Source organism: Peromyscus eremicus, unplaced genomic scaffold (assembly GCF_949786415.1).
Source record: "Peromyscus eremicus unplaced genomic scaffold, PerEre_H2_v1 PerEre#2#unplaced_143, whole genome shotgun sequence".
NCBI lineage: Eukaryota > Metazoa > Chordata > Mammalia > Rodentia > Cricetidae > Peromyscus > Peromyscus eremicus.
The window spans coordinates 331,798-403,886 of record NW_026734381.1 but is presented as its reverse complement, the minus strand read 5'-3'; the positions used below and the strand labels follow the sequence as shown (position 1 = coordinate 403,886).

At 36.8% G+C, this 72,089-nt stretch overlaps 1 protein-coding gene across 2 annotated transcripts; it reads left to right on the top strand.

Moving 5' to 3' along the window:
- The first annotated feature begins 29,684 nt into the window (after window positions 1–29,684).
- LOC131901622 (sulfotransferase 2A1-like) lies at window positions 29,685–63,194 on the top strand. 2 transcript variants are annotated; one of them, XM_059252725.1, is made up of 6 exons: window positions 29,685–29,817; window positions 31,722–31,930; window positions 33,590–33,716; window positions 48,092–48,186; window positions 58,555–58,732; window positions 63,082–63,194. In XM_059252725.1, the coding sequence occupies exons 1-6, from the start codon at window positions 29,685–29,687 to the stop codon at window positions 63,192–63,194; spliced, it is 855 nt and encodes a 284-aa protein (XP_059108708.1). The 2 variants fall into 2 exon arrangements, with proteins under 2 accessions (XP_059108708.1, XP_059108709.1); XM_059252726.1 differs by lacking the exons at window positions 48,092–48,186; window positions 58,555–58,732.
- The last annotated feature ends 8,895 nt before the right edge of the window (window positions 63,195–72,089 follow it).

Sequence of the window (72,089 nt, the reverse complement as noted above, 5' to 3'; positions counted from 1 at the left end):
ATATTTTACTAACTGATACAAATGCAGATAATTTAGAACAAATATTTGAAGAAGTAAATAAAATTTTGCCTTGTTGGGGATTGCAAATTGCTCCTGAAAAGATACAAAGAGGAGATTACATTAACTATTTAGAATATAACATAGGTCTCCAAAAATTAGACCCGAATAGTTGCAAATTAGGAGAGATCTATTAGAGATTCTTAATTAATTTCAAAGTTTATTTGGAAACATTTCCCATCCACAAACTATTGTTGGGGTAAAAAAATGATGAAATGAGTAATTTCTTCAAAACCTTAAAAGGTGATACGAATTTAAATAGTCCAAGAGAATTGTCTGGTAAAGCCGAGAGAATTGGTCTTGGTAGAATAGATAGTACAGGAAGGACATGTATATCATATGGATCCAAAGCTTGATTGCATCTTGGTTATTTTGCAGTGTAAGCATTATCCTACAGGAATTTTAGTGTAGAGGGAAGATAATACACTGGAAGGAATATTTCTACCAAGTAAATGAGTAAAAAATTAAAAAATTATGTGGAAAAGATCTCTTACTAAATTTAAAAAGGAAAATTCAGACTTTGTCAATTAGCATGAATAGACACAACAGAAATTGTAGTGCCTTTAACTAAAGATAAAAATGACAAATTCTGGGCAGAAAGTGAACCTTGGCAAAGAACTTGCTGTAAATTTTGGGGAGAGATTAACAGCAAATATCCCAAAAATGATAGTATTCAACTTATAAAGAGAGCTGATTGGATTCTGCCTCAAATTGTTCAGGAAACACCCATATCTGAAGCCCATACATTTTATACAGATGAAAACATACCAGGAAAGGCAGGGTAAAAATAAAAAAATAAGTAAAGTGATTCAAGTCCTTATAATTCAGTTCAAAAACCATTATTTTATGCTACTCTGTTAGTATTAATGGATTTTTCTGAACCTCTCAACATAGTTCCTGACTTTCAGTATGCTGAAATGGTAGTCTTACATATTGAGACTGCAAAATTTATACCTGATGAGTCAGAACTAACTTTGTTATTTATTCAGTAACAAGATATAATCAGGAATAGGAAGCATCCTTCATATGTAACTCACATCTGATCCCATATAGGTCTGTCAGGCCCTCTAGCACAAGGTAATGATGAGATTGACAAATTATTGATAGGAAATTTGCTGGTGTCCTCAGAATTTCATAAAAAAAATCATATAATAGTAAAGGTTTTTAAAAAGGGATTTTTCCATAACCTGTCAACAAGCCAAGGAAATTATAAGAAAACGTTCTACTTGTTCTATTTGTAATCAAACTCCACTACCAGCAGGATTTAACCCAAAGTGTACTCAGAGGAAAGAAATCTAGCAAATGGATGTTTTACTCTGCAGAATTTGGAAAGTTGGAATATGTATACCACATCATTGATACTTAATCAGGATTTCAATGGGCAACTGCTTTTGGTTCTGAAATGGCTAATTCTGTAATCACACATTTGCTAGAAGTGATGGCTATTGTGGGTATACCTGAATAAATTAAACTGACAATGATCCATCATATGTCTCTGTTAAAATGAAACTGTTTTTTGCTTATTATAAGATAAAGCATATTACAGGTATACCACATAATCCTACAGGCCAAGTTGTCACAGAAAGATCAAATACAACTCTAAAGAATATGCTAAAAAAATGGAAAAAAGGTAACAAAAACCCCCAGAAATAGATTACATAGTGCTCTATTAGCACTGAATTTTCTCAGTGCTAATAAGAATAGAGGAACAGCTGTGGAGAGACATAAGATAATAGAAAAAATACAGTATTAAATTAGCCTATATACTTTATAGATGTGCAAACCAGAATGGAAACCAGGACATATTTTACATTGGGGATGATATTTTGTTTTTGTTTCTACAGGAGATGAAAAGCTATAGATATCATTAAAAGTGATAAAGGATTGATTTGAACAGGAAAGACCTCTTAATTAGAAGAGGTGATAGTTCATCAACCAGTATGACCATCCAATTGAAAACTAACTTACACAAGTAACAAATGTTTTTCATTTAATCAGATACAACTAGCCAAAATGGGAACATCCCCAAATTAGACTGGGGGAGAGGTTTTTGTTTTTGTCTATCAGAAGAATGAAGGCTAAGGAATCTGAAGAATACTGGATAAAAGAGACATCTGAAGAAATAGGACAGATAGGAGATATAAAATTTCATAAATCTTCCTTAACTGAATTTTTCTACTCTTCTCTACAGACACTTAACACAAATGATCTTTAAGTAGTCCCATTTCAATTAAAAATTAACTTGGATTTAAAGTTGGAAAATGGTTCTCTCCTTCTCTAAACCCAAGCATGTTGTTAAAAGAAAAATGCAAATTCTCTGTATCATGTCAGAAGAAAGAGCCATCTTCTGATAATAGGCAGGAGAAAACCAAAAAATTAAGGAACTGTTCTATTGCCACTGATCTCAATTTTTGGTTCTGTTTACATTATTTATACTTTTCTTAAGATATGAATTTTATATCAAAATTTATAAGATTAATATATAATAACATATTTATTAAATTTTGTCATGATGTTAATGGTCATACAGAGTACTAACTTATTCTAGAAAAAGGCTTCACTTAGCTGCCAGGAACAGACAATCTACTTAAGAGAAGATATGGGCAATGAAGGAAATGCATATGGAGTGAACTTTTTTGTGGCGAAAGCTAGCCACTGGGCAACAAAGTGACCTCACATTGACTGCTGACAGTGTGCTGTCCAAAATGGACAAATAGTACACAAAACAAAGGATGACCAATTCTTGCCATGACAAGTTTGGTTGCAGCTTTGCCAACAGATGTCCTCTGAGACCAGACAATATGGCACAATTACCAAAGTGGCTTTGCAATCCATAAAAGGTACAGTGCCCCTTTATTGGAAGGCAGCTGAACAGTGCCCTGATGGCTTCTGGTGTGCAGTGGAATAGTAACTGAAACAGTTATTCTTGAAGGAGTGATGGAACTAGGGTGATGGAATCCATCCCCTCAATGGTAGACTGGCATTTAATAAGGGAGGTAAAGCCACCCATAAGCTGAAAATGATGGGATTCTGAGAAGAAGCCACCCACAAGCTGAGAAGAATGAACAACCGAATTCCAAAATCAACAACAATTTCCAGAATTTAAAATTGTAAATTGGGCTTGAGAGATGGCTCAATCCTTAAAGGCTAGGCTCAAAACCAAAAACATAAACTCCTGAATCATGATAGGACACTGGTAGAACTCAAGTTTATATGGCACATGGAACACTTGCACCAAATATGATGTCAAGCTGTAGGCCTTGCATACACCCTACTTCACAAATGAGTCTGTCAGATACCCTAAGCTCATAGGCTGAAGATGATGCCTCAACATTCAGAGAAACCTCAGATGACCGTCCAGGCAGCTGACAGTTTCTGTGAACTCTCATTTTTTTAGAAGTCGCTTGTTTGCACTTCCTGTTTTACTAGGTAATATTATTTCCTCCTTTGGTCTCCAAGGGAGTTAAACAATAAATAGGTGTAGTTACAAATTTCCTACTTAAGAAATTTAGAAAAGAAACTCACTAAGATATGTTAAGTGTATAAGTTTGAAAGACATCATAAGATAGTATTCTGTTGGTAATATAAGTTAGGATAAAAAGTGAATTAGATACATTTTGGACTTACCAAAATAGAATAGATTAATGAATATTTTCTCTAAATCTGTCAAATGCAAATGGACTAGACATTATTGATGTTTTTATTGCTTGTATATATTGAATATAGTTATTGTACTTATTGTATATAGTTTTTCTTATATTAATTATACATTTTTACTTTTTTAAAATTTTTATTGGATGAAAAAAGGTGAAATGTGAGGACATTTTATTCCTGCTGAAATGTTTTGATGTTTTATTTGTGCTTTTAGAAACAAAGTTTGCCTGGAAATAAGGGTGAGAGACCAGCCATTTAAGTAAACAAATTCAGTTAGCACATGGCCTTAATCTGATCACTTAGCAGGCAGAGTTTCTGTTTTTTCAAGGACATACTAGGGAAGAGATTCAAGTGTTTTGACATATGCCTTTAATCCCATTACCAGCTATAGAGATCTGGAGGTCTGTACAGACAGTGACAAGGCAATGAGGTAGTTGCTCTAAGAGCCATTAAGACATTAGAAAAGCAAGGCATAAATTGGCATGGGTTGACAGAAAGTAGCTCTCATTTGGAAGCCACAGAGTTGGTGAGGTAAGGTTGGCTGGTAGCTTTTCCTGTTTTCCTGATCTCTCTAAGGCTTTACCCCTATATTTGGCTCCGTGTTTTTATTTAATAAGACCATTTAGAAATTTGTCTACAAGACCATATTGTAGAAACTATTCTAATCTTGTTCAAGGCTTTGTACCTATATAAATCATTTAAAATGTAATGCAAAGTGTTAGTCCTTGAAATTTATTACCATCTAATTAGCATATAAAGAAATGCAAGTTAGTGGTTAGTCACTTATTATACTTGAACTTGTATTTATATTAGGTACATTTTCAAAATCAAACTAAAATATATTTTAGATAGGCAGGTGATCTCAAACACCTCAGAGGTCTGTAGAATATGGTATTAATGATGTTTTAATAACATATAATCTTTTTTGTGTCTATGAGACATGTCTGCTTCTAGCAGCATTAATCTACTTCAGAGAAGATGAGGGGCACTGAAGAAACTCCTTATGGAGTTTACTTCCTTTGTTGCAAAATGTTAGACACTTGGTAAGAAAGAGCCCTTGCCTCAACTGCTGACAGTAGACTGTCTGAATGGACAAGGAGGACACAAAAGACAGGACTGCTGAACCTTGCATAGGCAAGATAGAAGGCCCTTTAGAAAATCCTGCTTCATTGATGACTCTGTCCAAAATACTAGGCCTGTGGGCCAAAGATGGATACCACAACTGAGAAACCTTGAGTGAATGTCCAGGCAGCCATCAGTTTCTGTCATTTCTCACATTTTTTTTGGAAGCTGCCTGCTTGCATTTCCTGCTTACTTAGTTAATATTATTTCCTTCTTGGGTCTCTGAGGGAGTTGAAGACTAGATATTTATAGTTTTACTTGTTAGCTAATTCAGAAAAGAAACTCACTAAATAGGTGTAAAGTATATATGTTTGAAAGACATTAAAAGAGAGTATTCAGTTGGTAATACAAGTTAGGATAGAAAGTGAATTAGTTACAACATTTTGGACTCACCAAAATGTAATAAATAATGGAATAATTTCTCTGAGTCTGTCTAATGTTAATGGACTAGACAATGTTAATGTAATTATTGACTATATATATTGTATATACTTATTATACTTATTGAATATAGATTTCTTATATTAGTTATAATCTTCTTTTATTACTCTAGACAAAAATGGGGAAATGTGGTGATATATTGTATACCCTAACGAAACTTTCCTGAGGATCAGAGGGTAGAGCCAGCCACTAGATTAGACATAGAGGTCAGGCAGTGGTGGCACACACCTTTAATCCTAGCACTTGGGAGGCAGAGATGCTGTGAGGTGTTCTATATATTAAATGTGTTGCTCTGATTGGATTATAAATAAAACACTGATTGGCCAGTAGCCAGGCAGGAAGTATAGGTGGGACAAGGAGAGGAGAATTCTAAAAATTAAAAGGCTGAGGCAGAGAGACGCTGCCAGCCGCTGCCATGACAAGCCAGATGTAAGGTACCGCTAAGCCACAAGCCACGTGGTAACTTATAGACTAATAGAAATGGGTTAATTTAAGATATAAGAACTAGATAACAAAAAGACTGCTGTGTCCATACAGAATATAAACAATATAAGTCTCTGTGTGTTTATTCGGTTGGGTCTAAGCGGCCGCATCAATGGCGGGTAAGAGAGATTTGTCCTGACTGTGGGCCAGGCAGGAATGGAGAACTCTCCAGCTACACAGAGATTCATCTGCATCTCTGTGAGCTCAAGGACACCCTGGACTACATGATACTGACTCAGTCTCAGAGAGGAAACAAAGCCAGATAATGGTGGTGCACACCTTTAATCCTAACAATTGAGATCTCCTGCTGTTGGTGAGGACGTACCCATGCCTTTAATACCAGGAAGTAATATGTGAAGATGAAGAAAGTTCTATAAGTTACAAGGAGACTAGAGGCTCTTTTTGGCTTATGCCTTTACAGTTATGACTCAGAGGCTTTCAGGACAGGCTAAGGAGTCAGTAAGTAGAAGTTGGCTGTGGCTTGCTCTGCTTCTCTGATCTTTCAGCTTTTACCCCATTATCTGGCTCATGGATTTTTATTAATAAGACTTTTTTTGATTTTGCAGCATTGTTTCTGTGTAGCTTTGCACCCTTCTTGGAACTCACTCAGTAGCCCAGTCGGGCCTCGAACTCACAGAGATCCACCTGCCTCTGCCTCCCAAGTATTGGGACTAAAGCCATATGCCACCACCACCCAGCTTTAATAAGACCTTTTATGATTTGAACAATGCCTGCTAAGGAAGCAGTTAGGCTGACTGAAGATTTTTACCTGTGCTTGTGCTTCTTCAGCTCCAATTCCCCTGTCTCATCCTCATTTGTGCCACAGAATAATCTGTGGTATCTCCCCTCATCTAGAGTGAATCCAACAAAATTTCTTACCTCAATAATCAAACTCGGAGTACTGTCTCAACTTCTAACTCCAACATGGCCTCCTTGGGAACCCACCAACCACTGTGGCCAAGGAAGAGCTAACCTAAAAACAGATCTTTACCCTTCCTTATTCCTTTGAGTTTATTCCTGCAGCCTTAGCCCCAGCTCTGCAGCAGAGCACTTGCCTTAGCCACCCACATCTCTAGTGGATGTCTGAGATCCCTGCTAACATCTCTACCACAATGCAAGGATTTGCCCCACACCTCAACTCAATTAAGCATTCCCTAAAAACAGACAGACCAACCTAGGCAAGGAAACAGTTAGGTTAAATGCAGATCTTCACCTCTCCATTTGCTTCTCCATGTCCAGTCTCCTAGTCTCATTTCAAGCTCTATGTACAACACCTGCTGCAGCCTCCCTCCCACATATGCCCCTGTCTCATGGAGATAACACAGATCTTAACAACCAAAGTTCCTTCTCCCTTCTCATTTCTTTGTCCTAGCAAATCATGAAATCCAGAAGATACTATCTAAGAACTTACTGGCCACTCTAACAAGGAAACAATTAGACTAACTGCAGATCTTGATCTCTCCTTCCATTCTTCCAAGTCCAATTTTCAGTCTCATTCACAGCTTCATTTCAAACTTTCTCTTGTGATCTGACTTCACTAAGTGGTCCCATTCCCAGGTAACTAACTAAGTAACTCCTATGGAATAATCTGTTCTCTTCCCTTCTGTGGACCTGCTTATACCTTCCTCCTAGATCATCTCTAATCTTAAATGTCAGCTTTGTAAACCTGGAAACATTTTACCTGAAACCCCCAGTGGCCATACTTATCAGGATTCCAGAAGAATTTTCTACCAGGCAACTCACAGCCAACACACTATCCTAAGTACCAGACCCAGCAACAAAAAATAAGGAAGGAAATACCAACCCAGCAAAGACAGTACCAGATATCAGCATGTAGAATTACAATTTTCCGCCGGGCGGTGGTGGCGCACGCTGGGCGGTGGTGGCGCACGACTTTAATCCCAGCACTTGGGAGGCAGAGGCAGGCGGATCTCTGTGAGTTCGAGGCCAGCCTGGTCTCCAAAGCGAGTTCCAGGAAAGGCGCAAAGCTACACAGAGAAACCCTGTCTCGAAAAAAAACCAAAAAACAAAACAAACAAAAACAATTTTCCCAATCCCAGATGCCTAGATGCCAGCCTAAAAGCACAGTCAATAACATCCAAGACAGTATGGCTTCACTGGAGCCCAGAAATTATACTACAACAGGCTCTGACTATTCCAACATAATTGCAGAATAAGACTGAGTGTACCAGGTTGATCTCAGTCCGCAGGGGAGGCTTTGCCCTGGAGGAGGTAGGAATGGGGGATGGACTGGGGGGAAGGTGAGGGAGGCAGGAGGGGGGAGAACAAGGGAATCCGTGCCTGATATGTAGAACTGAATTGTATTGCAAAATAAAAATAAAAAAAAGAACACTAAAAAGCTTGTATGAAGATGATACAGGTAGTTAAAAAGGAAATGATAACTCTCATAAAGAAATCTGTGAAAACACAAGCAGTAGAAGGAAATGAATAAAACCATTCAAGACCTGAAAATGGAAAGAGTATTAGATATAGAAAACCCAAATTGAAGGAAATGCAAAACAAAAATTTAGGAAATCAAACAGGAACCTCAGAGATGATCTTCACGAATACAGTACAAGAAATGGATGAGAGAAACTCAAGCATTGAAGAAAATGTAAAAGATATGTAGACATTTGTCAGAGAAAATGTTAAATCTAAAATATTCCTGGCACAATACATTCAGGATATCTGGTACAGCATAAAAATAATAAGTTTAATAAGAAGAATAGAGGAAAAAGAAAAAATCCAGTACAATAATTATATAAATATTATAATTTATATAATATATAATATATAAATATATAAGTAAACAAATATAAATGTACATACATATGAATACCATATAAATAATATAAACTAATAATGGGGTAGATGGTGTCCCAAATATCTATCTCTAGACACCAAAGTAATTTTCTTTTACTTTGATTGGATTAAATCTAATTTAGTTGTTGGCAAAGAGACATTATTGAAACCTTAAACAACACAGTTTGTAGGTTGCTCTTTACAAACTGACATAAAAAACCCATTTTTGAAGAAAACACCTTCAGAATTCATTGAACATGGATATGATTGATTGGTGACTACATAGAGCTTTCACCCTTAGTTTCTAGCATCTTTGGTAGAGGAACTTACTTTGCACACAATCAAAAGAGAAATGTAGACATGAAGCCAGACACAAATCCTTTGATCTATAATGATGTCTGCTGTTCAGCAATCCTTTTCTACACTATGAATATATTTAATCTCATTAGTTAATAAAAAGCTGATTGGATGGGAGTAATAGAGAAAAAAACAAAACTGAGATTGATGGGAAGAAGAAGGGTGGAGTTAGGAGATATGCCAGCCAACCACCCAGGAAGCAAGACTTGCTAGAGGACAGGTAAAGCCATGAGCCACCTGGCAATATATAGATTAACAGAGACGGGTAAATTTAAAGGTAGGTGTTAGCTTGTAACAAGCCTAAGTTATCAGCCAATCATTCAAAATTCCCATTCAGCTTCTGTGTTGCTTATTTGGGACCAGGCAATTAGAACAGGAAACATTCATTTACATAATCTTACTTGCAAAATATGTATGCTAGGCCAATGATGCCATGTGGGAGCCCGTTCTCGGGTTCCTCGTGGCTTTACCCAGCAGGTCCACATAGAGAATGATTAGACCACGGGCCTGAGTGCAGGTGTCTGAGATGGTCTGCACTTGCCTGTGCTGGGGGAGGAGGTCTTTTGCTCCACCCCTTGGTGTCTCTATAAAAACCCTGGGGCAGAGACAGTCGGGCCCGTTGGAATAGGTTCCAGGCCCTCTCGAGGCAATCCTTTATTTTCTATCTGTTTATCTCCGCGATATTCTCCGCAATAAATCCTTCTATCTAATATTTCCTGCTGCTCGCACTCAAGAAAACTCTGGGGAACTGTGGGGGTGGTTGGGTAAATGCCCCACAATGCCACAAATCTCATGGGAGTAACCAACCAGTAAAATATTTTCCTTAAGGCCCACTCCATGTGACGAGATATATACCTGACACTGCTTTGATGGCAAGAGACTAGGGTAAAACCAAATAATACTGTCCTAATATATTGTGAAAAATGACAAATAATGATGTTCTGCTATATTCAGATTAGAGCCTTGTTTAGTCAACATTAGAGAAATTTCATCCCAAAGCAGTTGGGAACACACAGACAATAAACAGAGTTTGAGATGCTCTTGGACAATCAGCCCTAAATCATCTGTCTCTACCAAATCTCTCACTTTAGAGCTCAGAGAACTCTTCAGAAGAAGAAAAAAGAATGTTAGAGCCAGGGAAGAAGGAGCACACCAAAAACATGGCCTTCCACATCAACACAAGGAAAGCACATATGACCCCACAGACTGGTACAACATGCATAGCGCCACTCCACTCTGCACCAATTTTCTGTTTATGAGTTATGACTTCCAGTTTAGTGATTTTATGGGATTCCTGAGTTTGTGAACATGTGTGTCTCTGCTTCTGCTTTCCCTTGTGCTCTTTTCCTTGTGTTGGTTTGTGTTGTCCAGCTTTGTGAGGTGATATTATTTCAACATATTGTAATTTTTTTGCTATATTTTTTATAATGAGTGAATTAATGAGTGAATGAATGAATGAAAATCTATGCACTAATCCAAAGGTTAACAACTCAGCTTTCATTTATACCTGCTGGGAGAGGGAAATTCAGTTTTTCTTCAATGCAGTGAACTGGTATATCAATCATTCCAATGCAGTCTTCATGTTCAGGAGCAGTTGACCAACATATAATAGATGTGATTTTGTTGCTTCTCTTCTGTACTCAAGCTTTGGCAGAAGAACAACCATATTCACACATTTGTATCCACACCATCATAAACAAAAACACCTATGCACATAAAAAAGCTAAAAGCCAAGTCAAATGTGATGGCATCCATCTGTGATACTAAAACGCAGGAGGAAGAAAGAGACTTGAGACAACCAAAGATTCAGTGTCATTTTCCAGTTCTCATAGCATTTATGGCCATCCTGGAGTACATCAGATGCTGTAAAAAAAAAGCCAAACTCTGTTAGCAAAAACACAAAAATAACCAATGTCATAAATGTAGCTGATAATTAACAGTGGTTCTGACTTGGAATTGATATTAAAAATATGTGTTTATTTGGAGGCAGGGATTCCAAAGGGTATGTCAATAAGGTTGTCTCAGTCTTGGCATGTAGATGAGAATGGTCATGAACTATTGATCCACTTGAATCTGTCCCATGAATGTTGTGTTTGAAGGCTTACAACATAATAATCAGCCTTGATATTTATTATTTTGTTACATTTTCATTGATGTGTATCAAGTGATGACACCTAATGGCTGGATCCAACAAAAAACAACCATAAAATCTATGTGTTAACAGGGAGTAATGTTCAAAAAACAAACAAGTAAATACCTGCCTCCTTGTGAAGTATGCTAATAGAACAGAAAGATTGCATGACAGAGATGGGAAGAATAATATTTTGTATAATGATGGGATGAATGATTCCCATCAATACAAAAACATGTTGAGTGAAAAGAATTGATGGTATGAATCAAGGTTATATAACATTGTTAATTATCACATCAATGAACAGAGTGAGGAGAATAAATCATCTGGTAAAGACTGAGGTGTGGAAGCAAAGAAGGAGTGGGAAAGATGTAGAGGGATAGAGAGAGAGAGAGAGAGAGAGAGAGAGAGAGAGAGAGAGAGAGAGGTTTCACATGGGCATTCAGATAGCATGCAAGGCCCTAGAAACTTGTAGTTAATGAAATCATTTTCAAAAGATTTATTTTTTTTGTTTTTGTATATGCTTGCATATTTTCATAGAAGTATGAATCTATGTGTGTATGTGTGAGTGTGAATATGTGTGTGTGCCCACTGATATTTGAAGAGTGTCAGTTCCCTGAAGCTGTAGCCATGAAACAATTTGAGCTACTTAATGTGAGTGCTAGGAAACACATGCCACTCTTCTAAGTACTTTTTTCTAGTACTTCTAAGTACTTTTGATTACTGAAGTAACTATCCAGCACTAATGACTTAATTTTGAAGAGTAATTTATAAAAGCAATTTGAACAAGGAAGTGAAGAAATTTTCACAGATGCTCTACACAACAAATAAATTGTAAATAAAGTAAATAGATATACAAAAGGGAATGGTGGCACTATGAGATAACAATAGGTAAAAAAAAGTGTTTATCATATAAACCTGATAACCAATCTGTCTCTGTAACCCACCTAAATCAGAAGTAGAAAAGTAACTCTGCAACATTGTTCTCAAGTTTCTCAAATGTTCTTTGTAATGTGTGTAACAACATAGCCACTCATGCACGCATACACACTAGATCATAATTAATACGATATATTTAGGGCTGGGCGTGGGAGGAGGGAGGAGGGCAGATCTGTGGGTGGTACGTGGAGTGAGGAGAAAAATCTCTTTATAAAGAAAAATGAAAAAATGAATAAATTCTAAAAAAGGATATTTTTAAAGGAAAAAAAAATAATAGTGTGAAGGCAAGATGGAGGACTTGGGACGATCCAGTAATAACAAAGATAACAGAATAAGAAGATAAAAGGGGGAATTCCAAGATATCTGTTACCCTATGCAAAGATGAAATCTAAGTTTCATAGGTATAGAAAACATTTTATGATCATTTCTTGTAATTAGGAAATGAGATGTTACGTTTAGTAGCTTTTATTGTTAATTTAACACAACCTATATCCACCTTGGAAGAGATTTGCAATGAGGAATCATGTAGATTATATTGGCCTGTGGGCATGTCTTTGAAAGAGTATCCTGATAGTTCATTTATAATGTAAAATGATGAATCACATTGTGGGCAGCATCATTCCCTACTCATAGGAGTCCACAAAAGTATAAGGGAAGAGAAAGCTAGTTGTAGGTAAGAAAGCAAGAGTAAACACATTGTCTGTCTGATTTTGACTGTGAATGCAGTGTTTGAACTTCCTTCCAAGACTTCTTATCAATACTATACTGTACTCTGGAGTTGTAAGCAAAACAAACCCTTTTCTCGCTAAGTTGCATTTTGTTAGAATGGATACAAATTCAGATACAGGCAGAATTTGGAACCTCAAATAGACAAGACCAGAAAAGAACCACCTCTCAAAATATTATATTTAAATAAAGAATATGTATTAACATTGGTAAGAGAAAATGTCAAGACAAAATTAAAGGAAGGTCTGTCAGAATAACAGATTTTTAGCTGAGATTTTGGAAAGAAGGAGAAACTGGAAAGCTGTATTTCATGTTCTAAAAGACAGCTAATGACAATTCAGACTACCTATCAAAGCTGCTTGTCATTACTGAAGGAGATATAAAAATTTATATGCTAAAAATATGCAAAATGAAATTATGACCACCAACACAGCTCTACAAAGTATATTTAAAGGAGTCTTTTGTAATTAAGAGAAATATAGGTGTACCCTTAAGAGTGCAACAAGCAAAATTCATTTCACCAGTCAACTTGACACAACCTAGAATTATCTGAGAAAGCCTCAGTTAAGATATTGTCCTCATCAGGCTGACATGTCACCAGGTGTTTGAGACGTCGTCTTCATTGATGATCAATGTGTTTGGGCCCACAGCATAGGTAGCTGAGACTGAGTTGTATAAGAAGGAAACTGAGCATGAAACACAGATGAAGTTAACAAGCAGATTAGTAAAATGGTTTCTGCTTCAGTTCCTTTTGGAGATACTGCCTGGACTTCTCCAATAGATAAATTGTGAACAGAAAATATAATAATTTCTTCCCCTACATTGATTCTATCAAGAGTGTTTTTTCACATAAACCATAAAGCAAAGTAGAACAACAGCTAAACAAACAATAATAAAAGGAAAACAGCTCATCAAAATTACAATAATGAATACACACCTTTCAGTGGTATCTGAATTATAATGGAATCAATTCCTTAATCGAAAGTCACAGGTTAGGAGATTAGAATAATAAAGTATGAAGTATTTTTTTTTGTACTCCATTATAAAAGACATATGTAACCTTAAAATGAACTGATGAAAAAAGATATTTGAGGCAAATGGAGCTTGAAAACAAGCAATTGTTGCTGATCCAATCTGACAAAATAGACTTAAAAACACATCTAATAAGAAATGATAAATATGACTTCCTACTGATTAAGGGAACAATTCATGGAGAGAACTGTACAATTCCACACACAGGTGCACCCAGTACTACACAGAAAATACTACTAGATGTAAAGCCACAGTCTATCACCAGGTATCATGTTAGCTCATTCTAAGAATTAACCCTTCATCCCAACAGAAAGTAAACAGACTTAAATGAAATCAAAGGTAAAATGGCCTGAAAAGACAACTATAGAATATTGTATCCAAACATTGCAGAATACAAATTGTTCTCAGCAGCCCACGGAACTTTCTTTATAATAGATCATATATTAGAACACAAAGAACGTCAGAGCAAAGAAGTGGAAACTGAAATATTTCCTTTTATTCTACATGACAACAATGAAATAACTTCAAAAAACATGAGAAACTCTAGACGGTAAACAAACTCACGGAGGTTAAACAACTCACAACATAAACATGAATGATTTCTTGAAGAAACCAAGAGTAGAAAGACTCCTTCAATAAAATGAAAATTAAACACAATATCCTTTAATCTGTGAGATGCAATGTAAATAGTCCTAAGAGAGATGTTTAAAGGTCAACATGCCTACCTTAAAAATTAAAGAGATTTCTAATAATTTAGTTAATGTTTCATCTTAGGGATCTGGAAAAAGAACAAGTTACACATCAAAATCAGGAGCTGGAAAGAAAGTACTGACATTAATGAAATTAGTGAAATGAAAACAGCTGAAAAGGAAACAAACCCCAGAGTCAATGAAATCAATTTTGGTCCTTCAAAATATAAACAATATTGACAAACTTTAGATAAACTAACCAAAAGGAAGAATGAATGCCAATGCTGATTAAGTAAGATACAAAAATAGAGTCATTATGACAAGCTACAGTTAAATTCAGAAAATTATTAGAGTTTACCTTAAGATCTTTCCACTAAACTGGAAAGTCTAAGACATATGAATGAATTTCAAGATAGATTAAAAACTACCAAAATTAAACTAAGATGATGATTTAAACATTTAATCAAGTGTGGATGGGGATAAGGCTCCGCAGTTAAAAGCATTCACTGTTCTTGTAGAGAACCAGGATTGAATTTCTAGTACTTGTATAACAATTCACAATACCATTGTCTAGACTCTTGGGGCACCAGACACATTTGCAACAAATACATACATTCAAGAAAATCACTTCTACACATAAAATAAAAGGAACCTTAAAAATAGTCAGGACTGACTCTGCCCCTTGCCTGTCACCTCTGGGGTGGGAAAAGGCACAGCAAAGACCATCACTGAATAATTCAGGTACCACTGAAGCCCAATCTCGGGCTTTAAGTTGAGTCACCCCAACATTGGCCCTATCTATGAGCTGGTGGAGAAGGTGAAAAGAGCTGGCCCTTCAGAAACTAGTCACAGGATATCCATGATTGTGAGCAATAGTAGCCTATCCAAGATGTGTCTAGGTGAGGGTCCAGTATTGATGGTGTAACAGAATGTAGAGGCCCTGAACCAGACCAACAGATCACAGCAATGTACATTATTAGTAAGTAAAGCTGTTTGGGCAAAATGATATACTGCATGACACTCCCCAGTTCCCTATGCCATTATGTATGAGAGAAGACTGCTATTGATAGTGGAGCATATCAATGCCCAGAGTGTTCTACAAGATTTGATTTTTGGTTTGTTTGTTTTTCTTTTCATTTTAAAATAAATTTATTTATGTATATTTTTACATTCAAGCCATAGTTTCACATTCCTCCTCTCCTCCCAGGAACTCCCCCTAACCTCCCTCTGTTTCCACCCCTCAAACCACTCCTTCTCCATTTCTGTTTAGGAAGGAGCAGGTCTCCCATGTGTATCAACAAATCATGGCCTATGAAGTTGCAGTAAGACTAAGCAATTCCCCATGTATTATAAATATAGTTACTATGAACATAGTTGAACAATATTATTTTTGTATGATTGCACATCTTTTAGGTATATGCCCAAGAGTGGTATAGCTGGATCTTTTTCTAGGTTGATTACCAGTTTTCTAAGAAACCTCCACATTGACTTTCAAAGAGAATGTACAATTTTCCACTCCCACCAGCAATGGAAGAGTGTTCCCCTTACTCTACCTCCTCTCCAGCATAAGCTTTTTGATATAGATGTATAGGATAAAAGGGTAGATTGTAGAACCTACTTTTAAAAAGCAACAACTTGTTTAAAAATGTTTTACATTGCTATGGATTTTAGTTTATTGATACAAATTTAAAGTTAATTTTGTTATACTATATATGTATTTTTACTCTTATTTAAGGTATTATGTTCATCCAACTTATTTAAATTGTAATAAAACAATTAGTCTTCTATGATAGTTATTCTTCAAAGATTTGAAGTTTTTGTCATGCAGGGCTTTCAATTGCTTGGTTAGAGTTAGGTCAAGAATAAATTACTTCTACTTTAGTAAGTTAGCCTTGAGCAATGGCATACACCATTTTCCAAGTCCAAATTCCTGTTTCCTTTGCATGGTCTAATATGAAATCTCAAGCTTTAATTTGTTTAATAGGTTTTTTAATTTATTCCCATTCTGTCTGTTGAGAAACTCCTACAGAAATATTGTAATCATTACATTTTACCTTCTCTCTGTTTTGCTACTTTCCTCCTCTTGTGGTCCTCATTTCCCAAGTACTTAAGATTTTTTACATGTCTTATATATGTACAAATATAATAGATACATTATAATATATAATTGTGATGCTTTTATTTTGGTATGCATACATATCACACCTAAAGTGTTTATTTAGTTTTGATAATATGCATATGCGTTTTGAAGTGACCACTTGGTTGTACATAACATAGAAGAGCTGTAGGTAATTGATATATTTTAAATAGAAAAGAGTTAATATTTTTCTAGAATGAACACAGATGTGAAAGAAGATAAAGGTGATGCCTGATAGAGCTTATAGGAGAAACTTGCTGTTTGGTCCAGTGATAGGTAGCTCGACATAAGTCATTGTTTATTCATGAATAAACTCAAGTCTTCTGGTTAATATTTAGGCAATTTTATATATACCAGGTTCAGCCTGGAAGAAGGAATCGCAATATTGAAAAGGCCTCCAACTGACTGGCATGTAGTTATGTCTTGGCCATTTCTTGGTTAGTTATAGATGTGGAAGGACCCAATCCAGTGGTTTTGGAGGCACCTGTCTTAAGCATTTGATCTTAGTTTGTTTGGAAAAGCAGACTAAGGAAACTATGAGGAATAAGTTAGGGAGGAGTGATCTGCCATGTGATCTTTTCAGTTCTAAGTAGACATCTGCCCTTTTCCTTTTAGTAGTGACCATCACTGCTTTTTTGCTTGGACAGAAACTTCTGTTTGCTATAGGTGAAACAATTCTCATTAGAAACCTGTAATTTCAGCGTCTGTAAAATTTGGTCAGTTCCTGAAAAAAATCTTTTATGGAACTTGCATGAAAAGGGTACCCTGGGATGATTGCATAGACAAGATTATGGTTATGCTTCCTGCTCTATATAAGCTATGGAATGTTCATGATCAGGGATAGACATTCTTGAGCTGAAGCTAGAGTTTTTGTGTGCTGGCTAGTTTTATGTCCACTTGACACAGCATCGAGTCATCTGAATGGAGGGAAATTCAACTGAGAAACACCTCCGTAAGATTCAGCAGCAATGTATTTTTTTTTCAGTTAGTTATGGGATAGTCCAACCCATGGTGGGTGGTGCTCTCCCTTGGTTGTTGTTACTAGGTTCCACAAGAAAGCAGGTTGAGCAATGTCATGGAAATGAGCCAGTTAGCAGCACCAATCCATGGCTCCGGCATCAGCCCCCGTATTCCCATTTGAGTTTTTGTCCTTACCTTTTTAATGATTAACAGTACTGTGGAAGTATAAGCCAAATAAACAATTTCCTCCCAAAGTTTCTCTGGTCATGATGTTTCATCACAGTAATTGTAACCCTAATTGTGGTGGTTTAGAAGAAAATGGTTTCTAAATGAAGGGGTGCTATTAGAAGTTATGGCTTTGTTAGAGAAGGTGTGTTCTTATTAGTGGAAGTGTATCACTGTGAGGGCTGGCTTTGACATCTTGTATATGCCCAAGAAAGACTCAGTGTATCAGTTCACTTCCTCCTGCCTTCTGATCAAGATGTAGCCAGCATCATGTCTGTCTGCATGCCACTGTATGCTCTGTCTGGATAATAGACTGAACCTCTGATTTGTAAGCCAACACCTTAATTAAATGCTTTAGTTTATAAGCATTTCCATAATCTCAGCATATCTTCACAGCAATAGTAACTCTAACTAATATAGAAGTTGTTTCCAGGAGTGAGATATTGGTGTGATAGACCTGATATATGTGATGTGTGTGTGTGTGTGTGTGTGTGTTTGTCATAGTTAGACTTTTTATTGCTGTGAAGAGACACCATGACCATGGCAACACATATAAAGAAAACATTTAACTGGGGTGGCTGGCTTACATTTTCAGAGGTTTACTCTATTATCATCATGACTGAGAGTATATTGGCTTTCAGGCAGATGTGGTCCTGGGACTGTTAGTGCTACATCTTGCAGGCAACAGGAGGGAAGCTTGAGGAAAAGAGACCTCAAAATCTGCCCTAACAGTGACACTGTATGTGCAAAAAGGCCACACCTCCTAATAGTGCAATTCCCTTGGGGGGCCATTTTCTTTCAAACCACCACATTCCACTGCCTTCTTCAAAAGGTTCTGAGCCTGGGAAGCTGCATGGTTGATTCACCCACCAGTTCTCCTCTGTTCTCACCACCAGGTTGTGCTGTCTATCATTGTCCAGACTAATTCACCTCTTGCAACAATGAGCAATGTCTGTGACCAGTTCTCCTGCTTTCATGCCTACAGGATCTAGTCTCTCACATGTACACCATCCTGGCCAGCTCTGTTAGGTAAGGAACAGGTAACACTCTCCAGAGCGTTGCAGCTTTTGAGGGTCAGGGACTGCTCTCCTGCTCTTATGACCTCAGGGCCTACTCCTCCACAAGTTTTAGTCATTAGTGGGTGGGGGTAAAGGGGAGGACATCTCTCCTTCACCTGTGCTGCCACACGTTGGGTGAGTAATGAGTTCTTCCCTGCTCAGCACATGGGGCTAAGTTACCCTGACATCAAACCAATGGGCCTGCTTTCTTGAGTGCTTCAGCTGGTAAGGGGAGGGTCAGCACTCTTGTCTATTGCAGGTGATAAGGGGTAAGTTATAAGGGGGAGCATCTTTCACTGTATGACAGACAAGTAGTAGGGACAGATCCCCCACTCTTACTACTTTAGGGCTGGCTCACCCATACATCCACCAAAAGGTTTGGCTCTGTTGTGTTTCCCAGGTGAGGTGCAGGGCCTGATTTGTTAGTGTTGCAGCTTGTGGGGGTAGTAATAGATCTCCCAGTCTTGTGACCTCAAGGTCATTCCTCCCACATGCCCCTGGCATTGATGGAGAGGGAGGAGGCCATTTCTCTCTGCCCATGCTGCCATAAGACAGATGAATAATGAGGACATCTCTCCCATTCTTACAACTTCAGGGCTGTCTTACCCATACTTCTGGTAACAGGGTTGGTTCTATTGTGCTACCCTGATGAGATTCATGGCCTGCTCTCCTGAATGTTATAGTTGGTAGGAGTCATGGACAGCTATCCCACTCTAGTGACCTCTTGGCCAGTTCCCCCACCCTTTTTGGGCATTGATGAGTGGTAGGGGAAAGGCATCTTTCCCATGTTCATGCTGCCACACACAGATTAGTGAGAGAATTCCCAGTCAGTACAACTAGTCTAGCTCCAGAGTGCCAGTACCTAGCCATAATCCATCTTTTGTTTCTGTGTGGAGCCCAATGCCAACTTTGTGAGCATACCTCATGTCTTTCATCTTTCCTCATGTTCCACAGAGGCTTATATTAATTAAAACTGCTCAGCCATTAGCTCAAGCTTATACTGACTAGCTCTTATACTTAAACTCAGCCCATTTCTGTTAATCTATATGTTGCCACATTTTCTGTGGTTTTACCTGTGTACCATCACATGCTGCTCGCTGGACAGTGGGTTGGCATCTCCTGACTGAGCCTTCCTCTTCCCAGATTCTCCTTGACTGCTTATCCCACTTATACTTCCTGCCTGGCTACTAGTCAATCAATGTTTTATTAAACCAGTGTACAAAAGCATTATTCCATAGCACACAGGATAACTGAAAAAGGGGAAACACACAAGGATGAAGAGGAATATTGAAAGATCGGGAGAACAATCCCAGCAGATTGAAACCTGAGTATCCTCAAAGAAGTGATTTATTTATTGTTACACAAAACATACTTTTAGAAAGTCAACTCCCACATACCAGATCCTTTGATATTGTCTAGGAGTTGTCTGAAGAACACATTTCCCAAATAATTCTCAGCCATCACATGAATTCCTGGTTTGCTAAGGGTGTCTTGTGACTGAATTCTTGCAAAGTCTCTGAAGCACCTACGTGAAAAACTACTCCACAGAACTCAGATAACAAGCACTGCTTATTTACAATAGATTATTTTAAAGCCTAAGTTCATCATGACTCCAGAGTTTATGCCAGGTACAATGGCCCTACTAAAATTTTCATCCTATCCTATGTGTCTATTGTGAAATGGCTAACTACTTTAAGGTCCTAACCATTGGCTTCCTCACAATGATGAGCTGTAGCATGAAAGTATGAGCGAAACCCTTCCTCCTTTAGCTTCCTTTTCTCAGGGTATATACTTACAGCACAGGAAATGAAAGTAAGGCAGGTCCTTGATCTTAGTTAACTCCCACCCTCAGCCCACCGGACCCTGGAGGAATATCAGAGTGATGTTGCTGGGCAGTGGCTAGAATGAGCACTTTAAAAATGCCATCAACTCAGACATCTAGAGAAAGAGAGAATCATCCTTGTAATGATAAAGAGAGATACAGGCATCAGAAATATGCTGACAGACCCCTGACAACTTGATCTGTGGAATGGCCATGATCCTCCCCTCATCCGGAAGGTTAGCTGGCTGAAGATAAGATGAACTGCAGGCATTAAGGTGTTAACTTGCTGTCTTTTCAGATTGGTGTCTCCCTCAATAGTGCAAATGGGAAGATTCTGTTTCAGTGCCTGCTCATAGACATCCATGTTTGGAGGCCACATATGCTACATGTATTGTCCACACAGATGGAATGGCTTTAAGACTCTATCCTAGGATATTAACAGAGAACTCTAACTGTCACTGTGGCTGGTGATTCTTGAGTGAGGGCTTTGGGCTCTGGGATGGGAAGGTCCTGAGCAGATGCCTAGTGATTTCACTCAGAGACTTTCCTTATACTGGGATTTTTCTTTCTTTGTTTCTTTCTCTTTTTTTGCAAAAAAGGAATGTTTATATTTTTTAAAGTTTGTATCAAAGTATGTCTGGTTTTCCAGATATATATGTACATTATTACATATATATAATTTGTATTGTTTAATTAGCATACAAATTACAGGTTTTTTTTGTGTGTGTGTTTTGATTTTATAATTAATTTAATTTTACATATCAGCCATGGATTCCCCTGACCCCCCTCCTCCCCCCCAGCACTCCACCCAATCTACCACCCATTCCCACCTCCTCCAGGGCAAGGACTCCCCTAGGGATTCAGCTAAGCCTGGTAGATTCAATCAAGGCAGGTCCAGTTCCATCCTCCCTTCACCCTGGCTGAGGAAAGTGTCCCAGCATAGGCCCCAGGCTCCAAAAAGCCAGCTCATGCACTAAGGACAGGTCCTGGTCCCACTGCCTGGGGACTTCCCAAACAGTTCAAGCTAATCGACTGTCTCACTTACCCAGAGGGCCTGATCCAGTTCCATGGGGGCTCCTCAGCTATTGCTTCATAGTTCATGTGTTTCCACTAGTTTGGCTATTTGTCCCAGTGCTTTTTCCAATCATGGTCTCAACATCTCTCTCTCATACAATCCCTCCTCTCTCTCATCAGTTAGACTCCTGGAGCTCCACCTGAGGCCTGGCTGTGGATCTCTGCATCTGCTTCCATCAGTCATTGGATGAGAGTTCTATCACGACAGTTAAGGTGTTCGACCATCTGATCACCAGAGTAGGTCAGTTCGGGCTTTCTCTCAACCATTGCCAGTGGTCTATTTGTGGAGGTTTCTTTGTGGATTTCTGGGGACCTCTCTAGCACTTTGATTCTTCCTATTCCCAAGGGGTCTTCATTTATCATGATATCTCTTTCCTTGTTCTCCCTCCCTGTTCTCTTTTGGTATTTTCAGATGACAAGATAGTATATATAAGTGACCCCAAAAATTCTACCAAAGAACTCATACAGCTTATAAACACCTTCAGGAATGTAGCAGGACACAAGATTAACTAAAAAAAAAATCAGTAGCCCTCCTATATACAATTGACAAACAGGCTGAGAAGGAAATTAGTGATACATCACCCTTTGCAACAGCCACAAATGAAATAAAATACCTTGGGATAACACTAACTAAGCAATTAAGGACCTGTATAACAAGAACTTAAGTCCCTAACAAAAGAAATTGAAGAAGATGTCAGAAAATGGAAAGATATCCCATGCTCATGGATAGGCAGGATTAACATAGTAAAAATGGCAATCTTACCAAAAGTGATCTACAGATTAAATGCAATCCCCATCAAAATACCAACACGATTCTTCACAGACATGGAAAGAATAATACTCAACTTCATATGGAAAAACAAAAAACCCAGGATAGCCAAAAGAATCCTGTACAATAAAACAACCTCTGGAGGCATCACGATCCATGACTTCAAGCTCTACTATAGAGCTACAGTACTAAAAACAGCTTGGTACTGGCATAAAAACTGACAAGTGGAACCATGGAATCGAATTGAAGACCCTGACATTAATCTGCACACTTACGAACATATAATTTTTGACAAAGAAGCCAAAACTGTACAATGGCAAAAAGAAAACATCTTCAACAAATTGTGCTGGCATAACTGGATGTCAATATGTAGAAGACTGCAAATAGATCCATATCTGTCACTGTACACAAAACTTAAGTCCAAGTGGATCAAAGACCTCAACATAAATCCAGTTAATCTGATAGAAGAGAAAGGAGGAAGTAGTCTTGAATGCACTGCCACTGGAGATCACTTCCTAAATATAACACCAGTAGCACAGACACTGAGAGAAACAATCAATGGGACTTCTTGAAACTGAGAAGTTTGTAGAGCAAAGGACACCATCAACAAGACAAAGTGACAGCCTACTGAATGGGAAAAGATCTTCACCAACCCCACATTTCACAGAAGGATTTTTCATAGATCTTTCATGTAAGGAATTGCTGCATTTTATTGTTCTGATCCATGATTACAGCTTGATTGGCCAATGTTTTAACAATATTTGATTCATATTTTAATGCATGCATGTATAACAGTACATGCATGAGTGCCTATTTTTGTGTGCATATCTGTAAATACTTTTATACATAATTGATTGTATTTTATACACTACTCAAGATCTTGACAAAAAGAAAAAAGAACAGAAATATATAAAAGAATATGAATAGAAATATAATCAGATAATTCCCCTTCAAGATTTCAGTTTGAGGAAATAATGGAAAGTAACACTACAGAATACATCTCGTAACAATAGAGTATCATTTTGAATTCCTTTCTAACTAATGGTTATCATCTGACACCAAGTTGCCGTGGTTTGAAAGAAAATGGTCCCACAGATCACAGATTCTAAAGACTCCTCCAGAAAATACTTAGACCGTATCACTACTTTCCACAAGACAGCATGGCACAAGATCCATGACATTTTAAAATAATAATGAACATGTTGAAAAAAAATGAGAAAATAATACTCTTAACAATAGATTAAACTATACTGGGAGCAGTCCTGAAAAAGGAAGTGAAATTAATTACAGTAAATATTTAAGACTTAAAGGAAGCACCTAAAATGAACAACATGAACTGGGATGACACTCTCCAGCAATACACTCTTCCCTGATTGACAAATATAATATTATGAATATGATTAAATTAGCACAGAAAATCCATAGTAAAATTTTGTCAAAATTCTAATTTCATTTCTTATTTTAAAAAGATGTTTCAACTTTATTTTACTTTTATTTTTGAGTGTTTTACTTGCATGATTATCTGTGTACCTCATGCATTTTGAGTGCCTCTTGAAATCAGGAGAGGTTATTGGATTCCCTGGAACTGCAGTTACAGATGCAGATACAGTGACAAAAACGGAATCTGTGTTCTCTGGAAGAATGACAAGTACTCTTAACAACTGATCTACATTGTGCTTCTCCCATATTATGGTCTTCTTATAAGGGAGAAGATTTTCCACAAATCAATGGAATATTTACTTCTCATAGGCCTAATATCTTGTTTCTTCAACCACCACAATTAAGATTTGTTTCTTAGGGTTTCTGTTGTTATGAAGATACACTATGACTTCAGCAACTCCTATAAAGGAATATATTGAATGGGTGGCTAGTTTACACTTCAGAGGGTTATCCCATTATCCTTATGGTGGCATGAAAGGTAGAAAGCAGACAGATATAATACTGAATCTGTGAATCCTCACATCTTATACAATGGTAACAGAATGTGGTCTGAGTCATTGGGAGTAGCTTGAGCATTTGTCAAATCACAAAGCCCACCCCATCAATGTTACATTTCCTCCAATAAAGCCAATCCTACTCCAACAAAGTCATACCTCTTAATATTACCACTCCATTTGTTGGTCATTTTGTTTAAAACCACCACAATTTGGTATCAGATAATAATAATTAGTTAGAAAGCAATTCAAAATGATACATGATACTCTTTTTTTCATGGCATATACTCTATAACGTTAGTGTCAATATTTCTCCAAACTGAAATTATGTGAAATATCAAAATAATAGGCAAGATCAAATTTTAATCAACTTGTATTGCTGGTGTTTCCTAAAATTGATACTAAATATATTTTGAAAAGCCATGTGGAAACCCACTAATTTAAGTTCTTTCTAAAGTAAATAAAATAATTCAAATTTTATTATGACATATAGGGATGATCATGTTCCAACTAGAATTTATATGCTGTCAAGTAAAATCTATAGTATCAGAAATTGGTTTTCATCTTTTGAATAGTTGTCAAAAAAGGTTCCAATAGACACCTACAAATATTATAGGCTGTGGTCAATGTTATTGGTTACCTCCACAACCTGATGATAAGGCCCTATTCCTGAAGACAGAACTTAACTTATATTATTCACCATAGAGAAATTGAGTTGGTGTCTAACAAGAAGCTTCATCTCTACTGATTATCATTAATAATACTGGAAGGTACTGTGCACACTACAGGAGGAGAAAAGCAATCATAAATATCATACATCTACAAATCCTGTGACCTATACAAGTGACTTACCTTCCAGATTTATTGGTACTTTAATGGAAAAAATATTATGGGAATAGTCAACACCATTTTTACTGGGTTTAAATCCAATTCCATCAGATGAAACCCACATCTGACAGTGATAATGAGGCCAAAACCTGATCCTAGATTGTTCCTGGACTTATGGGAAAACCTATAACTATTATTGTGCTAAATGAAACAGCAATAAAATTAGTCCTGATGATATATTGCTATACCCATAGATCAGGGCATCACACCACTCTCATAAGAGAAGCTACTTTTTTGCCGTAGATTTTAATTAACACAGAGATCACAACTGGACAAAGTACAAAAAGTGAGAAACTTGGATCAATCATTCCAAAACCAGATATCTTCATAAAACTCATCTACTCATGGTGCTGGGATCAATGAAGAACAGGAGATGGATAGATTGTAAGAGCCAGAATTATTGGATAAATTCAAGTTTACAGAACATTACATACAGACTAATAGCATGCACAAGTTACACATCTTATATGAGACAAAATTTCAGCACAGAAAAAGACATTTGGACACATATTCTCACTCCTAACAAAGAACCAATATGCAATTGATACCTTCTAGGAAGGGAACTTAAGTTATCTCCAATGGAGTGTCATTGGGTATATCAGCCATTTTCCATGTCAGCCCTCACACTCAGTTGTATATGGCCAACACAAAACAGACTCCATCTGGTGTGTCTAGGAGAGTATGTCATTTTATTTTTGTTTCATTTCTTTTTTTGTTTGTTTGTACTTTAATTCGTTTTTGTTTTTACTGAGAGAGGAATAAAGTCAACTGTGTATAATCTGAAAGGCTTTGCAGTATGGCGTAAATTATGATAAAAATATATTACATGCAAAAATTTTAAATAAAAATATAAGAAAAAATTTAAGGAATACAGAAGTGTCCCATGAAAGAGATGATCAATTTAAAAACTTGGCTATATTAAAAACCGCGAGACATCTCTGACCAGAAAGTTCTCAAGAGAAGAAATTAAAATGTCTATGTCTAAGCAATATATTTTAAATTGGTCAATATAATTAAATTTCAGGAAATGATAACTGAAACTACTTTGAGATTTCATCTTACTCAGCAAGAATGACTATCATCTCAAAAACCATAAACAACAAATGCTTGTGAGAATAAATGCTGGAGAAGGTGTAGGGAAAGGGGAACCCTCATGTACTTTTAGTGGGATAGGAAACTCTAGAGATCAGTTGAGCCTCTCTGAAAATCAGTGTGGAAAATTTATCACAAGGCCCAAATCCACTACTCCTTGACATTATTTGAAGAACTTGATATTCTATTTCACAAATACTTCCTTGGCCATGTTCATTACTCTCTGTTCATAATAGATAAGAAAGAAAAACAACTTAAATGTACTTCAACCAATGAACTACTAATGAAAACATGATACATGTATACAATGGATATCTATTCAGGAATGTAGAAAAATGGATTAATGAAATTTTCATGTAAATGTGTTAAAGTAAAAAAATATTATACTGAATGTGGTAACACAGACACAGACACAGATATGAAATGTTCTCTCTTATTTTTGCTTTCTGACTTTGAACCTGTAGATGCAAGTTTGTAACCTCAAGCAACAGTAGAACCAAGAAAGCAAAATGGGATCGATTGGTAAAGCATCTCTCAGTACTAGAACAGCATGCAGGTACTACAAAGGGAGAAATGGAATAAATGTATGGGGGCTTTAACTGATGAAGGGTCACAGAGTACAATACAGATTGACAGAGTGGAAGGAGGGATACATACTACTAAGCATGTTTAAAAAGACAGAGATGATCTTATTATTCCATATTTACCTAAAATCACATATAATATGCATGTATTACCATGTATTTTTAAAAAATTTATGCCATTAATAGTGATCATATTACCCCAAGTGCCATGGAATATATATATATATATATATATATATATATATATATATATATATATATATATATATATATATATCCAAGTACCATGCATGAGAAACCTCCCTTTAAGTTGTTGGTCAGGGTAATCCATGAGACTTCTAAAACACTATCAGCTAATGTTGCCCTTGATTGTCTCAGAATTTGAAAACCTAATTCTTTTGCTAAAGTCTCGATGCACTTCAGACACAGATGTTTGGGGAATTGAACTGAACCTGACCTGGAACCTCTTTCCTGAAAAGTGGCTTTCAAAAGTGAAAAGCTGCAAAGGGAAAGGATCAATCACTAGACCTATCCAGAGGTTTCAAGGGCTGTCTAATTGGACTTAAAGCACACTCAACAAGAGGTGAGCCCTGTCTGGTACTGTAAACATAGACAACCAGTTAGGCATGGAGAGGGCATAGACCCAAGAGGTGAACCTGCTGCTGCCAGTTTAACTAACCAGCATACTTTCCAGCTGTTTTCTAAATACCTATCTTTATACACACAGATAAATATAGTTCTCACGCCTCATCAAAGAAACTTCTTTTTGCAACATATGGAGACTATCACAAAGTTCCACAAATAATCCACTGTAAAGTACCCAACTCCAGTTGACACATCTGCAGTGAATATGGGAAAAGGGGCTGGTTAAAGTAACCCAACCTGATCCTGGAGCCCAGAACCAGGGAAAGAAACACAGCCTGGGTCTGGGAACTGAGCCAGAGAAAGAAAAACTCTCCCCAAATCCAGAACCTAAGAAACATGCCCTGAGTCTGAAACCATTACCAAAGAAACACTCTTGGTCCCTAGAATCAGAGTCAGTGAAAGAAATATGCCCTAGCCTTAGAATTAGTGTCAAAAAGCTAAGAAAGGCCAGTAAAATAAAAACACAGTTTGGCTCTGAGATCAAGGCTAACTCTGCCCCTAACCCATAAAACTAACCAATCCCTGAGCAGAAAAATCTAACCAATCTTTGGTTGACTCCACCCCCAAGATATTCTATATAGAGCACCCTGCATGTTCAGTTGTGGGCTATTCTCTCAACCCTGTTAGAGGCAGCCACTCTACTGGACTCCTCTTTCCCAAATAAATTCCTTTCTCAAAAGAGTTTTAGGTGTGAAGATCTTAATTCACCCTTTCATGCTGAGCTGTCCTAGAAGCTCCAGGCCTGGCTCTCCTGAGAAGTCAGAATACCTTCCCTTCCAGGGCTGAGCTGTCTCATTCAGATCCAGCCCTCAGAGCTGTCCTAGCAGCTCAAGGTATCTGGGAGACCTTCCCCTCCAGGGCTGATCTGTCCTAAGCAATCAAGGTATCTGGGATGCCTCCAGGGCTGAGCTGTCCTAGCAGCTTGAGGTATCCCAGATACCTCACCCTCTAGGGCTGAGCTTTCTTATTGCAGCTCCTGCTGTCAGGGCTGACCTAGCAGCTCAAGGTGTCACCTGACTCTCTAAATAGTAAAGATACCTTTCCCCCAGAGTTGCAAAATTCATATTTTGGTGCCAAAACCTGGGAACAAACCCACAGAGTTGCAAAACTTACTTACATTTTGGTGCCAAAAACCAGGACCAAACCCACAAAGTTTCAAAACTTTTTTACAATGAATCCCATCTACCTAAGGCTTGCGAAAAACACAGAGCTTAAGGATATCTGTTGATAGGATTTATCCTACAGCCATTACAGAGCAATACATCTTTGATCTCTCACCAGTATACTTACCCAAATGAACCACCATAATGGCACCAGTTATGCAAATAATGATAGAGGAAATTTTACATTGTCTTATCCCTAGATAAAAAAACAACAAAAAACAGGTCAATAAAGGTAGATTCAACTGCCTCAGGAGAGGAAATCCCATATTGGTTGTTCAATCCCAAGTGCTCATCTAAGGACACATTCACATACAAACAGAACTAAATGGACTCTGTATGTTATGTAAATGTGTGACCATATAAACATGGCATTGAAAATTAAAGAAAGGATCATGAATATGGGAAAGGGAGGAAGGCAATGGAGGGGAAAAAACGAGGCTGAGGTGCAGTGAAGGCACTATATTTATCAAAAACAATCCCTACTTTAAAAAATGATTGTACCTGACAACTTTTTTTCAGGGAAAAATTTTTATGGTCTCTGTAAATTTTTTGCAAATTTGAAACCATTGTGAATACTTAATTGTATTAGAAAGTATTTTAAACTAAGCCTTATTTCAATGTCTAAGTACTTGTTATTGAGTTTCTGGTTTGGGGTCATAACTTCAGGTTCACAATTCTCTAGATCAATCTCTGAATAAGTTCACAGTTGCTTAATACAGCAACCTTTGACTGATAAATACAATCTGTATTTATTCCTATCTGCAGCTCATTTCAGTACAAACTTTGGGATGTTAATGATTTTTTTTGCCTGCACTATAAATTTCACCTCTCAGCATTTGCTTTAAGCTGAACAAGTGGTCAATGCTGGAATTCTCACAGCATCAAGAAAGAGGTTTTGGGATGTCAGCCTACGTTTGGTTTGAAGGAATACCTTTCGCTGCTATAGTGCATAAAAGAGAAATTATTGAAGGAAGCCGTGACAAGTTTGTGATCAGAGATGAAGACACGGTCATAGTGAGTTATCCAAAATCAGGTAAGGGACATCACTGAGAATGATTCTGAACTGTCTGTGGAAGTTTTGGGCTTTAATCATCCTTCATTTAGGTGGTGAATGGAATGCTTTATATATCTCATGTGTTCAGTGGTTTGTGGGCTTGGAGAGCTGTGTTTGAGAGCATTTCCACTCAGAGGAAAAAGTCTAACCTAACCAATGTTGTCAGAGGAGCTAGTGCCTGAGCTGATCCTTGGAGCAATGACAGTGTTTCCTAAAGCAGATTCTGGTATTGGTTTTTCTCTGTGTGGAAGAGAGATAATGATGAGAATAAACAGATAAAATAGCATCAAGAAAAAAGGCATGAATGTAAGAATATGTTGAGGAGAGGACAAGGTCAGGTAGAAGAATTACCATGGACCTTCTTCATGTAGAGGAAAGAGTCTCAAATCTCAAGGAAAAAAGAAAGGCATCATGGTCATTTGTGGGAGGAGTGTGGTGGATGGCAGAAGCCGGTTAAGTATTAGGTTGCGCCAGGTGGTGGTGGCGCATGCTTTTAATCCCAGCACTCGGGAGGCAGAAGCTGGCGGATCTCTGTGAGTTCACGGCCAGCCTGGGCTACCAAGTGAGTTCCAGGAAAGGCACAAAGCTACACAGAGAAATGCTGTCTCGAAAAAACAAACAAAAATAAATTTAGGAATAAAAGACCATGATAAATGAAGACCACATGAGAATAGGAAGAAGCAAAGTGCTAGAGAGGCCGACAGAAATCCACAAAGATACCCCTGCAACAGACTACTGGCAGTGGTTGAGAGACAGCCTGAACTGACCTACTCTGGTGATAGGATGGCCAAACCCCCTAACTGTCATGCTAGAAACCCCATCTAATGACTTAGAGAACCAGATGCAGAGATCCACGACCAGGCCCCAGGTGGGGATCCAGGACTCCAATTGTTGTTGAGACCAAGGTTGGATAAAACACAGGGACAAATAGCCAAACGAATGGAAACACATGAAATATGAACCAATAGCTGAGGAGCCACCAAATGGATCAGTCCCTCTGGATAAGTGAGACAGTTGATTAGCTTGATCTGTTTGGGTGGCATCCAGGCAGTGGGACCGGGTCCTGTGCTTATTGCATGAGTTGGCTGTTTGGAACCTGGGGTTTATACAGGGATACTTGGCTCAGGCTGGGAGGAGGGGACTAGACCTGCCTGGACTGAATCTACAAGGTTGATCTCAGTCCTCAGGGGAGTCTTTGCCCTGGAGGAGATGGGAATGAGGGGTGGGCTGGGGGAAAGGTGTGAGGGGGGAGAACAAGGGAATCCATGGCTGATATGTAAAATTAAATTAAATTATAAAATTAAAAAAAGTATTAGGTTGCCAACATGAAAGGGCAATAACATGGAAAATCTAAGGACAGTGGAGTGCAGGAAAAGGATTCAGATAATAGCCCAGAGAATAATGCTAGAGAAACACTCATTGACAAATGAGCATATAATCACAAATACATTGTGTATGGTAAATAGACACAGGAAATTTATTTAAGCTAAGGAAAAGCACTACCAATACATACAGTGCAGGATGGATGCATCTTAACGACATTGTATTAAATAAAATGTTTCAATCTCAAGGACAGATACCATGACTGAATCCCTGACAAATATCTGGAATAGTTGAATTCACAGAAACAGAACAGGTTCTTGACTGGAGGGAATGTTCGATAGGCAGGTGGGGTTTGCTGAGATTCTCAGTTTTGTTTGGTGACATATTTTGAATCTCCTGGAAGAATATATTTTGTACTTACACGATGTGGATGTTGCAAATACCACATGCTTTTGTGCTTGGAAACAGCTACATTGTAAATTGTATGGTTGTATATTCTATTTAAGGCTTTTCAGAAGTGCTCTTGAAATGATTGACAATAACTTTTCCTTCTTTTTCAGGAACTAACTGGCTGACTGAGACTGTCTGCTTGATTCAGACCAAGGGAAATCCCAAATGGATCCAATCTGTGCCTATCTGGGAACGCTCGCCCTGGATAGAGTTTCAAAAGGGACATCTAACATTAATCAATAAGGAAGGGCCACGCCTCATGACCTCCCACCTCCCTTTCTATCTTTTCCCCAAGTCTTTCTTCAGATCCAAGGCCAAGGTCAGTGTCCAGTGGTTGAGAAATCTTTGGCCAAATGCTCATTGAACTTATTCTTCTGCATTGGGCCATGGACCTCTGCCTGAAATTCATTCTGTGTAGATTTAGAGAGGGAAGTTGGGATTCTCACACACTAGGTGATGCTAATCTGTCCCCTCCTCAGACTATATCAGAGTACCATGATATCAACCACCTCTCAGTGATGCTGGGCAGATATAATGTGAAAAAGTGTATTATCACATTAGGGCATTCAGGGACTATACATACATGTCAAGTAGAGTTCAAACTCTAGTGTACAGTGGATATTACTGTTTTGTTGTCATCAAAGTCATTTAGCTAAAATTGATTCTACATACAGCCCATACCTAATGGGTGAATCACCCAAGCAGAGTTGCTCATAGGGAAAGCAGCCTGAATAGGCACTAAGGCTGTTCAACAATCATGGTTTATCTGTATCCATTGTGTCTTGCTGTGTCTAGCTGTCCATTAAAATCAGTAGCCACAAAAAACACTGACATCACTGATAGGGGATCTCCTAAAGGAATCAGAAATATCCAGGTTCTGACACATCATTGCTCAGTGTTAATAAGAAAGTTTTGTGGACGTCCCCACACCTTAGAAACTATAAGTATTTATGCTTAAACACAAAGACAAATGTAGAAAATAATCTCTCTTGAAACTATCACAATGAAGTTGTGATCGTAAAGCTATATATGTGTGTCTTATCAGGATTTGGAAAAGTTTTGTCTGGAGAAAGTAAGGCCTAAAAGATGAATTATATAATAATGTCACAATGAGCATTGGGACAAAATATTAATTTCATTAATTAATTAATACTATATTTTTTGAAATTTTTTCTTCTGTTTTTGAGGTTGTACTATAATTAAATATATTATTCCCCCTTCCTCTTCCTCTTCCTCTCTCCAGGCTTACCATCATAACTCTCTTTTCTCTCTTTCAAATTTGTGTTTTTTTCATGATTTTTTGTTACATCTGTATATGTATCTACATATTCCTAAGTACCTTGGTACAATCTGCTTAGTATGTACAATGTCACTTGTATGTATGTTTTCAAGGCTAAGAAACTGGTATGGCATAACCAATTGCAATGCTTTTCCCTGGGGAAGTCTATTTCTTTCTGTCTCAGCATTTTTTAGTGCTCATGGGTCTTTGTGTTCACCATTTTGCAATGAAATGTTAGCATTAAACTCTGCATCATGATTCTTTTGAGAGTTTTCTTTTATAGTTACACTTACAGAAATCAATTAGTTTGTCATTTTTCAGATATATTTATCATAGTATGCATTATTCCATGTGTATAAGACATTCTTTCACAATGGATGGATAATCTTTTACACTGTAAGATAATTGATCTTTACAAGTATTGAATCAATCTTGTCTTTTTCTAGTTTCTGTTGGTTTTTTTTTTACAGTATTAGTGAACACAGTCATTTTGCTGTTACATTTTTGTAAATCAAAATTATAAAAGAAGATTCTGATAAATATAGCTATTTTGCACTTCTGTTCATATTTTGTTCAAATAAAAATGATAAAAATGTTTAGAAACCTCACTGATATTTGATTGACTTTTCATATAAACTATGCCAGATAAAATCGGTTTATGACTATATTGACCTTCATTTACATGTTTTTCCATTTAAGGTGATCTATATCATCAGAAATCCCAGAGATGTTCTTGTGTCTGCTTATTTTTTCTATCGTAACACAAAACTTATCGATAATCCAGAGTCACTAGGAACTTACTTTGAATGGTTCCTCAAAGGAAATGGTGAGTGTCCTGTTAAATATAGGGGTTGAGGGAGGCTCAGTTACATGTATGAAGACAAGGTGTGATATAGCTTAGGCTGGCCTTGAATTCTCAATAGAGATAGGGATTACCTTGAAGATCTGCTTCTCCTCCCTCTACCTCATGAGTTCTAGAACTACAAGCACTCACTTCTATATTCTGTTTATTTAATTCTGGGCTTCAACCCTCAAGTCATTTATGTTATCTAACTTGGTTACAACTCTAGCCTTTAGTATATTCTGTAATTTTCTCTTAGCTCCGTCTTATTCCTCTACACTCTACCAACCTGTTGATCCAAGGATCATTACCATTACAAACCTAATTGTGAAGTCTTCCTGTTCTCATAAGCCACTGCCTAATGGCATAGCTACAGCTTGACCTATGACTAACCATCCTGGCAATATTTGGAGTAGCTAGTCTTTGTAGTACTAATGAAGATGTTTTATCTTGTGGTTAACAGAACAACAGTGATAGCAACAACACTAGGACCTATTCTCTCCCCATAATGGATACTTGACCATGCTTACTGTATCAGATGTGAAATCTTCTTAATCAGAAAATGATTGGTTACTCTGATACCACAATTGCAGTCATTGCACCAGTGGGTGAATGTTGTATGGATGTTTGAAATATAGATATCAGTGTCCATAGCTGAGTGTAATATTATTGACAAGAATCTCCCACTAGAATCGTACATAAACCTTCTGTTACAATGAAGGCTATTCAGCAGAAAGGCATATTTCAGCTCATTACCAGTTTTCTTTCCTTATGTTGTGTGACAAGACTGGTTTTAGGAATAGGGTCTTAGCTGGGCAGTGGTGGTACACATCTTTAATCCCAACACTCGGGAAGCAGAGCCAGGTGGATCTCTGTGAGTTCAAGGCCAGCCTGGTCTACAGAGCAAGATCCAGGACAGGCACCAAAATTAGACAGAGAAACCCTGTCTCGAAAGCCAAAATAAATAAATAAATAAATAAATAAATAAATAGGGTCTTACCAACCAGTTTTTGTGGGCAACTGACAATAATGACAATTGCCTACATTATTTGGATCCTCAGGCCCATTTTAGGCAACAACTCCTAGGGAGGTATCCCAATAATAGCAATGCAGTTTTCATTTTATAACCAATAATTTCTGGGAGCAATAGTATCTGTTCATGAAAGCTGCCTTGATTTAAACTCTGTAATAAATTTTTAAATGAGCTTACAAACTAATGAGTTTCCATATGGCATTTTCATATATTCTTGGTTTTTGTTAATTCTATCCCTAATTTACCCACCCCATCTTTGCATCCACATGATAAGTCTCATATTCCCTCATTCATATTGATACCATATGTGTCCTGGTACTTCTCTTCCTTAAGGTCTCTTTTTTCTTGCTACTCTTCTAATGGTTCTTTTCTGCCTTCCTCTCCTTTATTTACACATCAAGGTAAACATGCTAAGAATTTGTCTAGGATCCAAGTATGAGAGAAAAGATGCAGTGTTTGTCTATCTGTGCTTGTGTTACCTCATTAAGTATATTTTCCAGTTGCAACTATTTTACTGAGAATTTCCTAATTTCATCTTTAGATCTCAATGAAATTTCATTGTGTGTACATATCATAATCTCATCTATTTTCAATTGATGAGCATCTAGGCTAAACCTGTTCTGTAGTTATTGTGAATAGAGCTGCAATAAACATAACTGTTCAAGTACCTATGCAGTTGTATATATCTATGTCTATAGTAGTACATACCTACCTAGTTTGAGTATATACCTAAGATTTGATAGCTGGGTGATATGGAATTTCTGTTTTCATCTTTGTTAATGATTCCCACAGTGATTTAAATAATGGCTATGCAGTTTTCAGTCCCAACCGTGTTTTTCTTTCCCTGCAATTTTTCTGAAAATTAAAAAAAATAAAAACTAAATTTTCTTATAAAGCAACTTGCACATAAATAAAAACCAGATTCACCAAAATTATTGAAACTCAAAGTCTATACAATTTACTGAATTTATATACAGTTAGAATTGGTATCCAAAAGAGAAGCTGGGAAACATCATATTAAATGTTATAATTTCAGTATTGCTTATATTTCACCCAATTTTGGACCACAAAACCCCCAAATCCATGAGAAATTTAGAACAAGAATAACATTTGACTATATACTCTTTCAACAGTCTTGTCCATTACTTGCATCTACTCCTTTCTCATCCCTTTGAATTTAAATTATCTTCTCTTTTCAAACATTTTCAACATACACTTGAAACATTTATTTGTTTTTTTTCCTTTTTTTGTCTTTTTTGTTGTTGTTTCTGAGATGCATTTTCTCTATGTTACAGCTCTGGCATAATTTTTTTAAATAATGGTGGCCATTCTGACATAGATAAGATAGACTCCTAAGTTGTTTTTAGTTTTTATTTGTATTTCCTTGATAGCTAATCAAGGAATTTTTGATTTTGATTTTGTTCCATTTCTTTCTTTATATTGAATATTTTATTATCTTTAATTCTTTTTAGATACTAGATACACATTGTCTGGAAGCATATAACTTGCAAAGCTTTCTTCCATTTTATTAGCTGAATCTTCACATGATTAATTATTTCTTTTAGTGGATAGAAATCTTTTGATTTCAAGGGATCCCACTTGTTGAGTACTTGCCTTATTTTCTGAGTGAGATGAGTAGCATTTAGAAAGTCCTTACCTGTGATTACCTCTCAAAGTGCACTTCCTGTATTTTCCTCAACTGTGTCATAGTTTTGTATCTTCTGTTGAGGGTCTTGATACATTTACAACTGGTGTGCATGTGTGTTTGTGTGTGTGTGTGTGTGTGTCTGTGTGTGTGTGTGATGAAGGATTAAGATTGAAATTCATTCTTCTACACATAGCAATCTAGTTTCTAAAATGCCATGTACTAAAGATACCAAGATCTTGCTTCCAATGCATGTTTTTGATATTTTGTCAAAAATACAGTGCCTGCAGTTGTGTGAACTTATGTCTTGGTTTTCATTTCAATTAATCCACATGTTTGTTTTGTGTCATTGCTTTGCTGTTTTCATTTCTCTATCTCTGTAGCATAACTTGAAATAAGGTCCTATCTTTTTTCAAAGTTGCTTTGATTATGTGCAATTGTTTGTGCTTTTGTATGAATTTATTATTGAATTTGTTCTTAAGAAATTACAAAGATGTGTAACTTATATTCTGCTTATTGAAACCCTTTTCCCTCTGTTATCTCCCTCTCACCTTTAGTAACCCCCATTCCCTACAGTTCTCCTTTATAACTTTCACATCTCTTTATTGGTGACCCATTCAGTTTAACCATGATTATTATCTTCTGTGGGAATGTGGGTTTTGACTACCAATGGAAACCTAGTTAGCACCTCATTGGGGACACAACTGAAGACAGTGACTTCCTACCACCCAGAATCATTCAGTATTCATAATTTCACTATGGAGTTGTAGTGTCCAGTGAGTATCCGCATCAGTCCATGATACCTCATTTTTGGGCAAGTCTTATGCAGGATCTTTGCAGCTGCTTCAGTTGCTTTAAGATCATGAGTACACTTGTTCTGTCATGCCCAATTGTCAGCACTTTCCATCCCTTCTCTTTCTTTTATTCAGCTTCTAAATTATTTACACTCCCTCTTCTGCAATGATCCCTGAGGATTACGCAGACAGCTCTGTAGTGTTGAATTTAAGGATGAGCATCCAACTATCCTGTAATAATTTGAAGATTATTAATTTTTATTTCTATGAATAACACTAAAATCTTGATTGGTATTGTATTGAGTCTGTTCATTGCTTTTGGTAGGATAGGCATTTTCATAACATGAATTTCTCTAGTCTGTGACCATGGGAACATTTTCCATCTCCTAACATCTGCATAAGATTCTGTCTTCAATGTGTTGAGGTTTTCAGTAATGAGGGCTTTGCCTCCTGGGTGTATTCATTACTTTTCTATTGCTGTGATAAAACACCATGAACAAGGCAACATATTGAAGGAATGCTTTGTTTGGAACTTATGATTCCAGAGTGATAAGAGTCAATCATTACTATTATAAGAAGCATGGCACCAGGGAGACAGGCACAGCATGGGGGTAACACCTGAGATCTCACACCTCAACCCACAAACAGGAGGCAGAAGGAGAGCACTTGAAACAGTGCTAGCCCTTGAAACCTTAAATCCCACCCCAGTGACATATTTCCTCCAACAAGTTCATACTTGCTGATCTTCCCATAAGATACACCAGCTGAAAACCAAGTATTCAAACCTGAACATTATATGGGACATTTTCAGAAGCCAGCACACTTGTTTAGATTTATTCTGAGATGTTTTCTTCAGACATTTGTTAAGAGACTGATATCTCTGATTTGTCTCTCAATTTGTTCATCATTGGTATAGAGAAAAACTATTTATGTTTGTTTGATAATTTTGTACCCTGTCACTTTGTTAAAAGTCTTTATCAGATCTAAATGTTTTCTGCTAAACACTTTCAGTCTTGCACTGATAGAATTGTATCACTCAAGAATAGGTACTTTGACTTGATTTTTTCTTATTTGTACAGCTTTTATTTGTTCATTTATCTTTTTTTCTATTTTAGAATTTGGTACTATATTTAAAATGAGTGGAGGAAGTCACTTCATTTTCTTCTTGCTTGTACTGTAAATATATTGGATTTCCCCCTACCTGTTGGAATATAAGCTACAGTTTTCCTACATATGGCCAATACAATGTTCCTTCTATTCTAAGTTCTTTGGCATTTTATATATGAAGGAATGATAAATTTTATCAAAAATTCTTTTCTTTATCCACACAGATTACAATGGGTTTTCTGTTCTTGAGCCCATTTATAATATTTAATTTATATGGACTGATGTTTGTGTACTGAACCATCCCATCACAGAGTCTCTGGAGTAAAGTCAACTTGATCATGGTGAATGGTTGTTTTGTTTTGATATAGTGTGCGTGTGTGTGTGTGTGTGTGTGTGTGTGTCTGTGTGTCTGTGTGTCTGTGTGTACTTGTGCATGTGCATGTACATATATATGTATATTGTGTGGGTCCATGTATACCCAAATGTGCAGGTGGAAACCAGAGAAAAACTTACAAGAATGTGCTCTTTCTTTTGACCATGTGGATTTAGGTATTCAGGTTTGCCAATAAACAACTTTACCTGTTCAGCCATTTTACTATCTTTTGATAAGTTCCTGAATATGTTAACAAAGTATTTTATTGAGAAACTTTGCATCTATGTTAATCATAGATCTTGATAGATAGGATATTTTTGTGGTTGAATATTTGTCTGCTCTTCATATCAAGATGATACTTCAAAAAATACTTTGGTAATGAGCCTTATTTTCCTTCTTTTATGTAACAGTCCAATAATCTTTGCATTCTCTGAAGGTCTGGAAAAATTCATCTGATCTGAACATTTCCCTTTCTTTAGAGATTTTTATTTACTTTTGCAAACTCGTTGTTGTTATAGGCCTTAGAGTATTTTTATAACATAATTTTTATTGATTCTTTGGGAATTTCTCATGACACATATCAGTCCCACTTATTGCCCTGTCCTTTCATATCTACCCTCCACCCTTGTATCCTGCCACCCAAAAGAAAATAAAAAATGAAAACAAAAATAAAGGCAAAAACAAAAAACAAATATCTCACTGACCCCTCTGGGGAATGACAAGCTCTGCTATCAATCAGCAATTTTCTCTTACCAGTCACAGCTCTCACGTCTCCAATTCTGGCATACTTGTACCTGTTCACTCTTCTGTATTCCCCATCTATCCACCACATATTTGTTCATTATACTTGCACTGGGAGCTGTTGTGTGTCACACCACATACCCTTTTACCCAAAAAGCTTTAATTTCAAATGTTCATTGCAATAAATGGCTGGTCTGGTCCAGGGCCTCTGGCTTCTGCAATGCCATTAATACTGGACCCTCATCCAGACTCCTGTCAGATATCCTACTATTGCTCAAAATCAAGGAAATCCTGTGGCTATGGTTTCACAGGACCAGCTCTTTCCATCATCTCCAGCAGCTTGTAGATAGAGTAGATGTTGGAGAGAGCCAACTAAAGACTGAGGATATGAGCTTCTGTGGTAGCTGAGTTGTTGAGCCTCAGTCTTTGCTGTGCCTTCTCTTGGCTTCAGAAGTGGCAGATGAGAGGCAGGGTCAGGACTGACTAATTTACAGGTTTATGTTGTGTTATGTGTAGAAGGGTTTTATTGCACGCATGTGTGTTTTTGGAGATGTCTTGTGCCCACAGAGGCAGGAATATAGCATTGTGAGCTATCATGTAGCTCAGTTTTCCAGGCCCTCCTGCATTTTAAAATCTCAGTTGAAAAATCTGTTATTCTGACAGACCTTCCTTTACATTTGACTTAGTGTTTCTCCCTTGCCAGTTTCAATGTACTTTCTTTAATTATAATTTTATGAGGGAAATATATTTTCTAGTCTTGTATATATGGTATTCTAAATTACTCCTTTATCTTACCTGGCATCTGTTCTAATAAAATGCAACCTAGAGAAAAAAGGGCTAATTTTGTTTACAACTCCAAGTTACAGTTTATTTTGATGAGAAGCCTAGGCAGGTAATTAAGGCAGTGTGTTCACAGACAAGAGTAGAGAGACAATAAATATGTTTGCTCTTGCTTTCTTGCCCTCAGTTAATATTCTCTTACCTTATGCTTTCCTGACCTTACCTTATGCTTTCCTGAACCCACCTGAGTAGAGAATGAGACAATAATCCTTCACCTTTTACATCATCAATTAACAATCAGGACAATCTTTCATTGATATAAACACAGGCTTATGTGATCTAGGTAATTCCTCATTAAAAATCTGTTCCAAGGTAGTTATAGGTTGTGGCAAGTTATCAGTAGATAATTTTAATGTAACACCTCTTAGATTTTTTCCCATAGAGTTATAGATATCTTGGAATTCCCACTCATATCTTCTTCCTATATTATCTTTGTTCTTATTGGATTGTCCCACATCTTTCACCTTGCCTTCACACCATGATATATTTTTCTTTTAAAATTTTCTTATTTATTGTGATCTAGTGTACATGTGTGCATAAGTGTCTGTGTGGTACCCACATCTCACAGAACATTTGGAAGAACCTGAGAAAAACCTTGTGGAGTCAGTTGTCCATTTCTAATTTATACGGTTTATAGAGACTGAGGTCTGGTCATCAGGTTTACATGATAAGCATTTTACCCATTGTCATGTCATTACCACACCATTCCTTTTTGTATCACTATTTAATTCATTTACAATGTATTTGTTGTGGAGATCATTTTGTGCTACTTTAAACTTTTCATTTTACAGTATAACTTATTATTTAAAATTATATTATCATAGGAGTTTGACAGATGGCTCTGGCCAAAAGAACTTAATGCTTTTTAGAAGAAGGTGCTTTGTTGCCCAGAGCCCTCACAAAGTGGCTCACTACTTCCTGTAACTCTAGCTTCAGAGGAAACCAACACTCTTACCTCTGTAGACACACACACACAGAGACTTGTACTCACATAAGAACATATAAACGTACAAAAATAAAAATACAATAAACCATTGAAAATTTATTTCTTTATCCACAAGTTTCTAGAGATTTGTATATTCTCCAAATATACGTGTTTAAAATCCCCAGTCTCTTTCTACTTTTCCTGCTCTTTCTCTTCCCCCTTACATCTCTTTCTCTACCAGTTGACTTATGTACTAAACTCTGGTCATTAATGTAATTATTAATGTGGTCATATAGCCTTGATACATACCTTCTTTTGATTTCACTCAACAGGTTGCTTTATTGATGGTAATCTTCCTTTCTGTCATATTATGAGATGCCATGCTTTACATATTTGTAACTGGAGCTTTCAGACTTCCTCAGGAAGTTGTCCAGGTGGCAAGAATGTACTTGACTGGTTATTGAATATTACTTACCACTAACACTAAAATTTTGTGGTTGTTTGTTGTTGGATACAGCCACTAGGTCTCATAATTTGATACTTATCAATTAAAGTGTAACATATAATAAATTTAAAGATACATAGATTAATATTTATTGGCTAATTTAAGATATAAAGCTACAATGAAAAAAGCTTGCAGTTATAATTAATATAAGCCTCTGTGTGTTTAAATTGGTTCTGGGTGGCTGTGGGCCAGGCAGGACACAGGAAAGCTCAAGCTACATTTAGTGCCCAACATGGGGCAAGAATTTCCACCCAAAACTTGAGAAAGTTTAAAAAAAAAGGATTCTAAAAGGGAGCTAAAAACAGCTTCCTAGTGTGTCTGTCAGGCCAGCTGCAGCCTGAGGGCTTGAGTATGGCAGGTTTGTGGCATGTGGGCTTGAGCATGGCAGATTCCCTCCAGAGTATAGAGAAGCATCCCCATGCTGCATTGTGGATTTAGCTTTTGATGGTATGGACAAAAGAAAAAAAGGAAGAGGCTTTGGGCTACACATTTCTGGGTGGAAGCACAGACCCACAGCCTCCTGGAGTCAGTGGACATCATGGCTCCTAGAGACCATGGTGAATTATCTCCACCATGTTGAAAAGCTGAGGTGGGCAGAGTCAGCACCCAAGACTGTCACTTCAGTACTAGCCACTGCAGTTTAAAGCAATAGACTCACAATGAGACAGATTCAAATGGGATAAACCCTAAAGAGTTTATAGTGTGTGTAAAAATATATATAGGCTTAGAAGAGAGAGGAAAAGGAATATAGAGAGTTATATAAAATAGGTTTTAAAGAGTAAAGTCTTTAAAGAGACAGTAAAAGTAATATAAAAATGAGCCACATAAAGATGGAAATCATACACAGAGTCTGGATTATGTTGTCATTGAGATTTTTAACTGTAGAAAGACATTTGATTATAAGGGCTGCTTTGTTAAACCAATATATGTATTTTAAAGGTATTTTGACTTAAAAATTTGGATCTAAGGATATGTTGCTTTGGAAAGGAGGCTCTGCGTTTTTTTCCACAGAAAGCCAGAGGCTATGGATTTGTTCCAGATTAAGAAGGTTCAGATTTGATCAAGCCAGACATCCTGAACCTTAACAGGTGGTACCTGTCAAGAATGGTTATAACCAGGCTTCCCAGGACTTGAACATTATCTCACATTTTCTCAGGATTCCCCTAAGATTACCAGCACCCTCAATCAGCAGGGGTAGTATGAGAAGCTACTCCTAAATTCCCAAAATATTGTTTATAAATGTTTATTTTTGTTTAAAGCAGGTGGATTATAAATACAATTTCTTTCTCAAGAGGAAAAGAGAATGTTATAGATATGACAAGATGAAAGGGTAGATTATTATTTAAAAATGTTTTACATTGCTATGGATTTTAGTTTATTGATACAAATTTAAAGTTAATTTTTTTGTGCTGTATGTATATTTATACTCTTTTTGGAATTATTTTTTTTGTGCAACTCATTTAAAGTTGTAATGTATCATTAAGAAATACATATTCATAGTTAATCATCTAAGATAATCAAACTTGTAGTCATGTTAGTTAAGTTGTCTAGATATACATAGATATATTTCAATTATGTACGTAATCTTCAAACAGTTCAAAGACCTAAAGAATATGGAATTTAAAATATTTTAAGAACTTTGACTTTCTGGACATTGAGACATGTCTGCTCCTGGCAGCACCAGTCTACTTCAGAGAAGATAATGGGCCTTGAAGAAACTCATTATGAAGTTTGCTTTCTTTGTTGCAAAAGTTAGCCAACGGACAAAAAATTGCCCTTGCCTTGATTGCTTGACAATAAATATGTTGAATTAAGTGGACATGCAGGACCCATAAAAGGTGACCACTGAATTTTGCAAGATAAGATGGTTCTTCAGGTACCTACTTAACAGATGAGACTGCCAGACATTCCACAGGACACAGAGAGAAGCAACTGAGAGACACTAGGCCTATAGACTAATTAAGGATGCAACAATGTTGCATGTAACTGTTCAGGTAGCCAGCTCTCTCTGTCATTCTAGATTTTTGGAAGTTGCATACAATGTATTTCTTGCTTACTTAAGTAATATATCCTTCTGGGGTCTTTGATGTAGTTGAAGACTAGATAGTTCTAATTATAATTTCCCTTGGTTATGATAAAAGTTAAATTACATATGAAACCTTAGACTCACACATATAGGACAGATAGAATATTTTCTTTAATTTTACAAAATACAAATAGATTAGATATTGTAACTGTAATTATTGCTTGATAACTATTTTGTTATTTGTAATTTTAATATGTTAAGTTAAAACCTTCCTTTTGTTTAGACAGAAAAGGGGAAATGGTGAGGAAGTGTCATTCTGTATTCTGTGAATATGTGTTGCTTGATTAGTTGATAAATAAAGCCATTTGACCTATAACAAGGCAGTTTAGAGGCAGGGTAGAAATTAAAAGAGAGAGACAGGAAGAATGAGAGAAGAGATGCCAGTGAGCCACAGTTATGCAGTTAAAGCCACAGAACATGTGGAGATACACAAATTAATAGTTATGGGATAATTTAAGATATAAAAAATAGCTAGCAAAAAGTTTGAGCCATGACCTTGCAGTTATAATTAATATAAGCTTCTGTGTATTTACTTGGGGGGGATGCAAGTGGGAGAGATGTGTCCCTATCACCAGCAGGTCAGGACACACGAAATCTTCCAACTACAGCCTTGTTGGGAATACACTTTGTAATTCATGTCCCCAAATACCTTTTAAGACAATTTTCCAAAGCAGAACTGCTATTAATTATTATCAATATTTCTTATTAGCTTATTTTTGGTGCACTCACTAACATGCTTTTGGTTTTTTTGGTTTTGAGACAGGATCTGTTGTATCCCAAGTTGACACGAAATTCATTATGTAATTGAAAATTACGTTGAATCCCTGGTCTTTGGGCTCTCCCTTCTGTTTTTTTTTTTTTTTTGGTTTTTCAAGACAGGGTTTCTCTGTGTAGCTTTGCGCCTTTCCTGGAACTCACTTGGTAGCCCAGGCTCGCCTCCCTTCTTAATTTTTGCATTACATATGTGTGACACATCATTTCACTTGGCTTCTAGCTTTTCTTTTTATGCATGTATGTATTAGTGTTTATGATGAAGTGCATGCAAATGTGAAAATGTAGGTGTTCTTATGCTAAAGACAGATGATAATATCAGGTGTTGAACCTTGATTTCTACCTTGTTTGAGACAATCTCCTTCTTGTACATCCCTTGTATGGCACATTGGCAGGTCCTAAGCTTGTAGGCAATCTCCTGTCACCACCTCTCATGTCATAGTAGGGGTACTAGGTTTAAAAAAAAACAGGCTTCATCACCATGTTTGAATGGATTTTGAGGATCCAAACTCAGGTCTTGTGACATACAAGGCAATTGATTATCTTTGAGCTATCACATGTGCCCAGCTTTCAATCTCTTTAAGTAACTTAATTCTCTCATATATTATGCAATTCACTTTATCTCTACACATTCTCTGTAGATCATTTATCACCGCCAGGTTTCAATCAAATCTTAGATTCATTGAATTCATGTGTCCTACTTCTCTGGCAATGACTTAAGTCTTACTTTCTCTCCTGACTAGATTCAGTTGGTTCTTCAGATAATGGGGAACAATACAAGCCTGCAATGGAGGGTGAGGCATGAAGAGACAGCACAACTAGACAGGAACAGTTAGGACACTCTGACTAGTGAAAACACATCAAAATAGTACTAGAAATGTAAATGATACATTGGGTTGAATGTGGAAGGCTATGCCTTGAACATCTCTAGCTGTCTATGATTTGCTGTCTTTGGTCTTAAGGACTCATTATTCACAAGTTGTGGAACCTTAGAGGTGGTTGTTAGTGGGAATAGATCTCCCTCAGAAGGGGTTAATAGAGTTCTCCAGACATTATGGTAATAAAAAGTCCCAAGCTGGAAATGCTCAGAATCCTCTGGCTTCTTGTACTCTTGTGATCACATTTTACCAACTCATGCCTTTGTCACTGCTACTTGCCAATAGGATGTCTCCTCATGGCACCAGTAGTAAATCTGTGAGGTGATGAGTTCACTAATGAACTGGATTTTATCTGCTTACTAACTTTGTGTGTGTGGTAAATGGTATCATTGAAATGATGACCAGCCTTCAGGAGCTCAAGGATTGAAGAGGAAGCCATAGAGTCAGCAAACTAATCACTTAACTTGACTTTACTATCTGAGGGTGTAAAACTTAATTCGCTGGGGCCAGAGAGAGGACAAAATTTAACTCTCTGGGGCCAACAAAAAAGGAGGAAACATGCACAAACATTTGTATTTCTCCATCATTTTCTCTCTGTTCTTCCTCTATGTTTCTGTTACAGCTTGTACATCTGAACAAAATCTCTCAGGCAATATAAAACTTACAATGTGGTTACATTCTATTTGTCAAGTGCATGAGTACAATGAATAGAGTTAGAAAACATAATTTCCAATTTCCCTCAAGTGATTAAACATCCTACATATTATGGATGTAAAACAAATTATCCCACGAACCCACATACATTCATATCCAAGCAACTTGGTATAGATTAAAAGAATATATATAGATTAACAGAATATAAGCCAGTAAGATATATTTCTCAACGATTGTTTTACTGCCAGGCTGAATTTTGTGGTTACAAAGGAAGGATCGATAATTTTATTACTTATCTCAAATGGTAATCCTATGAACAATCTTAAAAGAATCACAAACCCAAATTATTATGTATAAAAAACAATCATTCTTCTGTCTTTTAAATACTCAGATTGTGTATTCATTCATCAATAGCTTTTTTGTATCAGGAAGCAGAGGGCATAAATGGGCATTTATTAATCACTGTCTTTGAATTAATTATCAGGATTTAAGGCATTAAGGAATTAATCATCATCTTGGATTGCCAAACTATCCTAACAAGAAAGATCCATCTGCAAATAATAACTAGGCTGCTTTGTTCTTGTTTCTTGACCTCGATGAGTCCCTCACTCAACTATGTGCCTTTCTAAACTTTAGATGGTTTCCCCAAGTTTTTCATCTCAAAGTTATTAACAAAATTATCTTATCCTATCTATAAGTCATATTGAAAGCTTTTTTTTTAGCTATGATGCACACTGAAGCCCATGTCACATCTCTCAACATTAAGATTAAAAGAACTTGAGCTAGCTTAACTTCTGGGACACAATTGTGTTCTTGTTCATTTTTTACTCTTTTGGGTGGTCTACCACCCGGCTCCCAAATGTATCACACAAGGAGGCTTATTCTTACTTGTAAACACCTGGGCTTAGTTTGACTTGTTTCTTGCCCGCTTTCCTTAACTTCAATTAACTCATCTCTCTTTTGCCTCTGGGATTTTTCCCATTCTCTTACATCTGTAAATCTTACTCTTACTCTTACTCCTACTGGCACTGGCTGTGTATCTGGTTGGCTGACTCTGATGTCCTCCTTCTTCTCTCTCATTCATTGATCATTTTTACTCCCAGAATTCTTCTACATATTCTCTGCCTGCCAGCCCCTTCTGTCCTTTCTCATGCCTCACTATTGGCTTCAGTTCTTTATTAGACCGTCGGGTGTTTAGACAAGTACCATAACACAACTTCACAGAGTTAAACAAATGCAACATAAAAAGTAACATACTTTAAAATAATATTCTACAGCACAATTGTTTTTCTTAATCATTAACCTAAACCACAATCCATATGGATCCTCAAAAGAAACTAGGTATGTGACATTTCCTTGTTCTTGTTTTCTATTCTCTGCAGCCCATGCTTTATCATGGGCAGGGGAAACACCATATCTTGCTTTTGACTTTATTAGTTTCCCTACGAAACTAAACTCTATCATAATCAATTACTATATTTATTAAAGAACCTAAATTACCAAAATCCCATTTAAACTATCACTATTATTTTGTATAAAACCATTGCTTTAAACAGAATAGCTTAGGAGGAAATAATTTTTACAATAATTCACAAATAAAAATGCCCGGTAGAATAGGATATTTCCCGGAGATAGTCATAATAAATTAAGGGAAGTGGGGATTTTCCCACATACATTCACACCATTCTAGATACCATAGGAAAATAGCAGCAGCAAAAATGTAAAGGTGCAACATTAGCAAAAGACATTCTAGAGCCAAAGCCTTTGGGGCCTTACCTATCTGTGATTCACCCATTAGAACTTTCCTTCCTGGTGGATCAACCTACTGATCTTCAGTTGCCACCTAATGCTCCTCTGACATGGCTACATAAAATATCACATTAAATGCTGTAAATACTGGTTTTGTTTTTCTTAGTAAATTTCTCTGCCATTTGTGGAAAGTGAATAATAATAGGCAGACCTCAATTTTATTCTTTGTAATCAATAATTTCCTTCCCCTTTCACACAGTGCTATATGGATCATGGTTTGAGCACATCCGTGGCTGGCTGTCTATGAGAGGAAATGACAACTTCCTGTTACTGAGCTATGAAGACATGAAAAGGGTAACTGTCATTCTTACAGCAATCACAAAATCCTTTAGCAATTCACCCCATGCAGCACCCTACATTATTCAATATCCCTATTCCACCTACTCTATCACTGGTAGGATCATGAAGAGTCACTAAATGTGATATTATACCCTATTTCCTTTATTAAGATGCATCTGTCACTTACTCTCCAGCCTCCTAGTCACCCTACTTGACCCTGAAGTAGGTTGGAGAAGCTCAAACTTGTTCTAGTGGTTTTTCAATTCTGTCTATGCAACAATTTTGATACAGTTGATAATCCAGTGGTAGTGGGGAAGGGGTAAATAGTGTCATTCCACTGGTGTGCCGAAATGTATGCCATCTCTCTTTGATGAAAAGAAGAGGGACAAAGGCATTCAACCTTTCAGGGAATAAGGTGTCTTGTGCTCTGAAGTACTGAGGGTTTCTGCATGGTGAGCTAGATGACACTGGAAATTTCAATAGTCTTAGAAGAGAATATCTAAAATGTTTCAACACTAAGTAATGAAATATATCTAAATACTCTGATAGGCCATACCCTTATGTTATTTTGCAGGTTTCATTTCATTGAAATGTCCCACTGCAAGTCATAAATATGTTTAAGTAATATGTGTGTGTCACAAATATCTCTTACTTTAAAAATAAACAAAATCATATTTTGTCAGGGTGTCACATGATTGTAAACCTTGCACTGAGAGATAGAGACTGACTCAGAACTACAGGCCATCTTTGGTTGTCTGATATGTTTGAGGCCAGCCTTGGGTACAAGAGACCTTGTTTCAAAAGACTACTAAGGAAAATAATTTTGAAGTTCATTCGTCTATTTTATTTTCATGTAATTAAAAAAAATCTTCCCTCCAATGATGGGCACATAATAATGAAACCAAGCATATAAGCAAAAAAGTATTCTCATTTGATCAGCAATTCAAAAATTTAAGTAGTTTGAAAGTTATATGTGAAATATAACCATCATTTACACATTTATATATCAACGATAAAGATATCAATTGTACTTTTTACTGAGCAAAACAAAATTGTGCTGAGCAAACAATCTGTCAGAAAAAATACTTGTCCACCTTCAGAATTCTTCAAAAATTTAGTTAAGGAGAAGCAATTTTACAGCCACTGCTAACCTTATAGAAGTAGATTCTAGTGATGACAAAGGCTGCTGATAGTTCTATCTTCTTTTTTGTTGCTTTGATTTCTCATATTATATTTTTTATTGTTTAAAACAATTTTATATATATATATATATATATATATATATATATATATATATATATATATATGCATGGTTTTTGGAGACAGAGATTCTCTGTGTAGATTTTGGAGTCTGTCCTTGAACTCAATTTGTAGAACACGCAGAAATCTGCCTGCCTCTGCCTAATGAGTGCTGGGATTAAAGACGAGCACCACCACACATGGCAGTTTAAATATATTTTGATCATATTCTGTCCCTCACACAATTCCTTCCAAATTGTCTCCCCTTCCTTACACACCGAACTTTAAATTCCTTTTTTAAAAAAATCCCCAAATGAAAACGATAGCAAAAGAGAAAAACACTATGAGACTGGACTAGGCCCTCTGCATAGGCAAGACTGTTGTGTAGTTTGCTCTGCTTAATGGGCCCCCTGACAGTGGGATCAGGAACCATCCTTGGTGCACAGCAGGTTTTTGAGAGTCCACACATCCTAGGGTGGGACAACTTACACAACCTTGGTGCAGGAGTAGGGAATTGGACCTGCCTCAACTGAGAGTATCAGGCTCTGCTCACTCCCCATCGTAGGTCTCACATTGGAGGAGATGGGAATGGGGGTGTGGGCTGAGGGGGAAGCCTATGGGGGTCAGAGGAAGGTGGAGAGGGGGATGGTGGTCAGTATGTAAAATGAATAGAAAATTTCTAATACTAATAAAAAAAGGAACAAAAGAAAAACACCAAAGTGTAACAAAGTGTGAGCGCTCCCACCACTCCAAAAACTATGGAGTCTATTATATGTCAGTCATTTACTCCTGCACATGAAGACTGCCCTGAAGTGGTTGATATATACAGGGTCACTGCACTGGAGAGGCCTAATTTTCCCTCTCCAGGCAGGTGTAAATGACAGTTCAGGTGTTAACCTTTACCCTAGTGGCTAGATTTTCATTCATTCATTCATTATTTTTTAAATGTTTAACAAAATAAAACACAATATGATGAAACAATACTATCACCTTAGAGTTGGACAAGACAAATCAACAGAACAAAAGCATCACTATGGCACAAAAATCAGAGATCCATGTGATTGAACACTTGGGAAGCCCATAAAATCATGAAAGTAGAAACTCTAATTTATAAGTAGAGAACTGGGGCAGACATGGAGCACAGTGCAGCATGCTTCAGAATGTGGCTTCTTATGTGTTTTTCTCATGCTGATGTGGAGGGCCTTGTTTTCTTCATGTCTTCCCTCCTCTCTGGCTCTTACGCTTTCTTCTTCTGAGGAGGAGTTTTGGAGGGATTTAGTGGAAACATACCACTAAGAACTGATTTGTTCAGAAGTATCCACTCTGTGTAATGTCTGTCTGAGGGTCTCTTATTTGTTCTTGGCAGCTTCATGAGAAAGCTTCTCTGATGATGGCTGAACAAGGCACAAATCTGAGCATAGCAGTATATCGTTAGGAGTCATTTTGTCACTAAATTGTTAGATCAGTATTAGTTTCCTTTACACTAGGTCCCCAGGCTATTTAACCTCTGGTCAGCAAAGCAGTGTCAGGTAAAGATTCCATCTCATGAAGTGGGCCTTAAGTAAAATAAATTATTGGTTATTTCCTCCCATGAGCTTTGTGCAAACATTACTCCAGCATATCTCTCAGGACAAAATTGTAGATCAAAGTATTTGTGGCTAGATTAATGTTTACATTTCTCTTTTGATAGTATGCATAGTACCATCTTTTAATAACGATGATGGAATGTGGAGCTGACAGCAGTATGTAATCACCAGCATCTCCATGGTTGATGAGTGATAAAGGTGTTGTCTTCAGCAATGAGTCCTTGCTGTCAGTTTGTGGAGAGCAAACTATAGTCTTGGCAAAGGCTTGTGTTAGGGGTCCTGTGGAATCTCTTTGGCCAAGAACTCACTAGGTGTAACCCAATACCAGACAAGAGATGGTCATTTGGAACATGATCTCCCCCATTATTTGGTAATATTATTTAGATTGTCATCGTATGTGTATATATTTTAAGAAGTTTTTATTGTACTAGCTTTCCATACATTCACTGATGTGTTCCTTAATTGTAGCTGTCACTCCTCATATTCCCTCCCTCCCTCAAGTCCCTCTCCTTTCCCCATTCTCATTTGATTATTCCATTCCAGGCCTTGCCTATCCATCTGTAACTTGTCTCCATGTTGAGTTCTTTCATTATGATTATGGGCTGAACCAACTTTTTTTTCCTGATCTTGTCTGTTGTCTATTTTGGGTTCTGCATGTTTTCTTTTTACTTTGATATGCCTCTCCTTCTTTAGGTTGTGGAGTTATTGTCATGATTTATTTTTGGTTTATTTATTTATTTTTGTTTTTTCATCCAAACCAAAATTTCCCTCACTCCCCTCTTCCTACTTCTTCCAACACTACTGCCACCCACTCCATTCCCCTCCACTGTTAGTCTTCAGATACTGGTGGGCCTCCCAATGATATCAGCTAGCCATGGTATATCAAATAGAGGGGTGACTAGTCTCTTCCTCTTCTATTTAGGCTGGATGAGGTAATCTGGTATTAGAAATGGGTGTTGAAAGGAAGCAAAAGAGTCAGGGACTTCCCCTGCTCTCATTATTAGGAGTCTCACATGAACACTAAGTTACAAAACTGTAATATATATGCACAGCACCTATAACAATCTCATGGAGGTCCGTTGTTGTTTGTTCAGTCTCTGTGAGCCCCTGTGAGCCCAGGTAAGTTTAGTCTTTGGTTTTGGGGTTTTTTTTGGTGTCTTTGATGTCACTGGGCCCTACACTCCAGCCATGCCCTGTTCTGAAGGATATTTGTGAGCTCCACCTAATGTTTGGCTTTAGGTCTCTGCATATTTTTCCATCAGTTGCTTTGTGGTGAAGCCTATGTGATGACAGTTGTACTAGACATCAATCTGTGAGAAAAGCAGTATATCATTTCATTGACTTCCTGTGCCATTCACATTTTTGCTATCCTAAATCTCTGGAGTATACTGCCTCTGGGTGCTAGCCCACAGAGGGGAGCCCCTCTCAGGACATGGGTCTGTAGCTCTGCTAGTTATTTCTTGTTCACTCCCCCAATTTCTGCCACATCTTTACCCAAGCAAATTTTGTCAGCAGGACAGATTGTAGGTTGAAGGCTTTGTGGCTGGGCTGGTGTCCCAGTCCTTCCACAGGAAATCTTGCCTGGTTACAGGAGATGGCTAGTTCAGTTGCCATATTCCATGTTACTAGGTCATTCTCATAGATTCCTGAGTGTTTCCATTGCTCTAGGTTTCCATCTTATCCCATAGATGCCCCCATATTCCATTGTCTCTCCTAATTCTCTCTCAACCCATCCTCCACCCACATGATCCCTCCTGTTCCCATCCTCATTCTCCCTTCTAAGTCCCTCCTCCATCCACTAGCAATGTTCATTTTACTTTCTCACAGTGAGTTTCATGCATACCCCCTTGGGCATACCTAGTTATTTAGTTTCTCTTGGTCTGTCAGTTTTATCTTAGTTCTCCCTTACTTTCTACGTAATAGTCACTTATGATTGAGTACATACCATTCTTGTATTTCTGTGTCAGAATTGCCTTAATCATGACTATCTTTTCTACATCCATCAGTTTGTCTTCTTATTTAATGATGTCATTGTTTTTAACAGCTGAGTAATACTCCATTATATAAATATACCAGATTTTCTGTATCCAATTTTCTATTGAGGTTATTTACAGTTTCTGACTATTACAAATAAAGCTTCTATAAACATAGTAGAAAAAGTGTCCTGTGGTATGAAGTGTTCTTTTGGCATATGCCCAGGAGTGGTATGGTATAACTGAGTCTTGAGGTAGATCAATTCCCAAATTTCTTAGAAACTGCCATATTTATTTCCAAAGTGGCTGTATAAGTTTGCACTCCCCGCAGCAGTGGAGGAGCATTCCTCTTGTTCCACGTGCTCTTCATCATAAGTCTGTCAATGGTAATTTTGGTCTTAACTATTCTGACAGGTGTAAGATAAAACTCAGTGTTGTTTTTAATTGCATTTCCCTGATGGCTAAGGATTTTAATATTTCTTTGACTATTTCTCAGCTATTTAGACTCCCCTGTTGAGAATCCTCTGTGCAGATATGTACTTCAGTTTTAAATCAGGGACAGTGATATCTCTGGACATTATTTTCTTGTCCAAGATTGTTTTAGCTATCCTGCTTTTTTTTTAGTTTTTCATAAAAAGTTGAGTATTGTTATTTTAAGGTCTGTAAAGAATAGTGTTAGAATTTTGATGGGTATTCCATTGAATCTGTAGATTTCTTTTGATAAGCTGACCAGTTTTACTATGTTAAACCTGATGATCAATGAATATGGAAGACATTTCCATGTTTTGAAATCTTCTACAGTTTCTTCCTTCAGAGTCTTTAGGTTCCTGTCATACAGGTTTTTCACTTGCTTTCTTACAGTTACACCAAGATATTTTATCTTACTTGTGGCTATTGTGAAGGGTGTTGTTTTCCTGATTTCTTTCTTACCCCATTTATCATTTGTATATAAGAGGGCTACTGGGATTCTTTTTTTAGTTTTTTTATGTATCCAGCTACTACACTCAAGATGTTTATCAGTTTTGGATCTCCTTGGTAGAATTCTTTTTAGATTATGTATACTATATTTTTTTGTTTTGTTTTTCGAGACAGGGTTTCTCTGTGTAGTTTTGTGCCTTTCCTGGGACTCACTTGGTAGCCCAGGCTGGCCTCGAACTCACAGAGATCCGCCTGGCTCTGCCTCCCGAGTGCTGGGATTAAAGGCGTGCGCCACCACTGCCCAGCCATAGATTATGTATACTATTGTATCACCTGCAAATAGTAATTTTTTTGACTTCCTTTACAATTTGTTTCCAATTATTCTCCTTAAGTTGTCATATTCTGCTAGACAACACTTCAAGTACTGTGTTTAATAGATGTAGAAAGTGTGGAAACCTTGTCATGTTCCTGTTTTTTGTGAAATTGCTTTGACTTTCTACCCATTTAATTTGATGTTGGCTATTGGTTGCAATATATTGTCATTAGTATGTATAACTATGTCCCCATATCCCTGATCTCTCCAAGCTATTTATCATGAAGGGGTGCTCCTTTTTGTTAAAGGATTTTTTTCATCTAATAGGATAATCCTGTGGTGTTTTTCTTCCAGTTTGTCTATATGATGGATTAAATTAACAGATTTTCATACGTTTGAACCATCCTTGCATCTCTGGGATGAAGCCCACCTAACTAGGGTGGATTATCTTTTTGTTTACTTGGATTCAGTTTGTGAGTACTTTATTGAGTATTTTACATCTATGTTAATGAGGGAAATTCGTTTGTAATTCTATTTTTGTTTCTTCTTTGTGTGGTTCAGATATCAGCGTAACTGTGGCCTCATAAAATAATTTGGCAATATTCCATCTATTTCTATCTTGTGCAATAATTTGAGGAGTATAGGTATTAGCACTTCTTTGAATGCCTGGTAGAATTATGTACTAAAACAAACTAGTCATGGCTACTATTGGTTGGGAGACTTTTAATGACTGCTTCTATTTCCTTGGGCATTATGCATCTATATAAATTGTTTTGAACTTCATATATCTTCAGTAAGTGATATCTAACACAAATGTTGTTCCCTTCTTTTAGATTTTCCAAGTTTGTGGTGTACACATTTTTGACTTATGGCCCAATGATTTCTTTAATATCCTAGGTGTTTCTTGTTATGTCTCTCTTATCATTTCTGATTATGTTAATTTGGATATTCTCTCTCTTCCATTTAGTAAGTTTGGATAAATGTTTGCCTACCTTGTTGTTTTTCCTCAAAGAACCAACTCGATGTTTCATTGATGGTTTGCATTGTTCTCTTTGCTTCTATTATATTGATTTTAGTCCTCTATTTGACTATTTCCTGAATTCTTTCTAAGATTTGTGCCTGCTTCTTATTGTTCTAGAGCTTTTAATTGTGCTGTTATTTCTCTGGTATGAGAATTCTCTAATTTCTGCTATCAGGTTCTTAGTGCTATGAGTCTTCTCTTAACACAGCTTTAATTGTGTCCCATTAATTTCGGTAGGTCGTGGATTTATTTTAATTGAATTCTAAGAAGTGTTTAATATCTTTATTTCTTTCTTGACCCATTGTTAATTCAGCTGCGAGTTTTTCAGTTTTCATGATTTTATAGGCTGTCTACAGTTTCTGTTGTTTTCAAAATGCAAATTTTACTCACAGTGGTCTCATAGTATATAGTGGGTTATTTTAACTTTTTTGATGTGTGGATACTTGATTTGTAACTGAGTATATGATCAATTTTGGAGAAAGTTCCATGAGAGAATGAGAAACAAGTATAACCTTTTGTGTTTGGGTGAAATATACTATAGATATATGTCCTGGTCATTCACGCCACAATGTCTGATAATTCTATTATTTATCAGTTTAATTTCCTTCTGGATGGCATGTCCATTTGTAGGAATGAGCTGCTGAAGTGTCCCACTATTAATGTTTGGGATTTGATGTTTGATTTTAGTGTTAGTCATGTTTGTCTTACAAATATGGGTGCCGTTGCATTTGGAGAATAAATGTTAAGAATTGAAATGCCATCGTGGTGGGTTTTTACCTTATTAAGTATAAAATATCCTCCACCTTCCTTTTTGAATAATTTTGGTTTGAATTCTCACTTTTGCATTAAAATTAACCCATTTTTATTAATCTTTGTATTGTCACAGGTCCTGTGGTTTCACCTGCCTATAACATCTTGTTTCTTCAGTGGCTCACTCCACTCCGCTCTTCATTTCCTCCTCCATACTTTGATTTTATTGCCTAACCATATCTTGCTTGGCTATTGGTCAGTCAGCTTTTTCATTAAACCAATCTGGGCATAATTTATACAGAGTACAGGAACATTCCATAGCACTTAGAAAAGGGAGTGGACTATGAGTGGGGATAGGAAGGACACCAGGATGGAAGAAAGCAGAGTTTTCCAAAGGAACTACATAGATAATCACCTGGAAATGGGGCTACTGAACGAGGACAGGCCACAGCAAAATTTTGATGTAAAGCTTTGAATGAAATTGAATGATTGACCTTGGGATAACAGAGGTAGAGGTGAGGATCTATAGTTAGCCTACTTGCTTTCCTGGTCAGAGTGACCTGTGGGTTCTTATGGAGTGTCTTCTTGATCTGGAGGTGAAGGGAAAGGAATGAGTAGGTAGAAGGAACTTTGGAGACTAAGACCTATGTTATACACATTATATTGGGGAATTTTGGGGAGAGACTATAGCAGGTGTTCTGCACAGAGATGAGGGTGAAACTAGGAGAATGGACTTGAGGAGGAAATGGAGAGATAAAGCTCTGCATTGAGTCTACTACTTCCACGCCCAGTTTTGCCTGTGGGTTCTTGGGAAATGGTTGATTGACTTGAGGTGTGGGTCCAATCAACAATTTATGGTAGGGGTATTTAGGAGGGTCTCTGAGATCCGCTAGAGATGGAGGTGTCTGATGTAGGTGTTTTGATGCAGAACTGGGGATAACATTGGGGGATGGGACACAAAGGAATGGAGAGTGAGCCAAAAATCTACAGCTGGCTTACTTTTCCCTGGCCAGAGTAATCTGTGGGTTCCCAAAGAGGGCCAGTTGAAGTAGGAGCTTGGGATAATCCTATGAGTTGGAAAAGTCAGGATAGGAGGAGAAGCTCTTTGGGATCCACTCTAGATGGGGCGAGATGCCACAGATATTCTGTGGCAGAACTTGGTATGAGAGTTTCGAATTGGGACGTGAGGAGCAGAAGAAAAGGAGAAAATATGTCGTCAGCCTACCTACTTCCCTGGCATGAGTCAGAAAAATAATCTTTGATGAAATTTATTAAGGATAATCAAAAACAGAAAAATTGGATTTTTCCAAAATAATTTGATCTCTTGATTTTATCTTTTCCAGGGGTACAAATTTTCCATGTAAAAAGCAAAGCCATCCATCAGATACTTTGTCTTTTGAGGAATATTTGAATTTTTCATTGTAAAATTCAATTTTTCCCAGGAAACTTCATTACCCACCTCTGCTGCATGCTCATTCATTTTCCTGATAAGTCTCCTTTGCAACCATTCAATGCACTGTTTTCAGTTATTGCCATGGTTGTTTACCTTTACATTAAATATTAACTGAGTCTGTGATAAGATATGTAATAAAAGTTTAGAGCCAAAAATTCCTTCATGAGCCCATTTGTAGGGCTTGGATTCTAAGCAAAGTCTTCCTTATTCCAAAGTTTTGCATTCTTATGACTAACTTCTAGAAGTGAGCCAGTTGTGGCAGTGCACAGTTATAATCCCAGTGGGGGGTCTGAGGTAAAAAGGTTGTGAATTTGATGCCCATCTAAGTAACAGCATGAAATCATAATTCAAAACAAAATAACATATTGGCAGTAGCCCCAAGTAAAAATTATTGAGAACATTTTTATAAAAGTGTTTTAAATCTGTGTTATGCTCAGTTACCCATAGGAAAAAGTATCATTTGGCATAAACATGAACCCAGATCAAATTATTTGTGCATATTGCCTTCACTCACATTGACGCTTTCTATAAGTATGTCTACAAGTATCTTTAAACTTCTGAGGGCAGGTTGGGTATGGTGGTGCATACCTTTAATGCTTGCACTTAAGGGGAAAAGCCTCTTTGTGTTTGAGGTCAGTCTGGTCTCCACAGCAATTTGCATCAGACCAGATAGGACTCCCTCCGTAGCATACTGTCTCAAGACAAAAATCCCATTGCATTTAGTAGGTAGGTTGGCATATACCTGTGAATATAGCAATAGACAATTGAAGTTAAGATGATCAAAAGTTTAAGGTCGTCATTCAATACAAAGTAAATTTGAGGACACTCTAAGTTATATGAGACCCATCTAATATTAACTCCCCCATAAAAAACCATAGCCTCTGTATTTTAGGGGCCAGAAATCAGTCACATTGCAAGCCGACTAAATATACAAATGTTGTGTGTGACTCTTGCCCTCTTTACAAGGCCTGTTTCTTTCTTAAACCCCATTCAATACTTTCTCATTTCGTGGTGCCATTTCATTCTTCATGTTTCTTTTTCCATCTTCCATCTGTAGTTACCTTCTCTGCATCTGTTTTCTCAGAGCTCTCTAATTATTAACCTCATTTTTGTTTTGATTCTTCATTTAGAATACAAGGGGAACCATAGAGAAGATCTGTGACTTCCTAGGAAAGAAACTGGAGCCAGATGAGCTAGATCTGGTCCTCAAGTACAGCTCCTTCGAAGCTATGAAAGAAAACAGAATGTCTAATTTCAACCTCCACCCAGAAGCTGTGAATATTAATGATTTGGTCCTCATGAGAAAAGGTGAAGAGACTCTTTAGTCCCAAAATATGTCAGAATATGTGGAGGGTTTTTTGTTCCAATGAGGCTCTAAGAAATTGTTGTGAATGTGTCAGCAGTCATTGCTCATCACTCATAGTTTCTCAGAGATCTTCCAGGGGAATCTTTCTGTGGTGATGATATGGATTTCAGAAACTCTGAAAAGATTGATTTTTTGGGGGGAGATGATCTTGGGTTTGTAGATGGTTGTGTCCAATATCCTCAATGGAAAATGAGAGACATGTTTTTGTTTGTCTTTCTTAGGTGTTCTGTATCATAGCCCTATTCTCTAAGAAAATGTTTAATGGAAAGAACCAAAGATATATAATGGATGATAACCACAAAATATACTTCCATTCACTGCTGTAAAAGATGTTCAACAGGTCAAGATTGTTGATCCACTGCAGGCTAAGATTAGAACTTATAAGAACTAAGTGAATTATCCTCCAGTGTTAAAATATGATGGCATTTGCCAAGCTAAATTTGGATTGCTTCATGATAATATTTACTGTCTTTTTTCTGAATTGTCTACCTTGAAAAGGGAATACCCATCTTCTCTATGTCTGTGCCACCTCTCTATGCTATGAGCAAATTGTTGGTATAGTTTCATAGCTGTGCAGTTGAGGAGTGACTGCCAGAATACACCACACCAAATTAGTGAATAATTGGTGAGGTGGGACTCAGGGTTGAAGAAGGAATGAGTTAGATGTGAGGTATTTGGGGATGACTAAAAAACATGGATATAAATGCAGAAAGTGGAGAGTTATGCGTTTAATTTTCCTCTTCTAGTTTTTTTTTTTTTTTTGGTTTTTCAAGACTGGGTTTCTCTGTATAGCTTTGCACCTTTCCTGGGTTTCGGTCTGTAGACCAGGCTGGCCTTGAACTCACAAAGATCCTCCTGCCTCTGCCTCCCGAGTGCTGGGATTAAAGGCGTGCCCCACTACTGCCTGGCTTCTTCCAATTATTTACATGCTTCAGCCTTAATCTTTAGTCAACCTCCAACCTACAGTGTGAGGATCAGGTCATAAGACTCTAAGGACATCAGGAGTATAGATAGAGATAAGTAAGTTAAAGTCATTAGTGTATTGTATTTAATTCAGTACTCCTGGTATCCTCACAAGAGGAAATTACACTCAGATTTGGGCACACAAAAATGTCATCTCAAGAAAATGGTCATCTGTACACTAAGGACTGAGGCCTATAGTAGGGTCCACTGCCATTGACCCATAACCTCAGACTCCTGTGCTCCAGAATCTATGGAGATAGAGTTCTCTGTACAAGAACTGAAGACCTCAAGTAAGAGAAGAAATAGCTCATTATTGGATTTCTTGAAATGAATAATAATTTGGCAGAGATAAAAGAGTATGTGTACAAAATGGCTTCAATGAAATGCCAAAACCAAAAAGTGGCTTGTTTAATAGAGACAGGCTACTGAAACTAACAAAAGTTTTATCTGAGACACATTGGAGTAGATGAAATAGAGTTTGGAACAAAATTACATGAAGAAAACTGTACTTTCCTCTTTTCCAGCTATGTTTTTCCAGAATGAGACCACATTGGGATTTTAGTTTAGTCTCTTCTAAAACATAGTATTTTCATGTATTATATTTTTTAGGAGAAAAATATATAGTAGTTATTTCAAAAAACTGGATATGGCCCTAAATTCATGTGTGCTTTAATTATCATAGTCATCATATAAGACACCCATTTCTTTTGTATTTGAAGATAACTTTTATTCTGAGAAATTGTTTTCCTTGTATTAAACTCACTATAAACCATTAATCCCACAAGAAACCAGGTCAATGAAGGGGGAGACAAACTTCATTGCACCCCTCACCCTGATTCATGACTCCAGTGCAGAAGTTGCTGAGATGCATATGTTGGGAAACATTTTGAAAAGAATAAGAAGAATGAGGAAAATGTTGATCTTCTTAATTCCTACATTAGATTGATTCCTTTGCTTAATATGGAAAGTATGAGCATATCAAAAATTAATTCTAAAATTATTTCATTACTTACCAATAGACTGAATCCTTAAATCATAATGCATGAAAAATTGTGTTAAATGTTATACTAGCTTTGAACAAGAGGAAGTCTCTCAACTTGTTTTTGTTGTCCTTTAGTTGCTTTTCTCAGGACACCAGAGAGACACATTTCCTTGCCTCTAGAGAGATAATCTGAAGAGCTAATATTTACCTGGGAGACTCACTTATCAGGCTAGATAGGATTAATTTAGTTTAAAGCTCCAGTGAAAAATTTTCCTCAAACAATTTGGTCATTATGATTCAATATTTAGATAGTTCATGAAATACAGACCGGAGAGATGTTCTGTTTAGTTGACATAATTTTGATAAAGACATTGTCACAATCAAGACACATGGGAGGAAATGTCTTCTGACAAACTACAAAGGTTTTGACCCTCATTAGTTCACAGTAGATATTTACTAGACAGAGTACTTGAGTCAGTAATCATTTTCTCTGGTGTACAAAAAAGATATTAATCTGAGAAACAGAGGGAAGCCCTATGGAGAAGCCCACTATCTACAGGCCGAAAAAGCCAGGAGGATATGAACAACAACATTTTATGAGACCTGCAGCCTCTGAAACTAGGAGGAAGTTCCTTTCCAACAGGAGTTAAGCCACTGTGCATTAGGGTTTTGCTGACCCTGGACACATCAGAGTTTCAGGAGGTTTTTAGAAAGAAGCACTGAAGAAAAATACATGCATGAAAGGTACACAAGATTTTGAGATGGTTGGACTGAGAACTTCATGAATACACTCCACAGACATGATTCTCTCATCTGGATTGATTCATTCCATTTGGCAGACATAGTGAATTTGCTGAGATTCTGGTAGCTCAGCATCCAGTCTGGCTTATGAGGATCAAGATTACTGTGGGATACAATAACGCAACTTGTTTCACTAATGAGTATAATAATGAAGCTGAAAGTAGCAGTGGGCATTGATAGATTCCAGTATTAATAGATGACACTCTTACAGTCATCACAAGTAATGGTATATTATTTGACTATTGTGTATCAATAATTATACTTTCTTTAAAATGTAAAACTGGGCATTTAAAGTTAACTTATGTGATACACAAAGATTGTATTTTAGTAAGGAAAAAACATGACTTCTGTGGTCAGTCTTTTTGGCTTCAAATCTACATGCATCACTATACTGCTGGTAAGTTCTCAAGGACTAATTTTTCTTCATCAGCAAAATGGCAACAAGGCCACTATCTTCCTTACTCATTTACTAATCCTTTCAATAATTCCATATTGAGATTATTTTTGTATGTCTGATACACTTTGATAAATGAAGCCTTTGATAATTTAAGAAATATTTTACTTTTCAAATATATTAGATGCATGTTTCAAGCATGTTGAAAAAGAGGAAATTCATCAAAGTGTCACAGCTATGAAATAAAATACAGCAAGGATGGTGCCTGTAGAATTCTACATAGAGAGAAGATAGGAAGAGAGGGTCACCATCACAAAAATAAGGAAACAGAAGAACAAGAAGTAACTATGTGGAACACATCAGCACTTCATGGTTAAGGAACACATAATACAATGTGATAATTTGGACTAGAGGATATTTCAATGTCCAAGCCTAAAAACTCTTAGAGTGTGGTTATGAGAACCAAGGTATGGTAAAAAAAAATTCTGGGAATAAAATCATCTTCACGCATCAGCAAACTCCATATTGACTGAAAACAGACATCCTGAGATGCTCTCAGCGGGCAGTATTTTGTGTCTGTTGTATTTGATGGAAATATCAAGATGACTGATATGGAACTTACCTTTGTGTGTATATCCAGCTCCATGGTGTCTGATACCTTCAACCTCTGCAGGCATGTGCATTCATATGCAGCTACAGACACATAATTAGAATTAATTTTAAAAGGTGTTTTAAAAGTTTTTGGCATAGTTTGCAGAACAGTTATAAGTAAACCGTAAAAGGAAGAAAGAACGATTGAGTGTTTTTGGGTATTTGAGATATGAAACTGTTGGGCTCGATAGTATGATGGAAGCATGTCTAGTGAGGAGAAACAATCTGGACATTAAAAATATAGATCCAGTGTCCATATTGTTATATTGTGGAGTTGATATGTTGATATAAGAGATGGTTGACATTACTTATTCAGAGGTACAAGTCTGTTTGCATACTTTTCAAAGCATAAGAATTGTTCTCCATAGAGTAACTGTTAGTTCTACTTTATTGACTGTGTGGTCCTACTTAAGCAGATGATAATATCATGTGAATAAAGGAATGAGAGCAGATTTACAATCATCATTAACCCATCTCTGTGTCTGCTTCACATTTTCCAGGTGTGGCTGGGGACTGGAAGAACCACTTTACAGTAGCTCAAGCTGAAACCTTTGATAAAGTATTCCAGGAGAAAATGGCTGGTTTTCCTCCAGAGCTGTTTCCATGGAAATAAATTCTTAAAATTTTAAAATCTTACATGGACACTGGTGTTTATTTTTCTGTCCTTTTTCAGGAGACTGAGTGGATATGGTCATAGAATACATCCTATTATTGAATTGTGTAGGTTTTTTCTAAAATGTACTAGTAGTAATAATAGCAGTAGTAATAGTGGTAGTAGTAGTAGAGTAGTGGTGGTGGTTTTATGTGAATCTGTGTGTGTGTGTGTGTGTGTGTGTGTTTGTGTGTGTGCGTGTGCGTGCACACATGCGGCCACAAGTGCATGTTGCAGGTGTGCATCGTGCACATGGGTGTGCACACATATTTCTGTGTGTAGTAACTTTAGCGATGAGAAGAATGCATTGGTTCCCATCGAGTTGCCACTGCATGTCTGTAGGCTCCTTTATTTGTGTCCTAGGAAGTAAATTCAGGTCTTCTATGTGGGTAGTACAGTGATCTTAACCTCTGAATCATCTCTCCAGCTCTGAATCTTGTAGTCTTTAGTTATCAAATACTTGTTCCTATTATGATTGGTCTACTATACATTGACAGTCAAGTCCAATTTGCTTCACAGAATTCCAGCTTAAAACAACCTTTGTAATATCTGAAATACAAAGCATACTACAGAAATTTGTAGATAATTTTTGCTCTGTTACATCTGGGCAAAACATAAATAAATTATATTTATAGAGACATTCAAACCTAATTTAAGTAGTGTATGGTAGAATATCTTCATAAACTTACATTTCTTCTCACAACTGTGTATTTGTATTTCAGCTTTTTCCTTCTTTGTGGGTAATTTTTACGGGCGTATACAATAATGGGATTCATTATAAAACTGGTTCATACATGCACATCATTGCTATTTTCTCAGTATTGCTCCTCTACTGTTAAGTGTCATACATTCACTCATGTTAGCACTTTTGCCTCCTACATAGCACCTCTCTGCTTGGGTGTAATATAAACATACTTATATTTAAATATAGATGTTCAGAATGGAGAAATAATGCAATATTTTCTTTTCTTTTTATGATTACAGGGAAGTTATTTATTTTAGGTATGATGAAGAATATACCTAGGGGCATCTAGAAGAGTCGAGAGCAGAGAGAGAAAGTAGTAGACAGAACATGGCCAGCAGAATAGGCCAGGCTACTAAGTGGGGATCAAAAAAGCAAGACTAAAACAGAATAAGATGAGAGAGGGTGGCCAAGATGATAAAGAGTGCCAAGAATAGGCATTATCAAATTGACACTGTTATATATAAATCAGAGGCTGGAGAATAGAAGTCTATGACCGGGGTAAGTTTAGGATAGGGACTGGGGTGAGAAGAGCAGAGAGGCGTCAGGATACTGAATACTTGTGTGAACTCTGTACCAGTATTTGCCATGAGAGCATGGAGGCCAGCATGCGTTTGGTATGCTAATAGGCACCAATTTAGCCATTTGTCCTAAGGATGTTTTTGGTCCTGACATTCCAGACTGTTTTTTGGTGATGAAGGCCTATATAATCTGTTCTGTAACTGCTTCTTGGCTGAAATTACGATGGTGTTGTCAAGACCTTGGATCTTTGGAGTGCTTATCAAAGATTGGAAGGAAGGAGTTGAGTTAAGGTTGGAGACATCTGTTTTGATTGCTATCCAGGTATACAGGGACAACCTGAAGAAGGCAAAGTACAGAGAGCTTTAGAGCAGTATGAAAATTCTGGTTAAAGCCAGAGGCTCAGGGCCAGTTTGGAATTCCGTCAGAAACATCAGTTAATATGGTTTACAGCAAGTGTAGGGGTAGCTGATTTTAATTTGAAGCAGTTTATAGTTTTTAAATAATTAGAAATCTGATGGGACAGATATAGACTGGAGAAAAAAGACAGAGTTAATGAGCATAGTGAAAATCTTTTTCTTGGGTATATGCTTGAAACTTCTAGATCCATTAGTAATAGGGTGTGCAAATAGTCTGAAGCCTAAGATTATCAGAGTTAGATAGCTAGATGCACAGATAAATAGGTAGATAGTTAGATAGATAGATCCCAATGTTAGAAATTGACAGTAGGTAAGTAGGGAAGCTTAAGGTGTTGGTTGACAGGAGTACTTATCAAGAGTATGAGTTGTGACAGATGGATCCAAGATGTAAATGCTTGAAGCTCACATGAATTTCGTAAATATACACGAGATGAAAATTTTATATATATTATCATTGCTACTGCTTATAATCTGTACTTAAAATTTCACTGTTGAAAAATCATTTAATAGGTGTGTAACACAAATTGCTAAATGGTCTTACTAATAAAAAATAAAACCCAGAGCCAAATATTGAGGTAATAGCTGAAAGATTGGAGAAGCAGAGCAAGCCCACCATGTTCTTACCTATACAAAATCCTCAGCCTCAAGAGAGAGACTTCTTCTTTACTCAGGCCTTATAAACCTTTTTCTGCCCTGGCATCTGGCATTAAAGGCTTGTATGCTTCCCAAGCAAAGACATGAGATCTCAAGAGTTGGGATTAAAGATGTGTTCCACAACATCTGGCTCTGTTCCCATTGTGGACTTGAACTCACAGAAACGCTGATAGATCTGTATCCCGAGTGAGAGGATTAAGGCTGTGTGCCATCACTGTCTGGTCTCTATTTCTAATCTAGTGGCTGGCTCTGTCCTCTGATCTGCAGATAAGTTTTATCCAGGTGTACAATGTATAACCACATTTCCCCTTTTTGTCTAAAATAATAAAAGATTATTTCTCAAGTCCTTGTTTAAGTAGACTCTAAGGCTGGATCATTTCAGCTAGCCAACTTGAAATTGTCCTGAGCAGTTTGTAGTCCAAAGCTGATCTTTGGGCGGTGATTATCCTCTTAGTGGTATTATCATCCTCCTGATGGAATCCTTGTTATGGGGTCCCTTCATCATTTTTGGAGACTTCAAAATCACTGTTATATATGGTCATGGTACACTGCAGAAAATTGATAGAGAGTCATACCCATAATCATGTACAGGCAGGTAAATAAAGCCTTTTTTTCTAGGATTAGTTAATAAACTATGACCATGAATATCATGTCAAAAGTTTAAAATATACATGTATACATATATATGTACACACTCACACATACACACACACACACACACACACACACACACACATATATATATTAAGAAAAGTTTTAAAGAGTCAAAATAAAACCAAGGAATTATGAAAATAGTGGCAATAGAATAGTCTCTTATTTTTTCCCTGTCCCATTTCTAGAATCTCTTCTGACTTGATACAAATATTTTTCATTTTCTTTTAACAAACATGCTTAGGTTTAAAAAAAGAGAGAGCCATGCTCCACCTCCAAAAATAGCTATAATTTTTAATTGAACTGGGACTGCATAAAGAGTATTTTCATTATATGCTCATAGAGATCATCAAAAACAAACTTTTAGGAAGACTTATGAAATTTTATCTTGTTAATTATGAGATATACCATGTACCAACAGGCCAATTTACTCTTTTTCTTAGAACATTTCTTAGATGCTTGTCTTTTTCCTTAAGCTCTCTCTTTTTCTCAGTGAAAAGAAAGATTTTTTTTAAATCAATAACTATAAGATGTTATCCTTTAGGTAACAGAGAAGACAAAGGAATCCCATATTGTAGAGAGCCCACTGGCTGAATTACCTTTTAAAAAGCTCTTTTATCTGTTACCACTTACCAGATTTCTTTAAAATAACAGATACAGGAGAATTCCAAGGTCTGATTGATTCTTCAGTATGCTGGGAATTTAACTGCTCTTGTACCACCTGTTCTAAGGCCTGTAGTTTATCTCTTGTTGAGTTGATTTGAATTCTAGCCATTGTCCTGAGTCCTCAAGGTATTATTGGCTCAATAGTTTTATTACATATTTTATCACAAGGTAAGTTACTGTTTCCTGGGAAGGAAAGAACCATGACAATAACTGAAAAGAGTGTTGAATGGTTGCACAGGGGACTTTGAGAAACTGCACTACTAAACAACAGAGACAGCTGTGTAAGGAAGCTTCCTGGGGAATATTGAATTTTATAATGAAAAAGTAAACTGTTTTACAATAGACTAAACAGTTGTTGGTGTTGCTACTTACACGGGAACTTTGTTTCCTGGATGATAAGATTAATACCAATTTCTTTTGAATGATCTAGTTTTTCTGTTTTTATTGCTCCTTAATATTTGTCATTAAAAATGAATTTGCTTTTGCTACTCCTGCCTGTGGTGATATATTGTGTACCATAAAAATGCCTGTCTGAACATCAGATGAAAGAGCCAGCCACTAGATTAGACATAGTGGTCAGCATTGGTGGCACACACCTCTAAACATGGCTCTCAGGAGGCAGAGATGCATCTGCACCTCTGTAAGCTCAAGGCCACGCTAGACTACATGAGATTGACTTAGTCTCAGAGAAAAATTGAGCCAGACAGTGGTGGCACAAACTTTCAATCACAGGACTTGAGATCTCATGCCTTTTCTTGGGAAGCAAGTATGCCTTTAACCCAAGAAGTAATATGGCATAGCAAAAGAGGTGTATGGCGGTTGAGAAGAGAGGATCTAAAATCTTTCAGGTGAGGAAAGCTTCTCAGGCTGAGGAGTCCTAGCTGTAAGAAATCATTTGTTCTCTTGTCTCTCCGAACATTTAATATTTACCCTAATTTCTAGCTCAAGGTTTTTTATTAAAAGACCTTGTAGAATTTGAGTAACATCTGGTATACAACTTGTGAAACATGAATTCACATAAAAGCCACTTGTGTGTGACCTTGCAGTCCCCCCTGCTCAGGCTGATCTGCACACAGCCAGAGTCTTCACCTCATTTGGGCTGGGTTTTATACTTTCTGGCTAAGTTTTTGTAGCAGACTCTCTGCAGCAATTTCCATAGATATTTTTTGACTCGAAAAACGACAGGAGTTAGCCACTTCTAAACACTTTCCCCATGCAAATGGCTGGATATTTTGCTTCTTTCCTCTCCTTGTGGGTTTTGGCTTTCTCTTGGTAAACTCCTCTGGCTGCTGCCACACAATCATCTGAATCTCATTGTTAGCAGATTTGATGATACAGTTGGGATTTCTTAAGGAGAAATTAGTTAATAGAAGGGTTTCTTCCTATATTAAATATGGGAAACATTTTACAATGGAGGAATTTTGGTCTCTGTTTAATAATGCAATTGATGCTCTAAAAATGGAACAATTAAATGAAAGGAGAATTAATGCTGATGGGATTTACATAACATCAATGATAAATATTATTTGTTTGATCATTTCTATTTTATCATTAAAAAAGTTGGTTAATATCAGTCCAGAGACAAAAGTTTTAGAAAACTTGTTTAAACAGATCATAGAGATATTCAGACCCATACAGAAGAATTTAAAAAAGAACCAATCTCAATATTGTATTATACAGTAACAGAGAAATAGCCTAAGTCTTTCAAACAACCAACGTTAATCTATCCAGAAACCTTACAGGAAATACCAAGTGATTTTATATCCTCAAGACTTTGTAAGAACTGATTTGACTCATGAGCAAATGTTAAATTTCAGGAGATTCTTAGAAGTAACCATCTCATATGGCATCCACTCATCTTTTATGAAGTCGATGTTCAACCCCTAATCAACTTGTAATAGAATTATCCCTCAAGACTGGAGAAATTTGGTTATAGCAGTTTAGATGCTGGTATTCAATTACTATGGAGAATCTGGTGGAAAGATGATACTAAGACCATTGAATAACAAAATAAAGCTAGAAGTATAGAAATTTTGGGAGACAAACTTCTTGGGGAAGATGATTATGCTGATATACAAAGACAATCTTCATATAAAGTGGCAGACTTGAGTGCTTGGGATGGAATTGAAGACATAGAAAAAGAATGAATCATTTACTAAAGTTATACAGGGCCAAAAAGAAACCCTTACTGATTTCTTGAAAAGACTGCCTTCAGCAGTAAATACAATGACACCAATTTCAGAAGCTAGACAGATAATAATTGAATCTCTGGCTTTTAAAAATTCTAATGCACAATACAAAAGGGTAATTAGGCTGTTACAGGCAAGACAAGTACCCTAATATGAATGGATCTGAGTTACAATAAATATTGAATCTTATGGCCATGACGATGCTTAGAAAGAAAAGCTGATTTTTGGAACTTTGAAAAAAAATTTGTATATATGTCTTAATTGAGTTTAACAAGGTCACCAAAGAAAGGGACTGAAAAGAGGCATTCCTATAAATAACCTTTTATTTAGGAATAATCCCAACAGAACTGCTGGATTACGCAGATTATGTTGTGGCAAAGGCACATACAGGAATAATGAATGTAGATCAACAATGGACACATGAAGTAATCCCTTGCCTTTGCCATTGAGAAACTCGCTGAGGGACCTTCCACAGGCCCCCATGTCAAATTCTGTTGAATCCTTTCTTGTAATCATGGAGGAAACTCCTTTTTAGAGTAAATAAAGAACCTAATGCCTATTAAAAAAAAAAAGAACATACTGCTCTGAGTGGTAGAACAGCTATTAAAAAGAGAACAAAAAAATTACAGCTTTAGAAAACAAAACAAAAATTTAAAGAGAAAACATAAATCAAATTTGATGAATATTAGAAAAGGGAAAGTCTCCAAAGTTAGGATTGGGGAAGGGATTATGTTTTTCTTTCAGGAGAAGGAAGGCTAAGGAATCTGAAGAACACTGGACAAATAAGACATCTAATGTAAAAGGAAAAATCATGCAGAGAAAATATTCCAAGAAAAAGAGTAAGTTGGCCTATTAGTGTATCACATATCTAACAGGATAAAATTTCATAAATCTTCCTAAATGTGTTTCTTCTGTTCTCTATAGACACTTAACACAAATGGTCTTTATGTACTCATAGTTAAATTAAAAATTAAAGCTGACTTTTGAGTTAGAAAATGGCTCTCTCCTTCTCTATACCCAAGCATGTTTGTTAAGATGAAAATGCAAAGTTGCTGTATCATTTCAGAAGATCCATCTTATATGAGACAGAAGAAAAACCAAAATTAAGGGAGTATTCTATTGTTATGAATCTCTTGATACTTTGGTTATATTTTGACTCTTTAAAACTTTTCTTAAGGTATAAATTTCATAACAAAATTTATAATATATATTGATATATATGTATATATATATATATATATATATAATTTTGGCATGATATTAATGGTCATATAGAGTGCTAACAATTCTAGAAAAAAAGGCTTCATCAAGCCTGTACATGATTTTAGGTTTGAGGCTCTATCTGTTTTCTGCAGTTAAACATGACCACACCTAACAGCAACTTTGAAGTCTCCAAACAGATGATGGGACCCTACTATGATGAATCCATGTGGACTATGATAATTCCATTAATCTGACAAACACCGCACAAAGATGGCTTGGGAATACAAACTGCTCAGGACAATATCAAGATGGTTAGCTGAGATGATACTGTCTCACACTAAACAGGACTTGACCATATCCTAAATATTATTTTTGTCCCCCTAAGACTACTAGCACTACCAATAAGAAGGAAGTAGCCTGGAAAACTGTGTGGACATTCCCAAAAATAGATTATGGATGTTTGTCTGTTTATTGGTTGGCTAAAAATTATTATTGGTCATAGTCTATATCTTTCTAAAAGAAGTAAGGGGTATGATAGAGAAATGTGTTATATGGAAATGATAAAAGAAATTTGATTATTGAATCTACTATAAAAATATAGAAATGATAAGATAAAAAAGTAGATTGTTGAATCTACTACGAAAGGAAAAAAAGAGGATATAGAAAAGAGGTAGATTACTCAATCTTCTCTAAAAATATCATAGAAATGATAGGATAAAAGGATAGGTTACTGAATCATATCTTAAACATCAACTAGTAGTTTTAAATATTTTACATCAGATTGAATTTTTGTATGTTGTATACAAATTTTGTATATCAATACAAATTAGAGATTAATTTTGTTAGACCATATGGTGATATTTTCTTTGTGCTGAAATGTGGTGATAGTTATTTGTGCTTTGTTAAAGCTTCTCTGGAGATCAGGGTTAAAAGGCCAACCATTTTAAGTAAACAAGTCAGGCAGCACATGCCCTTAATCTTATCACTTAGCAGGCAGAATCTATGAGTTTTCAAGCCCATACTAGAGAGCAGAGCCATGTGTGGTGACACAAGCCTTTAATCCAAGTACCAACTATAGAGACCATGATATCTGTACAGACAGACAGTGACAAGGAAGCTAAGAGCCAATAAGAGGGCAGAAAAGCAAGGTATATAAAGGTGTGGGTAGACAGGAAGTAGCTTGTATTTGGAAACTGTAGATTTGATGAGGTAAGGTTGGCTAGTGGCTTTTCCTATTTCCCTGATCTCTTTAAGGCTCTCACCCCTATATTTGGTTCCATGGTTTTTATTTAATAAGACCATTTAGAAACTCGTCTATAGTTGGCATCCAACAGTAGGGCAGAAATTCACGAAAATCCAATTGCCTGTGGTCTTGCATGGCCCCAGCTCCACCAGAGCTGGGCACTGCACTCAACTGAAGCTGCAAGTGGCCAGAGCTACATGCAGCCAGACTACTTCTGGGCTTACAGAGCCCCTGGCTCCAGTACCAGTTGTATGACTCAGGCCCAAGCATGTGGCCAGAATCTCTTTGGTGTTCTCTCTACTTGTGGGTACCAGACTCCCACCACCTCTGTCTCTCTCTGGATTTCCATCTTGTACTGCCACAACACTTGGTAACTGCTTTGAAATTTCCTCAGACTTCTACTGTTCTATGTGGAAGACAGATTTGGTAAATCAATAAAGATATTTTAAAGGGTGAAATTAGTTAAAAGAGAATTTTTTCCCACATTAAAAATGGAAAACATTTTTATAAGGGAAGGAATTTGGTCTCAGTTTGATAACACATTAGGCAGTCTGAACATGGAACAATTAA

Excerpts from the sequence above, each read along its gene's own strand:
- LOC131901622 (XM_059252725.1), top strand. The coding sequence starts at position 29,685 with ATGTCAGCCTACGTTTGGTTTGAAGGAATACCTTTCGCTGCTATAGTG. Across the intron at positions 48,187-58,554 it reads GCTATGAAGACATGAAAAGG|AATACAAGGGGAACCATAGA; the intron begins GTAACTGTCATT and ends TTCTTCATTTAG. Across the intron at positions 58,733-63,081 it reads TTTGGTCCTCATGAGAAAAG|GTGTGGCTGGGGACTGGAAG; the intron begins GTGAAGAGACTC and ends CACATTTTCCAG.